General features: G+C 42.2%; 3 protein-coding genes across 4 annotated transcripts; 2 read left to right on the plus strand and 1 right to left on the minus strand.

The window, feature by feature from the left end:
* Positions 1–5827: 5827 nt before the first annotated feature.
* vbp1 (von Hippel-Lindau binding protein 1) lies at positions 5828–25013 on the plus strand. Its single transcript, NM_001141006.2, is given in 6 exon segments — positions 5828–5911; positions 6243–6367; positions 6665–6731; positions 7315–7413; positions 23871–24009; positions 24757–25013. Coding segments are annotated over 6 exon segments (588 nt in total). The 5' UTR covers positions 5828–5830; the 3' UTR covers positions 24834–25013.
* A 16720-nt stretch (positions 25014–41733) lies between these two features.
* On the minus strand, positions 41734–48346 carry rab39bb (RAB39B, member RAS oncogene family b). Of its 2 annotated transcripts, XM_014207422.2 has the most exons (5): positions 47912–48346; positions 46259–46492; positions 44967–45147; positions 44660–44785; positions 41734–44349 (listed from the first exon to the last, which is right to left on the minus strand). In XM_014207422.2, the coding sequence occupies exons 2-5, from the start codon at positions 46471–46473 to the stop codon at positions 44230–44232; spliced, it is 642 nt and encodes a 213-aa protein (XP_014062897.1). In that variant the 5' UTR covers positions 46474–46492; positions 47912–48346; the 3' UTR covers positions 41734–44229. The 2 variants fall into 2 exon arrangements, with proteins under 2 accessions (XP_014062897.1, XP_082833681.1); XM_082977555.1 differs by lacking the exon at positions 47912–48346 and having other exon boundaries at positions 46259–47030.
* Positions 48347–49286: 940 nt separating this feature from the next.
* LOC106609055 (ras-related protein Rab-38) lies at positions 49287–53136 on the plus strand. Its single transcript, XM_014207417.3, has 4 exons — positions 49287–49786; positions 51687–51817; positions 52157–52306; positions 52736–53136. The coding sequence occupies exons 1-4, from the start codon at positions 49573–49575 to the stop codon at positions 52946–52948; spliced, it is 708 nt and encodes a 235-aa protein (XP_014062892.2). The 5' UTR covers positions 49287–49572; the 3' UTR covers positions 52949–53136.
* Positions 53137–72089: the final 18953 nt, after the last annotated feature.

Genomic DNA, 72089 nt, shown 5'->3' on the forward strand with positions numbered 1-72089 from the left:
ATGATAGTTCCACTATGCACAAACCAGATGGGATGGTGTAGGGCTGCAGAATGCTGTGGTAGCCATGCTGGTTAAGTGTGCCTTGAATTCTAAAGCCAGTCTCATCATAGCGCTAGATGGTTTTTGCGACTGCACTTGAAGAAACTTTCAAAGTTCTTGAACTTTTCCGGGTTGACTGACCTTCATGTGTTAAAGTAATGATGGACTGTCGTTTCTCTTTGCTTATTTGAGCTGTTCTTGCCATAATATGGACTTGGTCTTTTACCAAATAGGGCTATCTTCCGTATACTACCCCTACCTTGTCAGAACACAACTGATTGGCTCAAACGCATTAAGAAGGAAAGAAATTCCACAAATTAACTTTTAACAAGGCACACCTGTTAATTGAAATGCATAATTGAAATGCACCTCATGAAGCTGGTTGAGCGAATGCCAAGAGTGTGCAAAGTTGTCATCAAGGCAAAGGGTGGCTACTTTGAAGAATCTTAATATATAATATATTTTGATTTGGTTAACACTTTTTTGGGCTACTATATGATTCCATATGTGTTATTCATAGTTCTGATGTAGAATAATAGTCCTCCCAAAAACGTAACAATTCGGTGTGCAAGTGGCAACACTTCAGGCTAAGGAGTATTTCATACATCCACATGTGCTACAAAATCATGCATACAATTCGGAACTACCCATCATGTCTTTCCCAAATCATTCATTATTCGACTCGTTACCATCATTATTATCTCAGGGGAGAAAAGACGATACGGTTTCACCATATTTTTGTATATTTTTTATTTATTTAGGCGATAACGAAAGAGAAGGCACAACTAGGGGAGAGGCTTTTGGGACATGCGGTAAGATGCAGACAAGAAAAAAAGGAAGGAAGTGGAACATATAAATATGGAGTGGAGGATTGCACAAGCTTTCTGGTGAAGAGGAGGATGGCAGACAAAGAAAAAAAGGAGAAAAGTGGAATATGTTTTGAGTGAATATGGATTGGAACAGAACTTTTGGAAGAGCTTGAGGAGGGAATTCAATGTGATGAGAGTGAGGATAAATTAACTGTGGTGGCAGGTGCAGTGATGACTGCTGAGAAGAAGTTGAGTGTAGAGGGAAGGAGTGTGGTGGGGAAGGTTGGCGTCAAGTATTAAAAAGAGGTATACGTGCTCCAGTAGTTCAGCGATGGAACCTGTCGAGAGTGAGGATTAAGTACCAGCGGTGAGAACCGCCGAGTTCGGGCCTCGTCCCAAGGATGATTCTGGCCCAGTGGGAGTGAGATTTGTACAGAGAATGGATCCTTGCATTTTGGCTGATCCATATGTGGTGTCCGGTTGGGTGGAGAGAGGTTGTGACTTGCTTTGCTCTCCGGAGCAGGGAGCTGTTGAAAGGAGTGATAACGGGGGGTGGCGTTAAGTGTTGAAGAGGTGCAGTTGAAATTGAAGCTTCTCGGTGTATGTGACGCCCGCTGTTTGGTGAGACGAAGATCCTGTGGAGAGTGTGGGGAAACGGAGAAGACATTGTCTGTCATGCTGTTTTGATGCAGAGTCTTTGCCAGATCAGGTCAAGGTAGGAAGTGTCAGTTATCCCGTGAGAGCTTTTGTTCCAAAAATACTATGGTGTTTTAGGTGTCAAGTTTATGGGCATGTTGCAGCAGTGTATAGGAGGGAGATGCCTAGATGTGAGAAGTGTGCAGAAGGGCATGACATGAAGGAATGTGTTATCGGTGGAAAAAGTTATATGTGTTAGTTGTGGGGGTGCCCTTGTGGCTGGAGATCGGAGTTGTCCGGTGAGAGAAAGGCAGATTGAGGTTGCCAGGGTTAGAGTAGTACAGAAAGTGTTGTATGCCGAAGCAGTGAAGAGAGTGGTTGAGGAAGATTGGTACAGGGTGAGGGATCCTGAGAGGATTCCTGTGAGTAGGCAGAGACCAAGAGAGAGTGATGGGAAGAATATGTGTAATTTATTGTCAGTAAGGTGGACTTTTTAGCGTTTATAGACATGGTTGTCAATTGAATTGCAGAAATGGATCGAAAGTCACAGAAAATAGAGGTTGTGGTGGCAGCGGCAGAGTAGTACTTGGGATTGCAAGGATTTACTGCAGAACAGCTGCAGAGGGTGTTAAGTGGTAGTGTTATGTCCTCTCAGACCGTTGGCCTGTAGTAGGATTAGATAGGGTTAAATAGTGGAATGGGGATTTATTAATTTTTTTAGAGCGGGCTAATAGTTGGAAGGGCAATTTTCCATTTCCCCAATTTTGTATTACTGTATCAAATAATTTAATGTGGGTAGGCCATGAATGGCCTCACACACCAGTACAGTAGGTGACAGTGTATGCACATATTGGATGTGATCAGCCAACCAAATCTCAAAGAAGAAGAAGAAGACGGGCACAACTAAAAGGAAGCCATACACTACTGAGACAGCAAAGTATACGGGAGTTATACTCCAGTCTAGTAGGTGGCGGTAATGCCGCACCCAATGACTTTTATTTTTATTATGAACAAAACAAATACAAAAACAGAAATATATAAGAGTACATCAACCTAACAGACAGGGGTATTACATATCGAGATACAATTTCAATTTGTCAAAAAGTTTGATAGTGCGTATTGCTTTTTTGTTTTTACATTTACCGATAACTTCAAAATAATATTTAAACTCTATCTTAAATAATGTGAAGAGGGGTTTGCTCTTCTTAATTTTATGGATAAAGAATCTTCCATGAAAAATTAACAATGGAAGTTAAATCAGGGTCCATATCAGTTGGATCAAAATGAAACATAATATCAGAGTCTCTCAGATTAACATTAATAGTAATTTATTGTCAAATAAAATCTAACTCACTCCAAAATGTTCTGACATAAGAACAGTCCCAAAATAAATGGTGAAGAGTTTCTGGATCACAACCACAAAATACACATTTGTTATCAATAGCTATTTTACATCTGTGTATAATAAAGGTCTTTACAGGGTAAATTCTATAAATGAGTTTGTATGATACTTCTTTCACCCTATCAGATATACAATATTTGCCAGACATCAACGAGACTTTGTTCCAGTTGACTTGTCCAAGGGCTGCATTCCAATACATTTTAGCAGAGGGAATAGTAACATCTTGACATAGTTCTTATATACATGTTATTACATTTATAGTTTAAAATGGCAATTCCTTTTAGCTGTATTGAGCCTACAAAATCTTCAACAGTTGCACTTACAGTATTGTTATATTCTCCTAAAAGAAGAATAGCACCTTTAGGGACAGCTTTAACAACTATTTGAATCTCCTCAGGAATTAACGTAACATTGTGAGTTCTCATGAATTCTGGATAATCATATAGTTGTCCATCATTATTCAATAACTGTTTAACCCAGATAATGAAGCATGTCAAACCAGTTCTGGAAAAACAAAGACTTGTTTTTGTATTTTATGTCTTTTTTATTTCAGATTGTTTATCTGTGTGGAAAAATTATGTTTGTACATGACGTTCCAAGTTAGAAGTACTTGTTTATGAAAGTTAGCAAGCTTAATAGGGATCTTACCCACATCAAAGTTGCATTTGAGTAAGAATTCTTGACCACCAATCAGTTGGAATATTAAATTAGGGATTATATTCCAAATGCAATCCTTATTTCTTATATAGTTTTGTATCCATTTGATTTTAATGATTATATTAGAGGTTTTATCAGAGCATTCAACCCTCCCTCACTTTGGGTGCTACATATTACCGCTGTTCTTAAATAATGAGGTTTATTCCTCCATATGAAGTTAAATCATTTAGTATCAACCATTTTAGTTACTGACAGAGGAACATCCAAGGAAAGGGAGGTATAAACGAATCTGGACAGACCTTCAGATTTGGACAAAAGTACACGTCCAGATAAAGAAAAATCTCTTAATAACCAGGAGTTAAATCTCTTTTCAATTTTCCCTACAATAGGAGAGAATTTTAAGTTGACCCTTTCTTTCTGATCTTTGCTAACTTTTAATACCAAGATATGTGATCACATCTTTTACAGGGATATTACATACTAAGTTTAAGTCACATCTTTTGAATGCAAATAATTCACATTTCCTAATATTCAGAGATAAACTAGATCAAACAGATACATGTGAGAAGGCATTAATAGCTTTCTTGACTTCATTATGGTCTCTCTTTATCTTGTATCTGAATACCCCTAAAACTGTCCTTATTGATATGAAGTGCCTTAAAAATAAAAAATAAGAAAGGAGAAATTGGGCATCCTTGTTTAATTCCGCGTCTAATGTTGAATCTCTGTGAAGTTCCATTGGATAATTTAACAGAGCAAAAAAATCGAAGTCTCAAAAAGAAAATAATGTTCAACTGCATCAAAAGCCTTGTAAAGTCTACAAATAAAATAAAGCTATCTTCCATTATGTGCTCATTGTAGTCTATCAAGTCCAATACTAGTCGAATAGTATTACATATACAACAGTTTGGGGTCACTTATAAATGTCCATGTTTTTGAAAGAAAAGTACATTTTTCTTTCATTAAAATAACATCAAATTGATCAGAAATACAGTGTAGACATTGTTAATGTTGTAAATGACTATTGTAGCTGGAAACAGCAGATTTTTGTATGGAATATCTACATAGGCGTACAGAGGCCCATTATCAGCAACCATCACTCCTGTGTTCCAATGGAACGTTGTGTTAACTAATCCAAGTTTATAATTTTAAAAGGCTAATTGATCATTAGAAAACCCTTTTGCAATTATGTTAGCACAGTTGAAAACTGCTGTACTGATTAAAGAAGCAATAAAACTGGCCTTCTTTAGACTAGTTGAGTATCTGGAGCATCAGCATTTGTGGGTTCGAGTACAGGCTCAAAATGGCCAGAAACAAATAACTTTCTTCTGAAACTCATCAGTCTATTCTTGTTCTGAGAAATGAAGCCTATTCCATGTGAGAAATTGCCAAGAAACTGAAGATCTCGTACAACGGTGTGTACTACTCCCTTCACAGAACAGTGTAAACTGTCTCTAACCAGGATAGAAAGAGTGGGAGGCCCCGGTGCACAACTGAGCAAGAGGACAAGTACATAGAGTGTCTAGTTTGAGAAACAGATGCCTCATAAGTCGTCAACTGGCAGCTTCATTAAATAGTACCCGCAGAACACCACTCTCAACGTCAACAGTGAAGAGGCGACTCCGGGATGCTGGCTTTCTAGGCAGAGTTTCAAAGAAAAAGCCAGTGGATGGTACATGTTTTGTTTTTGGGCTAAATGTATACATTATGATTTTCCTCTGAACTGTATGTGAACCCCTCTGCAATCTACTGGCACTTACCAATAAAAACTAGGACTTCAGCCAGGCTGTCCCTATGCTATTTGCTCTCTTTCTCTCTTAAACTGCTAGCGTATCCTAAGGATATGTAAGTAAAAAGGATTTCCATCCCCATTAATAACCCCTCCAACAAAAAACTAAGAAATACTGGTCATAAAGTTACCAAATTATTCTTCCTCCCACAAGGGGGAGACATTGTGTAGACCTTACAATAAGCGGTTATTCACCCATAGTTAGTGTTCAGTTTCCCAGTTTTCATGTCAGCCTTTTCACATTCAAGTGTTTGAGTAAATTCTTTAAAATAAAAGGCTGCTTTTCACCTGGCAATTGTGCAGAGTTTAGGCCTAACAGTTTTGTCCGAGTTAGACTGGATCTCTCGCAAATGTTCAGATTTGGCCGCATTTCTTTCCCATTTATGACCACTCTTGCACCGACAAGGACTCGTCTCAGGCTTTCAAGACTGGCAAGTTCTTCAGTCGGTAACGCCCAACTTTCTACGTAACGAAGGAGGGAGTTGAGTCTTTTCCAAGATGGCTACGACCATAGAGAGCTGCAATGCCGTACAGGCGACAAAGAAAAAACATCTCGGAATCCCCGAAGCAATATTTGTGGTGTGTAAAATATGAATTATATACATTGTGGCCATTATACTATATGAAATAATACTCTCGAATGTGTAATTGACGTTGTCCAGCCTCTAGGCTAGCCTGTCACGAATGTTGGCTAGCTATGTTCATTCACATCCTTTTAGGGAAATTACGCCTAGAAAGCCTATTAGGCCTAGTTAACTATCCATCGAATGTATATTGTCATCCAAATGCAATGAAACGGCTTTTTTTCAGCAATCTTGTTTGTTCACAATAAGTTTACTATGCTGTGTGAATGACTCGTCTGAAAACTAGCTAGGTTACGAGTTAGCTAACGTTATGTCAACCGTTGTAGGAGGATGTCGAGTCGTTTATGAAGCAACCAGGGAACGACACTGCAGACGCCGTCTTGAGAAAACTGGATGAGCAGTACCAGAAATATAAATACATGGAGCTCAACCTGGCTCAGAAGAAACAAAGGTAACTAATATACAGCATAAGTTATTAGCGGTAATTAGTCAAATGTCAAAACAGCAAAATGCTTGATTTAGTTTGCCCGTGTTGGACTATTCCAGTGGTTCCATTGTATCAAGTTTAGCTACTATTACTCCCAGAAGAGAGGAACTTGCCAATCTACAAACTAGTGTGCTATTGTGTTGTCTTCTGAGGTGATATCATTAGCTTTATTTAGCTGATAGGATGACCCAGAGTTTTTGATGGATACATATGTGAGTGTTACACGTCTGCTTCTATGGTGTTTCTGTCTGTTGTACCCAGGTTGAAAAGCCAGATCCCACAGATCAAGCAGACTTTAGAAATCCTACGACACATGCAGAAGAAGAAGGTAAACATACAGTGCAGTCAGTGCACTCCTCTTATACCCTTTTCATAGACCGACAAAGAACCCACAAGTTTACCATGCCTGCTTCTTTTTACCTACTTTTTGGTATATCTGAGTGGGGTAGGGGGTAAAAAACATGGCCAATGAAAAGCCACCTAAAGACCTAGTCATGATTCCTGCATTTTCAGACACTGTAACCGAAATACCGGTATCAGGTCTGTAAATGGTTCTCAGATTTTTTGCAGGTAAATACATTTCCGTTCTTTGATACCTCCCTAATTTGTAATGCAAACACCCCCCATGGTTTAACACCCCTTACCCCTCTTAATTTGCCAGTTACCAACTGAAATGTATAAGAGTGGTAAATAAGGTGCTGTTTGAAAGGGGGTCATATAAACATTGCCTTATATTTTTACAGGTAATATACCACATCTTCTGTCTGAAATGGGTATTACAGTGATTACATCCTTGTAGGACAATTTGATCACTATAAGCTGTTGAGCACTAACTGCATTCACGATCAGCGGAGTGCACCGTATGTGGTGTTGAGTTGCTTTGTTTGTTCTCCATATCCCTCATCCTATAGGAAACCACAGAACCTATGGAGACACACTTCCTATTGGCTGACAACGTTTACTGCAAGGCATCAGTCCCGCCCACCGACAAAGTTTGTCTGTGGCTAGGGGTGAGTACTACTACATGTCGTGTTCCTAAGTAACATTGTTTGGTATTATGTGATCACTTGTTCCCTATTTATGGAGCCCACTCCTTATCAGTGAGGTTAGCCCAATATTAGACCTCTGATTATTACTTAATTAATGAGTCTAGGTCTAAGGGCATTCCATAGCAACATCGTGTGAGTTAAGTCATGGTCAAATGACAGTACCTGCTTGCAACATCCATAGAATTGTAGAGTGTTTCAATTGAAGAATTGCCGATTGCATCGCTGAGCAGTGAACAAGAAGCTATTAAATCCACCTTTTAAGATGTTACACCCCTCCCCAAATCTGTAATCTAATACGGATGTCAATGCTTTCTTCTGGCTTTGCGCCAATAAATTTCCTTTACTTCCCGTCTGCGGTAGCATGGTACCCATATTGCGAGGCTAATTAGCTAGACAAACGGGTGTGAAACAAGAACCGGTGTGCACGCGAAGTGAGGAAAACATGGACTCCATGTTTGGTTTTGGGTGATGAATTGAGGCTCTTCTGAGGGCTAGGGGGTGGGGAGGGTATACTCTGTTTGGTATACTCAGTGTATATCTACAGGCTACATTGAGGTTTTTCTTTAATTATTTTAGGCTATCTGGCATTAGTGCGTAAGCCAAAAGATTTGGTGAAGTGGTAGAAGAGGATCATGGCAGTACCGGCTATGTTATGTGTGATGGCTGTTGAGGCGCTAATAGGATTGGGCGACGTCTGAAATGACACACAGTCCCATCAACCTGTCCAAACATCGTTGATATAAGATTGTATCGTCTCTATTTTTTGTTTTATCTGGGGCAGGGGGTGGAGCGCGTTGACTTGCAGATATCTGTGGCATTGTGTTGTGACATCTGCAGAGTGGCCTTTTATTGTCCCCAGCACAAGGTGGACTTGTGTAATGGTCATGCTGTTTAATCAGCTTCTTGATATGCCACACCTGTCAGGTGGATGAATTATCTTGGTAAAGGAGAAATGCTCACTAACAGGGATTTAACCTGTTATGGCTAGGGGGCAGTATTTTCACGGCTGGATAAAAAACGTACCTGATTTAATCTGGTTACTACTCCTGCCCAGTAACTAGAATATGCATATAATTATTGGCTTTGGATAGAAAACACTCCAAAGTTTCTAAAGCTGTTTGAATGGTGTCTGAGTATAACAGAACTCAAATGGCAGGTCAAAACCTGAGAGATTCCTTTACAGGAAGTGGCCTGTCTGACCATTTCTTGAACTTCTTTGCCATCTCTATCTTTTACAAAGGATCTCTGCTCTAATGTGACACTTCCTACGTCTTCCATGGGCGCTCAGAGCCCGGGAAAAACCTGAATGTCGTCATCCCAGCCCCAGGCTGAAACACATTATCGCCTTTCTCAAGTGGCCGATCAAGGGACTGTGGGCTTAGGCGCGTGCCCTGGCCGCCCCCGTCTTTGTGATTTTTCCTCTGTTTGCCGAAAAGGAGATTCCCGGTCGGAATATTATCGCTTTTTTACGCGATAAATTGCATAAAAATTCATCTTAAACAGCGGTTGACATGCTTCGAAGTACGGTAATGGAATATTTAGAATTTTTTTGTCACGAATTGCGCCATGCGCGTGACCCTGATATACCATTTCGGATAGTTTCTGGAACGCACGAACAAAACGCCGCTATTCGGATACAACGATGGATTTTTTGGGACCAAACCAAGATTTGTTATTGAAGTAGCAGTCCTGGGAGTGCATTCTGACGAAGACAACAAAAGGTAATCAAACTTTTATAATAGTAAATCTGATTTTGGTGAAGGCTAAACTTGCCGGGTGTCTAAATAGCTAGCCCGTGATGGCTGGGCTATGTACTTAGAATATTGCAAAATGTGCTTTCACCAAAAAGCTATTTTAAAATCGGACAAAAATGGATGTGTGATTATTTCTGGCTGGGTACTCTAACATAATCTAATGTTTTGCTTTCGCAGTAAAGCCTTTTTGAAATCGGACAGTGTGGTTAGATAAAGGAGAGTCTTGTCTTTAAAATGCTGTGAAATAGTCATATGTTTGAAAAATTGATGTTTTTGTATTTTTGAGGAATTTGTAATTCGCGCCACGCCTATCATTGGATATTGGAGCAGGTGTTCCGCTAGCGGAACGTCTAGATGTAAGAGGTTAAACACATTTTATGCTCAATTTTAGCGAAATAAGCTTTGGCATTTCAGCTCATGAAACATGGAACTGACACTTACATGTTGCATTTATATTTTTGTTCAGTGTAATTTGGAAATTATGCACAAAAAATCTTTCCCATTTTATTCGTTATTGCATTTTCTCCCCAGTCCCTAAGCATCTTGCTCCACAAAAGAAGCAGAGATAACAGAAAACTTTACTAATGTCAACTAGATTGAAGCATTCTTTCTGGTGAGCAAGGGTTTATTTGGTCTTCTAGTGCTACATATAATGACATAAGAGAATTTAAGCTGCATGTATCTAATTATAGACAAGTTGATTAACAAGTAGCCTAACGAAATGTCGGAAATTATAAGCAGAAACATATTTAACCTCTCTCGGGTATGTGGGACGAAATTGTCCCACCCAGTCAACAGCCAGTGGAATCGAGTGGCGCGAAATACAAAAACCTTAGAAATGCTATAACTTCAATTTCTCAAACATATGACTATTTTACACCATTTCAAAGACAAGACTCTCGTTAATCTAACCACATTGTCTGATTTCAAAAAGGCTTTACTGCGAAAGCAAAACATTAGATTATGTCAGCAGAGTACCCAGCCAGAAATAATCACACATCCATTTTTCAAGCTAGCATATATGTCACATAAACCCAAACCACAGCTAAATGCAGCACTAACCTTTGATCTTCATCAGATGACAATCTTAGGACATTATGTTATACAATACATGCATGTTTTGTTCAATCAAGTTCATATTTATATCAAAAAACAGCTTTTTACATTAGCATGTGACGTTCAGAACTAGCAAACACACCGAAAACTTCCGGTGAATTTACTAAATTACTCTTGATAATCATTTACAAAATACATAACAATTATTTAAAGAATTATAGATACAGAACTCCTTTATGCAATCGCGGTGTCAGATTTTAAAATAGCTTTTCGGCAAAAGCACATTTTGCAATATTCTGAGTAGATAGCTCGCCATCACGGGCTAGCTAATTTGACACCCACCAAGTTTGGCGTTCACTAAACTCAGAATTACTATAAGAAAAATTGGATTACCTTGGCTGTTCTTCGTCAGAATGCACTCCCAGGACTTCTACTTCAACCACAAATGTTGTTTTGGTTCAAAATAATCCATAGTTATGTTCAAATATCCTCTGTTTTGTCCGTGCGTTCAGGTCCCTATCCGAACGGTGACGCGCGGACGCATGTCGTGACAAAACATTTCTAAATATTCCATTACCGTACTTCGAAGCATGTCAAACGCTGTTTAAAATCAATTTTTATGCAATTTTTCTCGTAAAATAGCGATAATATTCCAACCGGGCGACGTTTTCGTTCAAAGGCTGAAAGAAAAACATGGCCACTTCTCGGGGCCGCGCATCTCCTGTCTCTGAGCCACCAGCCTGACCACTCACAAACAGCGCTCCTGTACCTAGCCCAGAGACAGCAGAGATCTCATTCCACTTTCTGGCGCCTTCAGAGAGCCTATGGGAGCCTTAGAAATTGTCACGTTACAGCATAGATCCTGTATTTTCGACAGAGATGCCACAGAAGCACAAGAAATGGTCAGAGAGGGCACTTCCTGTATGGAATCTTCTCAGATTTTGGCCTGCCATATGAGTTCTGTTATACTCAGAGACACCATTCAAACAGTTTTAGAAACTTTAGAGTGTTTTCTATCTAAATCTACCAATTATATGCATATTCTCCATTCTAGAAAAGAGTACTAACCAGTTTAAATCGGGTACGTTTTTTATCCGGCCGTGAAAATACTGCCCCCTACCCTAGAGGTTAAATCAGGCAAAAAATATCCGTCATCCACTGTCCAAAGGGCTCCCCGAGTGGCACAGTGGTTTAAGGCACTGCAGTGCTTGAGGCTACACTTCAGACCTGAGTAAAAATCCAAGACTGTGTCGCAGCCGGCCGCAACCGGGAGACCCATGAGGCGGCGCACAATTGGCCCAGCGTTGTCCGTGTTCGGGGAGGGTTTGGCCGGCCGTGATGTCTTTGTCCCATCGCGCTCTAGCGACTCCTTGTGGCAGGCCGGGCGCATTCACGTTGACTTCGGTCGGCAGTTGTAATGTGTTTCCTCCGACGCATTGGTTTCAAGGTTAAGCGAACAGGGTCGTGTTTTGGACGACGCATGGCTCTTGACCTTCGCCTCTCCCGAGTCCGTAGGGCAGTTGCAGCGATGGGAGAAGACTGTAACTACCAATTGGATATCATGAAATTGGTGCGAAAAAGTCTGACAGCTTATTTTCTATATTAGCGGGCCGGGTGTGGGCCTCAGATTTTCACTTATCACATATATTCGGGCAGTTTCAGATGGGTTATTAGTAGGGATGCACGATATATTGGAATCGGCCGATATTAGTTAAAAATGCCAACATCTGTATCAGCCAATGTCTAGTTTAACGCTGATGGGCAAAACCGATGTCAAAGCTGACGTGCGTACCTAAATAACGTAGGTACATGACGTAATGACGCCACGTAAAATTCTGTGCAATACGTGCACCACAGCTTTCCTCAACTAGCCCACAATGTCTGCTGTGTGGATCGAGCAGTCAACAAATCAAGCAGTCATTTGAAAGAGTAACAACATTTCAGCGAGACAACTCGGGTGAAATCCAGTTATGATTTAGTCTAGATAATGGATTTCATTGCCCTTGACAATCAACCGTTCTCTGTCGTAGATGATGTTTGCATTCGCCGACTGGTCGAGCACCTGTTAACACTACCAAGTGCGCTATTTTTCCGTTGTTGCCCTACCGGAGTTACACAGTAATAGCGTCACAGCTATTAGCTTCACGACATGCATACTATGGAACGCCGTTTGGGTCTTTGCGTGTCAAAGATACAGTAGCACTGTCAAAGCTGTACAAAAAAAGTCTGCAAACAAGCAAACCCCGGCCATGAACGATGTGTTTACAATACCGCGTTGGTAATAAAGCATAATTTGTTCTACCGCAACTTCTGGGGTAGCTAGCTTTAGCTGGGTACCTAGCTAACACCAACACAACCAGCCTGAAAACAGTGACCAGTAGAAACTGCAGTCATTTTCATTATTCTTAGCCATGATTTAGGAATCCTTGTGAGTAAGTATTAGCTAGGTTGCCACTTGTTGTTTGCCTATTGAAATTGAACTTCGGTTAATGAAAATAAATAGCTAGCCAGCTACTTAACTCTGTTTCCCAAAGCTAACGTTATAAGCAGCCAGCTAGCTTCATCTGGCTAGTGAGGCTCAACCGGACTGGGTTATATGTTGTGAAGCTAGCCACAATATGATTAGGTACAATAGTGGAATTTGCGGGTTGCCTTCAAAATAAAAGTATGTCATTGACAGTGATACAAATAGTAGAATACTTTCATTTTGAAAGCTAACCGCAAAGTCCACTGTTGTGGCTAATCCTTATTGTGGCTAGCTTCACAATGGTCTGACCACCATTAACTTCTTTTGGCTCAAATCCCATTAACGGGATCGATTTGACAACATCCGGTGAAATGAGAGAGCGCCAAATTCAAATTAAATTACTATAAATATTAAACTTTCATGAAATCACACATGCAATACACCAAATTACAGCTACCCTTGTTGTTATTCCAGCCAACATGTCAGATTTCAAAAAGGCTTTACGGCGAAAGCAAACCATGCAATTATCTGAGGATAGCACCCCACCAAACAAACAGACAATCATAATTCAACCCGCCAGGCGCGACAAGAAACTCAGAAATAAAGATATAATTCATGCCTTACCTTTGACGAGCTTCTTCTGTTGGCACTCCAATATGTCCCATAAACATCACAAATGATCCTTTTGTTCTATTAATTCCATCGTTATATATCCAAAATGTCCATTTATTTGGCGCGTTTGATCCAGAAAAACACCGGTTCCAACTCGTGTAACATGACTACAAAATATCTCATAAGTTACCTGTAATCTTTGTCCAAACATTTCAAACAACTTTCCTAATACAACTTTAGGTATTTTTTTACGTAAATAATCGATAAAATTTAAGAGGATAAACTGTGTACAATACTGGAGGAAAACAAAGTGGAGTGTGCTTTCAGGTTACGCGCCTCAACCACAACAGTACACTTCACTCGACCCTCGTTCTGAACAGGGCTACTTCTTCATTACACAAAGGAAAAACATCAACCAATTTCTAAAGACTGTTGACATCCAGTGGAAGCGATAGGAACTGCAAGCAACTGCCTTAGAATTCTAGATTCCCATTGACAAACCATTGAAAAGAGTGACCTCCCATTTTTATTTTCCTGGATGGTTTGTCCTCGGAGTTTCGCCTGCCAACTAAGTTCTGTTATACACAGACATCATTCAAACTGTTTTAGGAACTTCAGAGTCTTTTCTATCCAAATCTACTAATAATATGCATATCCTAGCTTCTGGGTCTGAGTAGCAGGCAGTTTACTTTGGGCACGCTTTTCATCCGGACGTGAAAATACCAACCCCTAGCCTAGAGAGGTTAATCAAACAAGAACTCTTATAAATTTGGGTTATTTTAGATGATGACACCTAGCTAACTATATAGCTACTGAAACAGATTGTCGTTTTGCTATGTTTTTGGGGAAGAACATTGTTTGCATCCATGAGCTAGTTAGCTTTTTTTTATGACCAGCACTGTAGGTGCGCGAGACAACTTTACCAGCATCATAGCATACGTATCGATGAATCGTTGTGACATATGAAATACGAGTGACGGTGTAATCAATGTGTAATAACTATGTAAAAAATGTATGAACGCGTTAAATTATTGTGACTTGCAGTCATATTCAGGTCCTGATTGGTCAACAAGCTTATTTGACACTTCAAATAGTGTTATTTGACGCGTCAAATAGTGTTAAATAGTATATTTTTGGACACGCGAAGACACAAACGCCATTTCATAGAAATCCTGGTTGAGAATGAAACAACTAAACAGCACAGCAAGTAAGTGAAAGAAATAGGTTTTGATTATGTTTTACTGGTAATGGGGACATAGTTAAATGCCAGCAAAATAACTTTTTGGTCATTGTGGTGTGTGTTTAACCTTTTATTTAACTAGGTAAGTCAGTCAGGAACAAATTATTATTTACAATGACGGCAGACCCCGGCCAAATCTGGACAACGCTGGGCCAATTGTGCGCCGTCCTATGGGACGCCCAATCATGGCCGGATGTGATACAGCCTGGATTCGAACCAGGGACTGTAGATGCAGTGCCTTAGACCGATGTGTGTGTTAAGCATTCTAGTACAGTTAAATAGTTAAGGCCGCTAAAATGTTTAATATCGGTATCGTTTTTTTGGGGCAAAATATCGGTATCAGAAATGTTTTCAATATCGGTGCATCACTAGTTATTAACAATTGCGGGTGGACAAACAACTGACCCGCCCACCACTATTGTATACACATTGATACACAAAGCAAAACGCAATCATGGAAAACAAACACATTCTTCTGTAAAAAGATTCTCAATCAGCCTTTTGAATTGTCCAAGAGCATGGATGGGCAAATACAGTCAGACCTTTGCCCTCATCCCAAACCATCTCAATTGGGTTGAGGTCGGGTGATTGTGGAGGCCAGGTCATCTGATGCAACACTCCATCACTCTCCTTCTTGGTAAAATAGCCCTTACACAGCCTGGAGGTGTGTTGGGTCATTGTCCTGTTGAAAAACAAATGATAGTCCCACTAAGCGCAAACCAGATGGGATGGCGTATCGCTGCAGAATGTTGTGGTAGCCATGCTGGTTAAGTGTGCTTTGATTTCGAAATAAATCACTGTCACCAGCAAAGCACCATCACACCTCAAAGCACCACCACACATGCGAAGATCATCCGTTCACCTACTCTGCGTCTCACAAAGACATGGTGGTTGGAACCCAAGAATCTCCTATTTGGAGTCATCAGATCAAAGGACAGATTTCCACCGGTCTAATGTCCATTGCGCATGTTTCTTGGCCCAAGCAAGTTTCTTCTTCTTATTGGTGTCCTTTAGTGGTTTGTTTGCAGCAATTCGACCATGAAGGCCTGATTCACGCAGTCTCCTCTGAACAGTTGATGTTGAGATGTCTGTTACTTGAACTCTGTGAAGCATTTATTTGGGCTCCAATTTCTGATGCTGGTAACTCTAATGAACGTACCCTCTGTAGCAGAGGTAACTTTGGTTTTTCCTTTCCTGTGGCAGTCATCATGAGAGCCAGTTTCATCATAGCGCTTGATAGTTTTTGCGACTGCACTTGAAGAAACTTTCAAAGTTCTTAATATTTTCCGGGTTGACTGACCTTCATGTCTTTTAGGAATGATGAACTTTTGTTTCTCTTTGCTTATTTGAGCTGTTCTTGCCATTATATGGACTTGGTATTTTACCAAATATCTTCTGTATACCACCACTACCTTGTCACAACACAACTGATTGGCTCAAACGCATTAAGAAGGAAATACATTCCACAAATGTACTTTTAACAAGGCACACCTGTTAATTGAAATGCATTCCAGGTGACTACCTCATGAAGCTGGTTGAGAGAATGCCACGAGTGTGCAAAGGATCGAGAGCTGGGCGATATGGCCAAAATATCATATGGTATTTTTGACAGTATTTTATGTTTTTGATTACTATTAGTAGTGTGTGACCCTAGGGTGGAAACGCATATATATGTGTGTGTTATTTCAATGGGTCTTACTCCATTCGGATTGTTTTATACAGTTCAATTCAACTTCAACCTAAAATAATTTCCTGCATTTCCATCAATTTCTGCATTCCTGTGCTCATTTGAGATCATTTCCACACTGCCACGATATTTTGCAAAAATACTCGGCCTTCTTTTTAACCAAATGTTGCAATTGCATTTAGATCAAAACACTTGGGTGAACTTTTGGAATCATGGCAATAGAATGTTTATTATAATTCTATAGTTAGAATATAAATAATAGTGGGCACTTTGAATACAGTGTTTGACATGACAAAGAATGAAAATGCCATTGACGAGTTATTGTGACATTGTAGGAACCAAAGTGATGTTTCCTTGGGCGGTATACCGTATTTTACTATATACCGGTATTTATGCACGGACCAGTTAGGGTTTTTACTTTACCTATAATAACGGTATTTTAATGTTTGGTATGTTAAATGTAATACGCGTGTGTAAATGTCCATTTTTATAGTTTACTTGGCTACTTGAGTCTACCCTCTCCGCTCTCTCCATGCCACTTCCTACACAGACTTAGTCCCACCCCCTTTCACTCAAGGAGCGCATGTTGTTACTGCTTGGCCACGAGACACTTTCGTTCAGTCTGCATGGTCAATACAGCACATGCAACAATGTTGATGACAAATGTTGTTTCCACTTTGATCTTCATATAAATCCCCAAGCGTTCTATAAGTACAATATTAGTTAGCATTTTTTTTACATCTGCAAATAGCTAGTTTGTATTTTCTTAGCAAGTTAAGCTAAATCGTGTTAACCACTAATGCTAAACGCTAATCGCTAGTTAGCTTGCTAATCGCAAGTTAGCTTGCTAATCGCTAGTTAGCGAGTTACTTGGTTCATCGCGCTCTATTGACTCCTTGTGGCGGACCGGGCGCCTGCAGGCTGACTTTGGTCGTCAGTTGACAACACATTGGTGCCGCTGGCTTCCGGGTTAAGCTGGTGGGTGTTAAGAAGCTCGGTTTGGCGTGTCATGTTTCAGAGGACGCATGGCTCGACCCTTGCCTCCCGAGCCCGTTGGGGAGTTGCAGCGATGAGACAAGGCAAAAAGGGGGTAAAATAAAAATATGTATGCATGTTGACCAATTGATTGGTCGAAAGAACAAACTACTTTCGGTAGACCAAGATATATTTTGTTTAGTAGGGGACAGCCCTAGGTCCCATGTTTCATGAGCTGAAATAAAAGATCCCAGAAATGTTCCATATGCACAAAAAGCTTATTTCGCTCACATTTTGTGCACACATGTTTATATTCCTGTTAGTAAGCATTTCTCCTTTGCCAAGATAATCCATCCACCTGACAGGTGTAGCATATCAAGAAGTTGATTCAACTTCATGATCACTACTAGGGTTGCACATTTTGGGGAATATTCAGAGGTAGAAACTTTCTGTGGGAATTAATGGGAATATATGCAAATTAATATCAATACAATTTAAATGTAATGTTTTTTGCATTGGATAAATTTACCATATCATATGGAGACAGAAACATAAACCTTTTACCTTATCATAAGTAGGCATTGCAAATGATTAAATCCTTCCAATAGAATTTTTAAAAACTATTTAGTTACAAATTTAACTTTAATTCAATGAGTTGACTTTTCACATGGGATGATTTCACTGAACAACAAAAGGGAATATTGAATGATCCCCAGTGATCCATTGCATCTCCTAAAAATGTTTTCAACATACATCTGTAAAATAATAGTCTAGAAACTAAAGCTTAGGTTGTCCTGCTCCCTGGACCGCTTCAATGTCCATGTCTTGAACATCAGACTCTGAGGCCTCATCTCCACTGTCACTTTCCAACCTTGTTGAAAAAGCCTAAAATTTGCCCAAATGGCCACCAATTTTTCAACCCTTGTATTGGTCAGTCTGTTACGTGCTTTGGTGTATGTGTTCCCAAACAAGGATCAGTTGCGCTCTGAGGCGGCTGATGTTGGTGGGAATTGGAGGATGACGGAGGCAACAGGGGAAAGAGTCTCAGATCCACAAAGTCCCTTTTACCAGGCGGCTGATGAGATATGTTGGCACGGCTGCCCTATTGCATCTCCATCCCAAAGCCCTTGCTTGGATGTGTACTTCGCCAGACTGCCAAGAACCTTGCCCTCATCCAAGCCAAGGTGGCGAGACACGGTAGTGATGACACCATAGGCCTCGTTGATCTCTGCACCAGACAGGATGCTCTTGCCAGCATACTTGGGGTCCAACATGTACGCTGCGGCATGTATGGGCTTCAGGCAGAAGTCTTCCCGCTTTTTGATGTATTTCAGAACTGCAGTTTCCTCTGCTTGGAGCAACAGTGAAGTGGGAAAGGCAGTACGGATTTCTTCTCTTACATCTGCAAGCAGAGTCTGAACATCAGACAGGATGGCATTGTCTCCCTCAATCCGCATAATGACTACTGCTATAGGTTTCAGGAGTTTCAGGCTGCTTACCACTCTCTCCCAAAATACATCATCCAGGAGGATCCTCTTGACTGGGCTGTCCATATCGGCAGACTGTGATATGGCCAGTTCTTGGAGAGACTCCTTTCCCTTCAGGAGACTGTCAAACATGATGACAACACCACCCAAATGGGTGCTGCTGGGTAGCTTCAATGTGGTGCTATTATTCTTCTCACTTTGCTTGGTGAGGTAGATTGCTGCTATAACTTGATGATCCTTCACATACCTAACCATTTCCTTGTTTCTCTTGTAGAGTGTATCCATTGCTTTCAGTGCCATGATGTCCTTGAGGAGCAGATTCAATGCATGAGCAGCACAGCCAATGGGTGTGATGTGAGGGTAGGACTCCTCCACTTTAAACCAAGCAGCTTTCATGTTCACAGCATTGTCTGTCACCAGTGCAAATACCTTCTTGATGACTGCCTTCAGCTCATCTGCAATGTAGAGACCGGTGTGTCTGTTGTCCCTTGTGTCTATGTTCTTGTAGAATACTGGTTGAGGGGTGGAGATGATGTGGTTAATTATTCCTTGCCCACGGACATTCGACCACACGTCAGAGATGATTGCAATACAGTCTGCTTTCTCTATGATTTGCTTGACCTTCACTTGAACTATGTTGAGCTCTGCATCCAGCAAATGAGTAGATAAGGCATGTTTGGTTGGAAGGGTGTATGCTGGGCGAAGAACATTCAGAAATCTCTTCCAATACACATTGCCTGTGAGCATCAGAGGTGAACCAGTTGCTTACACAGCTCTAGCAAGACATTCATCAGCATTTCTCTGACTACGTTCCTCCATTGAGTCAAAAAAACTTCTGATTCCAGGAGGACCATGAGTTGTTGCAATCGATAAGGTGTCTGATTCATCATTTTCACCTCGAATAGAAATAGAGGGTCTTTTGTCAGAGGTTGTGAGTGCTGAGGGAACTTTATGCACTTGGCCAGATGATTCTGCATCTTTGTTGCATTCTTCGCATATGATTTGGCACAGTATTTGCAAATGAACACAGCTTTTCCTTCTACATTAGTTGCAGTGAAATGTCTCCACACATCAGATGGTGCCGTGGCATTTTCCTGTAAAGATTAGAAAACAATTTGTAAAATAAACAAATACAATTCCATGTACTGATAAATAGTTAAGCAGTTAGATTAAACAACTCCTTTGTAAGATAAATGTTTTAAAATGAAACATGTATGGAAACAGATGAATTAACACTCCTCAGTTAGCAGGCTCAAGCAAGCTGAAACCCACATGATAGGAAAAACTAAGTAGCAGAAATTGTTAACAAGTTAGAAATTATTTAACCTCTCTAGGCTAGGCGGGACGAATTCGTCCCACCTACGTAACAGCCACGGCTATCCTGTGGCGCGATTTTCAAAACCTTCAAAATCCTATTACTTCAATTTCTCAAACATATGACTATTTTACAGCCATTTAAAGATAAGACTCTCGTTAATCTAACCACACTGTCCGATTTCAAAAAGGCTTTACAACGAAAGCAAAACATTAGATTATGTCAGCAGAGTACCAAGCCAGAAATAATCAGACACCCATTTTTCAAGCCAGCATATGTCACCAAAACCCAGAAGACAGCTAAATGCAGCACTCACCTTTGATGATCTTCATCAGATGACAACCCTAGGACATTATGTTATACAATACATGCATGTTTTGTTCAATCAAGTTCATATTTATATCAAAAACCAGCTTTTTACATTAGCATGTGACGTTCAGAACTAGCATACCCCCCGCAAACTTCCGGGGAATTCGCTAACATTTTACTAAATTACTCACGATAAACGTTCACAAAAAGCATAACAATTATTTTAAGAATTATAGATACAGACCTCCTCTATGCACTCGATATGTCCGATTTTAAAATAGCTTTTTGGTGAAAGCACATTTTGCAATATTCTAAGTACATAGCCCAGGCATCACGGGCTCGCTATTTAGACACCCGGCAAGTTTAGCACTCACCATAATCATATTTACTATTACAAAAATGTCATTACCTTTTGTTGTCTTCGTCAGAATACACACCCAGGACAGCTACTTCAATAACAAATGTTGGTTTGGTCCAAAATAATCCATCGTTATATCCGAATAGCGGCGTTTTGTTCGTGCGTTCCAGACACTATCCGAAATAGTAAAGAAGTGTCACGCGCTTGGCGCAATTCGTGACAATAAAATTCTAAGTATTCCATGACCGTACTTCGAAGCATGTCAACCGCTGTTTAAAATCAATTTTTACGACATTTTTCTTGTAGAAAAGCGATAATATTCCGACAGGGAATCTCCTTTTCGGCAAACAGAGGAAAAAATCCCAAAGGCGGGGGCGGTCGGGGTCACGCGCATAAGCTAGTGTCTCTTGATGGGCCACTTGAGAAAGGCGATAATGTGTTTCAGCCTGGGGCTGGAATGACGACATTCTGTTTTTTCCCGGGCTCTGAGCGCCTATGGACGACGTGGGAAGTGTCACGTTAGAGCAGAGATTCTTAGTAAATGATAGAGATGGAAAAGAAGTTCAACAAATGGTCAGACAGGCCACTTCCTGCAAAGGAATCTCTCAGGTTTTGACCTGCCATTTGAGTTCTGTTATACTCACAGACACCATTCAAACAGTTTTAGAAAATTTAGGGTGTTTTCTATCCATATGTAATAAGTATATGCATATTCTAGTTACTGAGTAGGAGTGGTAACCAGATTAAATCGGGTATGTTTTTTATCCAGCCGTGTCAATGCTGCCCCCTAGCCCTAACAGGTTAAACACACTTTGTGGAGGCTACTATTTGCTTGTTAACCTCTATGGGCTAGGTGGGACGCTTGCAAAACATTAGATTATGTCAGCAGAGTACCCAGCCAGAAATAATCAGACACCCATTTTTCAAGCTAGCATATAATGCCACATAAACCCAAACCACAGCTAAATGTAGCACTAACCTTTGATCTTCATCAGATGACAACCCTAGGACATTATGTTATACAATACATGCATGTTTTGTTCAATCAAGTTCATATTTATATAAAAAACCAGCTTTTTACATTAGCATGTGACTAGCATGTGACTAGCATTCCCACCGAACACTGCCGGTGAATTTACTAAATTACTCACGATAAACGTTCACAAAAAGCATAACAATTATTTTAAGAATTATAGATGCAGAACTCCTCTATGCACTCGATATGTCCGATTTTAAAATAGCTTTTCGGTGAAAGCACATTTTGCAATATTCTCAGTAGATAGCCCGGCATCACAGGGCTAGCTATTTAGACACCCAGCAAGTTTAGCACTCACCAAAGTCAGATTTACTATAAGAAAAATGTTATTACCTTTGCTGTCTTTGTCAGAATGCACTCCCAGGACTTCTACTTCAATAACAAATGTTGGTTTGGTCCCAAATAATCCATTGTTATATCCAAATAGCGCCGTTTTGTTTGTGCGTTCAAGACACTATCCGAAAGGGTAAATAAGGGTGACGAGCATGGCGCAATTCGTGACAAAAAAATTCTAAATATTCCATTACCGTACTTCGAAGCATGTCAACCGCTGTTTAAAATCAATTTTTATGCCATTTTTCTCATAAAAAAGCGATAATATTCCGACCGGGAATCTGCGTTTAGGTAAACAGACGAAAGAAAATAAAGCATGGGGTCGACTCGGGCACGCGCCTAAGCCCATAGTACTCTGATCGGCCACTTGCCAAAAGCGATAATGTGTTTCAGCCAGAGGCTGCCTCGATATCGTTCAGCTTTTTCCCGGACTCTGAGAGTCTATGGGAGCCGTAGGAAGTGTCACGTTATAGCAAAGATCCTCAGTCTTCAATAAAAAGAGCCAAGATGAAACACAACTTGTCAGACAGGCCACTTCCTGCATGGAATCTTCTCAGGTTTTGGCCTGCCATATGAGTTCTGTTATACTCACAGACACCATTCAAACAGTTTTAGAAACTTTAGGGTGTTTTCTAACCAAAGCCAATAATTATATGCATATTCTAGTTACTGGGCAGGAGTAGTAACCAGATTAAATCGGGTACGTTTTTTATCCGGCCGTGTCAATACTGCCCCCTAGCCCTAACAGGTTAACAAAAAATCATGTATGTCATAGAAAATATATTCATCCCACCCAGTATTGTAATCAAAACTTACCAGAAAGCATGTTGGCTCAGACAGTGTAGTACTGTGTTGCAATTCCATTGAATTGGGGATAGTTTAACCAAAATGTGCCACAAGACCTAGAATTTCCATATGTGTATCCCACAAAAAAGGTTCACTGGTATAAGTACATTTTTTTATTTTTATGAATTTAAGCAGAATTCCCCAAATTCCAGGGTTTAACTAACCATGGAAAATTTCCAGACATTTCCCAGAAAGTTTCAGGCCCTTTGCAACCCTAATTGTTACACAGGTGCACCTTGTGCTGGGGACAGTAAAAGACCACTCTGCAGTTGTCACACAACACAATGCCACAGATGTCCCAGATACCTTTAAAAAGAAGGTATCTGTTACCAACTTACTGTATTCCCAGTCATGTGAAATCCATAGATTAGGGCCTAATTTATTTATTTCAATTGATTGATTTCATTATGAACTATAACTCAGTAAAATCTTAAACTGTTGCATTTTAATGTTTTGTTCAGTATAGTTTAATCTGCTGTGTGTGCTATGGATCGGGGGGGGGGGGGGGGGGGTGTGACACCATTCCGTCCCCACGTGACTGGAATTGCCCATCCCTGCCCTAGAGGCATCAATTCATCCAATTTTAGAAATCCCTGGAGATGTTTCTACAGGTAAATATGCTTTTTGTTTTTTTGCAATTTACTTAACTCAGTGGAGATCTCCTGAGTCAGCAGAGCCATCCCTGGGACCTGGTATATCGTACGTCTGTAAGTTAACAATAAGTAAGATACGGCGGAAGTTTATGCAGGAGGCCCAGTCTCTGCGGTTTACTTTATCATTCACTCTTAACCCCCTACTCTATTTTCATCTCCGCCTCTCCTCTTCCAGGCCAATGTGACGTTGGAGGACGACATAGAATAAAAGCAAGCACTATTGAAGTTTACTGTTTATATGTTGCTCCCTCACGTTTCCTCGCTTCCCTCCATCCCCTCTGCTCTACCAGGCCAATGTGATGTTGGAGTACGACATCGACGAAGCCCAGTCTCTGCTGGAGAAGAATCTGGCGACCGCATCACGCAACCTGGACTCCTTGGAAGAAGACCTGGACTTCCTGCGAGACCAGTTTACCACCACCGAAGTCAGTATCCTTATGCCTAAATATAGGCCCAGGGACTAGCATTTAACAGGCCTGGAGAATGGAGAAAAATCTGTGATACAATGTTTGAATCAGGGACGTGTAACTGGACATGAATTCATAGTGTCAGGTGCCCCCGCTCCCCGTCCATTCATTATAATCTAAAAGGCAAAACTGATCCTAGATCAACACTTCTATTCGGAGAGACTATAGTGCAATATGTGCCATGTAAAAAAGCTAACGTTTAAGTTCCTTGCTCAGAACATGAGAACATATGAAAGCTGGTGGTTCCTTTTTAATTAACATGAGTCTTCAATATTCCCAGGTAAGATGTTTTAGGTAGTAGTTATTATAGGAATTATAGGACTATTTCTCTCCATTAGGACAGTTTTATGGTCTGGTAAGGCTGAGGTGATTGGTGCTGGCGTTTGACAGGTGACGGCTGTGGCAGACGGTTGTGTCAAAGCATGGAATGCAAGTCTGTGTTCAGTAGGCACGAACCAGGAGAAAACAACACATTGAAACTGATGAGGTACATACTTAACGTTGGCAATTTGATCTTGTTCAAACTGTTGGGGTAAGTACTGTTGTTTTGATAGACTGTTAAAGATGGTGTTGTGTGCTCTAACAACTAAATTACAGATGCCGCATGGCATGCAATCACAAGGTGTGGTACTCTCCTTATGAAAGTACTGGACAACTTAACTTTCATAGACTGAGATGTGTATCATCCTTAACCCATTGCCCCTCTCAGATATGGCACGAGTCTACAACTGGGACGTAAAGAGAAGGAGCAAGGACAACCTCCTCAAATCAGTCGAGAAGTCTTAAGAAATAGGGACGTCCTCCCGCAACCCACCCAAACTCCATGTCTATGTTCACATCTCTAGTCTCTACAGTACAAATCTGTGTCCTATTCCCTATATAGTTAACTTTTAACATCAAAAGTAGTGCACTCTATCGGGATAGGATGCCATTTGGGACTCAGGCCAAGCTTTATTCTATTGATTTGTTACTTTTTAAAATTATTTTTTCAAGTAAAAAAAGACAAAACAGAAGTTACTACAGCAGTTTTTTGTATGATGTTATTACTATTATTAAGCACTCATATTTTTGGACCGCCTGCAACTCTAGGTTTTCACTGTCCTCCACTTTCTCCTCCTCTCGCTGTTTTGTCTTTTTCTTTGATCTGTCGTGTAGCTTATTTTTCAATCTGTTATTGACAATGATCTTCACTGTGTACTAGTTTGGGAACTTGTTTTGCTTTCGGAACACCCTGCGCTACTACCCATAATCCTCACTGAGCAGGAAATAGGAGCGAGGAGGAAAACAGCTCACCAGTCAAAGCGTAAACCTTCCTCTGATATGATTTCATGAGTGTGTGATGTCAAAATGGTGCACTCCGGATTCAGAATGTTCAGACGGTTGTTCCATGCTCCTCTTTCCTCTCCTCTGTTGTCCCTTACTCCCTGCATGAGCCTGAAATGGTGCCCTATTCTCTATATGGTGCACTACTTTTGACCAAAAGCCTACCGGTCTTGGTCAAAAGTAGTGCACTATGTATAGGTAATAGGGTGCCATTTTAGACAACTTCTCAGCTTTCTTGTCGCTCTTCTGCTACCACCTGCCTGTTTTGTTGATTTTATCTTCCTCCTGTCTTGTTTGCTCCTCTTCCTCAATGTATTTATTTGTCATGTTGTATCCATTAAGACACTTGAGTGATAAAAATAAATTACAAAAAAGAAACTTTACATGGTGGTCCTGTGTGGGTGACATGAAACATGTTAGACTGCGCATGCTCAGACATTTTACGCTAACTTCACCTCTCACAGGCAGGGTGGTAGTCTGGCTAAAGCTACAACTTAATTTGGCTCTATATTCCAGTGTTTTAGATTTGATATCAAATGTTTGATATGAGGACACTACAGAATGTCACCTTTATTTGAGTTTTTTTTTCATATCTTACCGTTTAGAAATGAATGCACTTTATGTATCTAATGTACCCCCCATTTGAAGTCATAAGTATTTGGACAAATACATTTATAGTCTTAAATTTTGTCTAGTGTGGTATTTAGTCCCATATTCCTAGCACGCAGTGACTACATCAAGCTTGTGACTACAAACTTGTTTGTATGCATTTTCAGTTGGTTTTGGTTGTGTTTCAGATTATTTTGTGCCCAATAGAAATTAATGGAGAACGTATTACATTTTGTTGTCACTTTTGTAAATAAGAATAGAATATTTCTGAACACTTCTACATTACTTTTGATGCTACCATGATTGTGGATAATCATGAATGATTATGAACAATGGTGAGTGAGTAAGTTACAAGTTACGCAAAGATCATGCCCCCAAAACATGCATTTTTGGGGGGTATGATATTTGTCTTATGCCTCTAACTTTCTCACTCATCATTATTTGCTGTATATTCATGATTATGCAGTGCATATGGAAAGTATTCAGACCCCTTGACTTTTTCCATGTTATGTTACAGCCTTATTCAAAAATGTTTGTTTTTTTTCCCCTCATCAATCTACACACTACCCCATAATGATGAAGCAAAAACAGGTTTTTAGACATTTTTGCAAATTCTGAAAAAATAATACTGCATAAAACTGAAATATCACCTTTACATAAGTATTCAGACCCTTTACTCGGTACTTTGTTGAAGCACCTTTAGCAGAGATTAAAGCTTCGAGTCATCTTGGGTATGACACTCCAAGCTTGCCACTCTTGTATTTGGGGAGTTTCCCCCATTCCTCTTTGCACATCCTCTCAAGCTCTGTCTGGTTGGATGGGGAGTGTCGCTGCACAGCTATTTTCAGTTCTCTCCAGAGATGTTCAATCGGGTTCAAGTCTGGGCTCTGGCTGGGCCACTCAAGGTCATGCAGAGACTTGTCCCAAAGCCACTCCTGCGTTGTCTTGGCTTTGTGCTTAGGGTCATTTTCCTGTTGGAAGGTGAACCGTCACCCCAAGCGCTCTGGATCAGGTTGTCATCAAGGATATCTATGTACTTTGCTCCGTTAATCTTTGCCTGGATCCTGACAAGTCTCCCAGTCCCTGCCTCTGAGAAACATCCCCACAGCATGTTGCTGCCACCACCATGATTCACCTTAGGGATGGTGCCAGGTTTCCTCCAGACGTGACGCTTGGCATTCAGGCCAAAGAGTTCAATATTCACTTCATCAGCCCAGAGAATCTTGTTTCTCATGGTCTCAGTCTTTAGGTGCATTTTGGGAACACACCCACACAGTAAATATCATGTACCTTTTACTGAGGAGTGGCTTCCGTCTTGCCACTCTACCATAAAGGCCTAATTGGTGGAGTGCTGTTGTCCTTCTGGAAGGTTCTCTCATCTCCACAGAGGAACTCTGGAGCTCTGTCAGAGTGACCATTGGGTTATTGGTCACCACACTGACCAAGGCCCTTCTCCACCGATTGCTCAGTTTGGCCGGGGGGTAAGCTTTATGAAGAGTCTTGGTAGTTCCAAACTTATGGCATTTAAAAAAATGGTGGTCACTGTGTTCTTGTGGACCTTCAATGCTGCATAAATGTTTTGGTACCCTTCCCCAGCTCTGTGCCTCGACACAATCCTGTCTCGGAGCTCTACGGACAATTCCTTTGACCTCATGGCTTGGTTTGTATAGACAGGTGTGTGCCTTTCCAAATCATGTCCAATCAATTGAATTTACCACAGGTGGATTCCAATCAAGTTGTAGAAACAGCTCAAGAATGATCAATAGAAACAGGAAGCACCTGAGCTAAATTGAGTATCACCGCAAAAGATCTGAATACTTATGTAAATACGTTTTTTTTAAAGTTTTTAATCAATTTGAAAACATTTAAAACTGTATTCGCTTTGTCATTATGGGGTATTGTGTGTAGATTTCTGAGGAAATTGTTCTATTTAATCGATTTTAAAATAAGGCTGTAACGTAACAAAATGTGGAAAAAGTCAAGGGGTCTGAATACTTTCCTTAGGGACTATGTAATCATGGAAGCATCCATATTAATGTAGAAGTATGTAGTAAACATATTCTTCACAATAAAATGTACAAAAAAATGACTACATTATTTACAATTCATTTCTATTGGGCACAACATAATCTGGAACAACCAAAACTAATTGCAAATGCTGCCATTATGTGAGATGGCTGCCATTATATGGCCCCCTAACCAATTGTGCTTTTGTTTTTTTTCTTCACATTATTTGTAACTTATGTTTTACGTAATGTTTCTGCCATCGTCACTTATGACCGAAAAGAGCTTCTAGATATCTGGACAGCAATTACTCACCCCGTTCTGGAAGAAGATTTTTTCTTTAACGAGTCGGACGCCAAGGATTTACTAAAGACACCCGACAAGGCCCTGATCCCTGTCATTTGCAGGAGAAAGATACTGACATATCGGAGACGTAGGTTGGGGTATCTTGTAAGGATCCAATGGCGAGTGGGTAATCTGCCTTTACCATCGGTCCTATTAGCCAACGTACAATCATTGGATAATAAAATAGACGAACTGCAAGCATGTATATCCAACGGGACATGTAATAACTGTAATATCTTGTGTTTCACCGAGTCGTGGCTGAACGACGACATGAATAACAAACAGCGGGCGGGTTTTGCGCTTTTTCGGCAGGATAGAACAGCAGCCTCTGGTAAGACGAGGGGTGGCTGTCTATGTATTTTTGTAAACAACAGCTGGTGCACGAAATCTAAGGGAGTCTCAAGGTTTTGCTCGCCTGAGGTAGAGTATCTCATGATAAGTTGTAGACCACACTATTTACCAAGAGTTATCATCTATATTCTTCGTAGCTGTCTGTTTACCGCCACAAACCGATGCTGGCACTAAGACTGCACTCAATGAGCTGTACAATCGTGGCCAAAAGTTGAGAATGACATATTAATTTTCACAAGGTCTGCTGCCTCAGTTTGTATGATGGCAATTTGCATATACTCCAGAATGTTATGAAGAGTGATCAGATGAATTGCAATTAATTGCAAAGTCCCTCTTTGCCATGCAAATGAACTGAATCCCCCAAAAAACATTTCCACTGCATTTCAGCCCTGCCACAAAAGGACCAACTGACATCATGTCAGTGGTTCCCTCGTTAACACAGGTGTGAGTGTTGACAAGGCTGGAGATCACTCTGTCATGCTGATTGAGTTTGAATAACAGACTGGAAGCTTCAAAAGGAGGGTGGTGCTTGGAATCATTGTTCTTCCTCTGTCAATCATGGTTACCTGCAAGGAAACATGTGCCGTCATCATTGCTTTGCACAAAAAAGGGCTTCACAGGCAAGGATATTGCTGCCAGTAAGATTGCACCTAAATCAACCATTTATCGGATCATCAAGAACTTCAAGAAGAGCGGTTCAATTGTTGTGAAGAAGGCTTCAGGGCGTCCAAGAAAGTCCAGCAAGCGCCAGGACCGTCTCCTAAAGTTGATTCAGCTGCGGGATCGGGGCACCACCAGTACATGGCAGCAGGCAGGAGTGAGTGCATCTGCACGCACAGTGAGGTGAAGACTTTTGGAGGATGGCCTGGTATCAAGAAGGGCAGCAAAGAAGCCACTTCTCTCCAGGAGAAAAATCAGGGACAGACTGATATTCTGCAAAAGGTACAGGGATTGGACTGCTGAGGACTGGGGTAAAGTCATTTTCTCTGATGAATCCCCTTTCCGATTGTTTGGGGCATCCGGAAAAAAGCTTGTCCGGAGAAGACAAGGTGAGCGCTACCATCAGTCTTGTGTCATGCCAACAGTAAAGCATCCTGAGACCATTCATGTGTGGGGTTGCTTCTCAGTCAAGGGAGTGGGCTCACTCACAATTTTGTTAATTGACAGCATGCCAGGATGGATTGCAGAGGTCTTGAAAAAGAAGGGTCAGCACTGCAAATATTGACTCTTTGCATCAACTTCATGTAATTGTCAATAAAAGCCTTTGACACTTATGAAATGCTTGTAATTATACTTCAGTATTCCATAGTAACATCTGACAAAAATATCTAAAGACACTGAAGCAGCAAAACTTTGTGAAAATTAATATTTGTGTCATTCTCGCTCTGGATAAGAGCGTCTGCTAAATGACGTAAATGAAAAATTCTCAAAACTTTTGGCCACGACTGCATACAGCCATAAGCAAAGAGGAAAACGCTCATCCAGAAGCGGCGCTCCTGGTGGCCGGGGATTTTAATGCAGGGAAACTTAAATCCATTTTACATCATTTATACCAGCATGTTAAATGTGCAACCAGAGGGAAAAAACTAGACCATAATTCTATCCTCCTGATTCCTGCGTACAAGCAAAAACTAAAGCAGGAAGCACCAGTGACTCTGTTAATAAAAAACTGGTCAGATGGCGCAGATGCTAAGCTACAGGACTGTTTTGCTAGCACAGACTGGAATATGTTCCACGATTTTTCCGATGACATTGAGGAGTACACAACATCTGTCACTGGCTTCATCAATAAGTGCATCGACGACGTCGTCCCTACAGTGACTGTACATACATACCAGAAGCCATGGATTACAGGCAACATCGGTACTGAGCTAAAGGGGGGAGCTGCCTCTTTCAAGGAGTGGGACTCTAACCTGGAAGCTTATAAGAAATCCCGCTATGCCCTCCAACGAACCATCAAACAGGCAAAGCGTCAATACAGGACTAAGATTGAATCGTACTACACTGGCTCCGATGCTCGTCGGATGTGGCAGGGCTTGCAAACCATTACAGACTACAAAGGGAAGCACAGCCACGAGGTGCCCAGTGACACGAGCCTACCAGACGAGCTAAATTACTTCTATGCTCGCTTCGAGGCAAGTAACACTGAAACATGCATGAAAGCATCAGCTGTTCTGGATGACTGTGTGATCACTCTCTCCGTAGCCGATGTTAGTAAGACCTTTAAACAGGTCAACATTCATAAGGCTACAGGGCCAGACGATTACCAGGACGTGTACTCCGAGCATGCGCTAACCAACTGGCAACCTGTCCCTGACTGTGTCTGTAATACCAACATGTTTCAAGCAGACCACCGTAGTCCCTGTCCCAAGAATACGAAGGTAACCTTCCTAAATGACTACTGTTCTTTGAAAGGCTGGTTATGGGTCACATCAACACCATTATCCCAGTAACCCTAGACCCACTCCAATTTGCATACCGCCCGAATAGATCCATAGATGATGCAATCTCTGCACTCCACACTGCCCGTTCCCAAGTGGACAAAAGGAACACCCATGTGAGAATGCTTTTCATTGACTACAGCTCAGCGTTCAACACCATATTGCCCACTAAGCTCATCACTAAGCTAAGGACCCTGGGACTAAACACCTCCCTCTGCAACTGGATCCTGGACTTAGGTAACAACACATCCGCCATGCTGATCCTCAACAAGGGAGCACCTCAGGGGTGCGTGCTCAGTCCCCTCCAGTACTCCCTATTCACTCATGACTGCACGGCCAGGCACGACTCCAACACCATCATTAAGTTTGTCGATGACACAACAGTGGTAGGCCTGATCAACGACGAGACAGTGTATAGGGAGGTGGTCAGAGATCTGGCCGTGTGGTGCCAGGCCAACAACCTCTCCGTCAACGTGATCAGGACAAAGATGTTTGTGGACTCCAGGAAAAGGAGGACCGAGCACTCCCCCATTCTCATCGACAGGGCTGTAGTGGAGCAGGTTGAGAGCTTCAAGTTCCTTGGCGTCCACATCACCAACAAACTAACATGGTCCAAACACACCAAGACACTCATGAAGAGGGCACAACAAAGCCTATTCCCCCTCAGGAGACTGAAAAGATTGGTCATGGGTCCTCAGATCCTCAAAGTTATACAACTGCACCATCGAGAGCATCCTGACTGGTTGCGTCACTGCCTGTTATGGCAACTGCTCGGCCTCCAACCGCAAGGCACTACAGAGGGTAGTGCGTACAGCCCAGTACATCACTGGGGCCAAGCTTCCTGCTATCCAGGATCTCTATACCAGGCGGTGTCAGAGGAAGGCCCTAAAAATGTCAAAGACTCCAGCCACCCTAGTCAAAGACTGTTCTCTCTGCTACCGCACGGGAGGTGGTACCGGAGCGCCAAGTCTAGGTCCAAGAGGCTTCTAAACAGCTTCTACTCAATTATTTAGACTAACCAGTGCCCCCGCACATTGACTCTGTACCGGTGCCTCCTGTATATAGCCTCGCTATTGTTATTTGACTGCTGCTCTTTAACTATTTGTTACGTTTATTTTATACTTATCTGTTTTTTACTTGACACATATTTTTCTATTTTTCTTAACTGCATTGTTGGTTAAGGGCTTGTAAGTAAGCATTTCACTGTAAGGTCTACACCTGTTGTATTCGGCACGTGACAAATAACATTTTATTTGGTCCAACAAGTATGTAGTCCCAAGCTGGATGTAGTCATTGCGCGCTAGAAATATGGGACCAAATACTAAACTTTTGACTAAATGTAATACACACACACTGTAAGTGAATTTGACCAAATACTTATGGCACCTTCAAATGGGGGGACTAGATACATAAAGTGCTCTAATTTCTAAATGGTAAAACATATGTATGAAAATACCCTCCACGTAAAAGGTGACACTCATATAAAACATTTGATCTAAAATATTGGAGTATAGAGCCAAATGGAACATATTTAGCTTCACTGTCTTAAATACATTGGGGAGTGTAACTCAATGTCCTTCTGACTAGGGTTCAACAACTATGATTTCAATATTGAAATTAAGGTAGGCAGTTATTTGGTCTTGTATTATTAAAACAGGCTACTGATTAGGCAAGCTAAGTGAACGTCAGCTAGCTAGGAAGCTAACTAGCTAACATCAGCTAGCTATGTGGCTTAACCAAAGCTTCTGTCTGTTATTGGTTAGAAAGATGGTTCTATACTTAATGTATGTTCTAGTCATTGCTAAACAATATGAGTAGTGTAGGTAAGAGATGAAGTGAACCTATAGGAGGAGAGCTCTCCACGAGGTGGATTGGGCATGAATTGATGGCATGCTGTTCAATACTGAGCCATGCTGACTGGCAAGTGCCGTGGATTGGTACAGGGCAATTCCGCGGTATTGGAGTGATGCTGAGACTCAGATTTTACACTTTAAAATGTGTGTCAAACAAACCAATGATTGCACATTGTTAAAAGTAGTCATTGTGCATAGAGTTGTGTGGTTTGTTTTACTTTGAAGTCATTGGTTTTTGTTTGACACATTTTAAAGTGAAAAATCTGAGTGTCTTCATCACTCTGTTATCGTGGATTTGCCCTACCCCTGGGCTCAGTCCAGTCCCACATCCTGTTATCACTTATTTGGGAAAATAATCAACCATAGTTTCCTCTTTTGATACAGCAGTGTTAAAATGCAACATTAAGATGTTAAAACATTTAAACTCCAATTGAACTCTGTGACATTTCCGGTCACATCTTGTGGACTTGTTTACGTGCTGCTATGCGGTTTGTTGCCAACTTTACGGTTTTTACTTTTTTTAACCTCTTACATCTAGACGTTCCGTTAGCGGAACACCTGCTCCAATATCCAATGATAGGCGTGGCGCGAATTACAAATTCCTCAAAAATCCAATAACTTCAATTTTTCAAACATATTACTATTTTACACCATTTTAAAGACAAGACTCTCCTTTATCTAACCACACTGTCTGATTTCAAAAAGGCTTTACAACGAAAGCAAAACATTAGATTATGTCAGCAGAGTACCCAGCCAGAAATAATCAGACACACATTTTTCAAGCTAGCATATAATGTCACATAAACCCAAACCACAGCTAAATGCAGCACTAACCTTTGATGATCTTCATCAGATGACACTTCTAGGACATTATGTTATACAATACATGCATGTTTTGTTCAATCAAGTTCATATTTATATCAAAAACCAGCTTTTTACATTAGCATGTGACGTTCAGAACTAGCATTCCCACCGAACACTTCCGGTGAATTTACTAAATTACTCACGATAAACGTTCACAAAAAGCATAATTATTTTAAGAATTATAGATACAGAACTCCTTTATGCAATTGCGGTGTCCGATTTTAAAATAGCTTTTCGGTGAAAGCACATTTTGCAATATTCTGAGTAGATAGCTCGCCATCACGGGCTAGCTATTTTGACACCCACCAAATTTGGTACTCACCAAACTCAGATTTACTATAAGAAAAATGTTATTACCTTTGCTGTTCATCACAATGCACTCCCAGGACTTCTACTTCAATAACAAATGTTGGTTTGGTTCCAAATAATCCAGAGTTATATCCAAATAGCGGCGTTTTGTTCGTGCGTTCAAGACACTATCCGGAGGGTAAAGAAGGGTGACGCGCCCGGCGCGTTTCGTGACAAAAAATGTCAAAATATTCCATTACCGTCCTTCGAAGCATGTCAAACGCTGTTTAAAATAAATTTTTATGCGATTTTTCTCGTAAAAAAAGCGATAATATTCCGACCGGGAAACCCTGTTTTCGTTCAAAGACGAAAAAATAAAAACATGGAGTCGGCTCATGCACGCGCCCCCAGTCTCATTGTTCTAAGATCGACCACTATCCAAATGCGCTACTGTTTTTCAGCCATGGCCTGCAAAGTCATCATTCAACGTTCTGGCGCCTTCTGAGAGCCTATGGGAGCGTTAGAAAATGTCACGTTACAGCAGAGATCCCCTGTTTTGGATAGAGATGATCAAGAAGGCCAAGAAATAGTCAGAGAGGGTGCTTCCTGTTTGGAATCTTCTCAGGTTTTGGCCTGCCAAATGAGTTCTGTTATACTCACAGACACCATTCAAACAGTTTTAGAAACTTTGGAGTGTTTGCTATCCAAAGATAATAATTATATGCATATTCTAGTTTCTGGGCAGGAGTAATAATCAGATTAAATCGGGTACGTTTTTTATCCGGCCGTGAAAATACTGCCCCCTATCCATAACAAGTTAATTACCATTTTATATTTTAATTTTTTCCCTCGCTTGACTTTTTTCATTCAACTTTTTCACCCTGGACGCTTTATCCGGACATGGTTCTACACGACCTCCACCAGCCGAAGCTAAGTAGTAACATTAACATTATGCCCTCTAATTACAGTCGCTGTACTCATAATATACAGGAGGACGATCGCCTTATGTTGAGGATAGCCATACTTTCTCATGGCTTCTGGACGGAAATGCTGTAGGAATGCTCAACCGGTGTCGCTCATTCAGCCGTCAAACTTTCAACCGGTTTTCCCCATTAAGCAAAGAGTCAGAGGCCGAGCCTCCTTTGATCTGTCCTCCACCCGTTACATGGCCTGAGACGCCAAAGCCTCCCACCATTAGCTCTGACAATTTGAAAACCCTAGTCATTGGCGACTCCAATACCCGCAGTATTAGACTTAAAAAGAATCATCCAGTGATCATACACTGTTTACCAGTGGGCAGGGCTACCGACATTAAGGCTAATCTGAAGATGGTGCTGGCTAAGGCTAAAACTGGTGAGTGTAGAGAGTATAGGGATATTGTTATCCACATCGGCATCAACCATGTTAGGATGAAACAGTCAGAGGTCACCAAGCGCTACATTGCTTCAGTGTGTAAATCAGCTAGACAGATGTGTCGGCATCGAGTAATTGTCTCTGGCCCCCTCCCAGTTAGGGGGAGTGATGAGCTTTACAGCAGAGTCTCACAACTCAATCGCTGGTTGAAAACTGTTTTCTGCCCCTCCCAAAATATATAATTGGCCCTCTTTCTAGGACTCACCCACAAACAGGACCAAGCCTGGCCTGCTGAGGAGTGATGTACTCCATCCTAGCTGGAGGGGTGCTCTCACCTTATCTATGAACATAAACAGGGCTCTAGCTCCACAATGAGAGAGGGTGCAGGCCAGGCAGCAGGCTGTTAGCCAGCCTGCCAGCTTAGTGGAGTCTGCCATTAGTACAGTCAGTGTAGTCAGCTCAGCTATCCCCTTTGAGACTGTGTCTGTGCCTCGATCTAGGTTGGGAAAAACTAAACATGGCTGTGTTCGCTCTAGCTATCTCACTGGAATAAAGACCTCCATTCCTGTCATTATTGAAAGAGATCGTGATACCTCACATCTCAAAATAGGGCTACTTAATGTTCCAAGGCAGTCATAGTCAATTAACTAATCACTGATCATAATCTTGATGTGATTGGCCTGACTGAAACATGGCTTAAGCCTGATGAATTTACTGTGTTAAATGAGGCCTCTCCTTCTGGTTACACTAGTGACCATATTCCCCGCGCATCCCACAAAGGCATGGGTGTTGCTAACATTTACGATAGCGAATTTCAATTTACAAAAAAGAATGGCTGCACTTTCATCTTTTGAGCTTCTAGTGATGAAATCTATGCAGCCTACTCAATCACGTTTTATAGCTATAGCGTTCCTCGCGGAGTTCCCTGAATTCCTATCAGACCTTGTAGTCATGGCAGATAATATTCCAATGTTTGGTGACTTTAATATTCACATGGAAAAGTCCACAGACCCACTCCAAAAGGCTTTCGGGGCCATCATCGACTCAGTGGGTTTTGTCCAACATGTCTCCGGTCCTATGCCACAGTCATACTCTGGACCAAGTTTTGTCCCGTGGAATAAATATTGTGGATCTTAATGTTTTTCCTCATAATCCTGGACTATCGGACCAGCATTTTATTACGTTTGCAATCGCAACAAATAATCTGCTCAGACCCCAACCAAGGATCATCAAAAGCCGTGCTATGAATTCTCGGACAACCCAAAGATTCCTAGATGCCCTTCCAGACTCCCTCCACCTTCCCAAGGACATTAGAGTACAAACATCGGTGAACCACCTAACTGAGGAACTAAATTTAAACTTGCGTAATACCCTAGATGCAGTCGCACCACTAAAAACAAAAAACATTTGTCATAAGAAACTAGCTTCCTGGTATACATAAAATACCCGAGCCCTGAAGCAAGCTTCCAGAATATTTGAACGGAAATGGCGCTACACCAAACTGGAAGTCTTTCGATTATCTTGGAAAGACGGTACCGTGCAGTATCGAAGAGCCCTCACTGCTGCTCGATCATCCTATTTTTCCAACTTAATTGAGTAGAATAAGAACAATCCCATATGTATTTTTGATACTGTCGCAAAGCGAACTAAAAAGCAGCATTCTTCAAGAGAGGATGGCTTTCACTTCAGCAGTGATAAATTCATGAACTTCTTTGACGATAAGATCATGATCACAAGAAAGCAAATTACGGACTCCTCTTTAAATCTCCGTAATTTCTCCAAAGCTCAGTTGTCCAGTGCACAACACCGCCAGGACCAAGTGAGACAAAAGTTTTTTAATCCTATATCTCTTGACACATTCATGAAAATAGTCATGGCCTCTAAACCTTCAAGCTGCATACTGGACCCTATTCCATCTAAACTACTAAAAGAGCTGCTTCCTGTGCTTGGCCCTCCTATGTTGAACATAGTAAATGCCTCCCTATCCACCGGATGTGTACCAAACTCACTAAAAGTGGTAGTAATAAAGCCTCTTGAAAAAGCCACACCAGAAAATATGAAAAACTACCGGCCTATATCAAATCTCACATTCCTCTCAAATTTTAGAAAAAGCTGTTGCTCTACCATACTAAAGACAATGTATACGAGTGCTTCAGTCTGGTTTTAGACCCCATCACAGCACTGAGACTGCACTCGTGAAGGTGGTAAATTAAATTTTTAATGGCATCAGACCAAGGCTCCACATCTGTCCTCGAGCTCCTAGACCTTAGTCCTGCTTTTGATACCATTGATCACCACATTCTTTTGTAGAGATTGGAAACCCAAATTGGTCTACACGGACAAGTTCTGGCATTGTTTAGATCTTATCTGTCGGAAGATATCAGTTTGTCTCTGTGGATGGTTTGTCCTCTGACAAATCAACTGTAAATTTCGGTGTTCCTCAAGGTTCCGTTTTAGGACCACTATTGTTTTCACTATATATTTTACCTCTTGGTGATGTCATTTGGAAACACAGTGTTAACTTTCACTGCTATGTGCACGATACACAGCTGTACATTTCGATGAAACATGGTGAAGCCCCAAAATTGCCCTCCCTGGAAGCCTGTGTTTTAGACATAAGGAAGTGGACGGCGGCAAATGTGTTACTTTTAAACTCGGACAAAACAAAGATGCTAGTTCTAGGTCCCAAGAAACAAAGAGATCTTCTGTTGGATCTGACAATTAATCTTCATGGTTGTACAGTTGTCTCAAATAAAACTGTGAAGGACCTCAGTGTTACTCTGGACCCTGATCTCACTTTTGACAAACATATCAAGACTGTTTCAAGGACAGCTTTTTTTCCCATCTATGTAACATTGCAACAATCTGAAACTTTCTGTCCAAAAATGATGCAGAAACATTTATCCATGTTTTTGTCACTTCTAGATTAGACTACTGCAATGCTTTACCTTCCGGCTACCCGGAACACAACTGATTGGCTCAAACGTATTAAGGAGTAAAGAAATTCCACAAATTAACTTTTAACAAGACACACCTGTTAATTGAAATGCATTCCAGGTGTCTACCTCATGAAGCTGGTTGAGAGAATGCCAAGAGTGTGTAAAGCTGTCATTAAGGCAAATGGTGGCTACCCTGAAGAATCTCAAATATAAAATATATTTGGATTTGTTTAACACTTTTTTGGTTATTACATGATTCCATATGTGTTATGTCATAGTTTTTATGTCACCACTATTATTTTACAGTGTAGAAAATAGTAAAAATAAAGAAAAACCTTTGTATGAGTAGGTGTGTCCAAACTTTTGACTGGTACTGTAGGTGTCCTGGAGGGCAGGTAGTTTGGTCCCAATGATGGGTTGGGCAGATCATACCACCCTCTGGAGAGCCCTGCAGTTGCGGACGGTGCAGTTGCCAAACCAGGTGGTGATACAGACCAACAGGATGCTCTCAATTATGCATCTGTAAAAGTTTGTGAGGGTTTTAGGGGCCAAGCCAAATTTCTTCAGCCTCCTGAGGTTGAAGAGGCGCTGTTGCGCCTTCTTCACCACGCTGCCTGTGTGGTTGGACCATTTCAGATCGTCAGTGACGTGTATGGCAAGGAACATGAAGCTTTCCCCCTTCACTGCCTTCCTGTCAATGTTGTTAGGGGCGTGCTCCCTCTGCTGTTTCCTGAAGTCCACGATAAGCTCCTTTTGTTTTGTTGACGTTGAGTGATAGGTTATTTTTCTGGCACCACTCTCCTAGGGCCCTCACCTCCTCCCTGTAGGCTGTCTCGTCAACGTTGGTAATCAGGCCTAATACTTTTGTGTCGTTTGCAAACTTGATGATTGAGTTGGAGACGTGCGTGGCCACGCAGTCATGGGTAAACAAGGAGTACGGGAGGGGGCTGAGCATGCACCCTTCTGGGGCCCCTGTGTTGAGGATCAGCAAAGTGGAGGTGTTGTTTCCTACCTTCACCACCTGGGGGTGGCCCGTCAGGAACCAGTTGCACAGGGTGGGGTTCAAACCCAGGGCCCCCGAGCTTAATGATGGGCTTGGAGGGTACTATCGTGTTGAATGCTGAGCTATAGTCAATGAAGAGCATTCTTACATAGGTATTCGTCTTGTCCAGATGGGATAGGGCAGTGTGCAGTGCGATGGCGATTGCGTCGTCTGTGGATCTATTGGGGCAGTAAGCAAATTGAAGTGGGTCTAGGGTGTCAGGTAAAGTTAAGGTGATATGATCCTTAACTAGTCTCTCAAAGCACTTCATGATGACAGAAGTGAGTGCTATGTGGCGATAGTCATTTAGTTCACTTAGTTACCTTTGCCTTCTTGGGTACAGGAACAATGGTGAACATCTTGAAGCAAGTGGGGAGAGCAGACAGGGATAGGGATTGATTATGTCCATAAACCCTCCAGCACTCCACAAATGCAGCTTTAAAGAGTTTGGCCTGATCTAGCTGTTAACATTAGAACCCTCAATTACCTAGTTTATACATGTTTCTAATCAGGAATTTATCCAGTGTCTAATGATTGAATCACTCTAGATGGTATTAACTGATGCTCCACAGATACAGACTGGTTGACACTGTCAGTAGCCGTCTTGTGGTTGGTTTCTGGCACTGCAACTAATAACCAAGAGATTCTTAAAGGGGAGAAATTCTGTCCTCTCCTCGACTCTTCCGTCTTCCTCTCCTCCATTTCCTGGAAACCGAAAAGTGGGTGGAGTGGTTGAGGAGAGTCAGTTCGTTTGTAGGCGAACCGAGGAGTGTCCTCCTCACCTCGATAGCCTACTCTCCCGGAAGGACACTGAAGTGCATCTTCCACGGAAGAATTTGGAAATCTGCCACACACCCTTTGAATCAGCTGTTGTTTAATCAGAGAAAATCATGCACACATTTAAAAATGATACGCTTACATCACATATGCCATTTAGCAGACATTTTTAAAGTCATGCGTGCGTACATTTTACGTATGGATGGTAACGGGAATCAAACCTACTAACCTGGCATTACATGCGCCATGCTCTACCAACTGAGCTTCTTATACTTTTATTAATAACATGTCTTCCACAACTAGCTAAAATAGTTTTTATCACTTTATGCATTTATTTTGGGATTCCACCCCTGTAAAGGTAATTTGCCTGATGATGAGTCCATGACGAGTGGAGGAGAGTCTAATATCATACAAGCGCATTTGTTTCAACATTTCCTTTCCTCGCCTCCGCTCCTCAATTACCTCTGACATTTTTCAAAAGCAGGTGAGGAGAGGACAGTCGAGCAAAACCAATTGAGATTCTCCCCAAGACTAACCTACGTCGTCTTACCCAAACAACAAGAGGCTACATCGTTAGACACAGAGCAGAACAGGGTTGTTTTACCAGTCACATTTTATTTATTTTTTTGTACATTTCAAGTTGTTTTGATAGATGAGTAGCGGCACAGAAAGTCCCATAGCCATTGTTGAATTGAAGGAACTGTAGTTACATGGCATTGTACTGCTTGGAGATGGAGAGGAAGAGACTTTGTCAAAGATGATGTAGAGTAGTAGAATGAAGAAGAGTCATCCTGGGTCGTATTCAATAGAGCACAACATAGCAAAACATTTTGCAGTGGAAAATGTGTTTTTATTAGGTAGTCAGGTAGTCTCTGTCTGTTTTCTTCATTTTGGTGTCTAGTGAACACGACCCTGGTAGTGCTGTACATTGATTAACGTATTGTTGTGTTATTAATATGATGAGCAACTGCTAGCTTGGTATCACTATTGTTTCACTTCATTCAGTATGGTTTTACCAGGCTAAGCACTTGCTGCAAACTCCTATGTTTTGGTAGATAGAAGCTTCCTCTAACCACTGATATAGGAGCGGATATTTGTCATTAGCCTACTGGTAAAGGTTAGTGCTCTGGGTTAAGTTATCTGATCCTAGATCTGTGGTTGGGGGAAACTTCTACCTAGAGAGTATCTTACTTGATGAGGATCAACTGATCCAAACTCCTGAAACCCTCTGATTTGGTATAATGGAGCTCTAAGCATTGGAGATTTAAAGGGTGTGGAGATTGGTGAAGCCATTGTTGTTCAATTATGAGCACTGGTTATGGCTGGACCATAGTTACAGAATGAGATCAGTTATCAGCTCTGGGTGAAACATCATGATGTCCAAGATTCCGTTCTAGAACCAGAATGTCCAAGCAAGTGGAAGACGCAACGGAATCCAAAGATGCCCATTCTTGATCTACGCCGAAAAAGTAATGAAAAGTCACACTCAATGGGATATCACTTGTCAAGGCCCTGCAAGATGTCACCTTTATTGTAATAAATGATTGAGAACATTTCCCATCCTGTCCTCCTTGTCAGCGATAAACTTTTAGATGAAAGTGCTTTTGCACACTGTCAACTCCCCCTTTCCCTACAATGTTACATTCACATTAAATGGTGCTACCAAAACTATCTTTGGATAAAGTGGATGATAGCAGTTCATCCTTGCAGTTATTATTACTCAGGGTAGAGAAGAAAGAATCAAAGTTTTGGATTCTGATGATCTGATAGCAGGAAGTAGCTTGTAGCGCTGATGACAAAGAGATTGACCTTGAACACAGTGGCTACAAAACATCTTGAACTGAAAAGAATATGTAGCACATCTTTTGTTTCCTTTGGCACCTATTGTGCCAAAGCATTTCATTTCTCAGTTACCAAACCAGAAACGTTGTTCTTACATCCAGTGCGTCCAACTAAAGTATGACTTTCAACACAACAGTATGGTCATTCAGGATAACGTTATCGAAAGATAATGTGATTATTTATGGAAAGAATATCCTTATTTCTAGACTGATTGATATTGAGATATTGAATGCACATGTCTGTTGCCATACTTGTTGTACTGTATCATTAATATGTGTAATGTAGATGCCTGCAGATGTGGAATTATAGGTAATGTAGTGTTTTTAGGGTGCGTTCTCCCAGCTTCCTGTCTCTCCACTGTTACCATGGTTTCCTCAGCTAGATTCTGGAATCACTCAGAGATAGGCTAGTCTTAAAGGGGACTGTTAAATGTTCAGGTAAAATGTACAGGTAGTGTCGGCCTCAGGTGTGCCCAGTATCTTATTGTTCGCCTTTTATTGGGTCGTATTCGTTAGTGCACACCAGAGCAAAACGTTTTGAAACAAAAACAATTCTATCTTATTTTCCCTCCCCATTTCAGTGCATTTTCTTCCACTTGGTGTGTAGTGAATACGACCCTGGAGTCCCTTTGTCCACTTGTAAGGTCAGAGTCAAACAGTCGTTCCCTTACATTCAGTCCCTTTCCAAGTGTCCATAAGGTCCAATATGGCATTGGTTAATGGAGAAGGGTGAGGATTGGAGTGTTAGTTCGATGATGGGAGAAGTAGGTATAGAACCACAGAGTTTGAGTATGGGACCAGACTTCATTTCCCAAAAGGGGAAAGTAAGAGACACTGAGACCCTCCTCCTCAGTCTCCTTTGAACAACTGAATCAGATAGGTTTTATGGGCCAATATGGCCTTCTAAGGGGATGTGTGATGCCTTCTGGTCGTATCAATTGTGTTATCGGATTGCATAGTGGAAGAGAAGAGATCGGGGTAGCAGGTGACGAGAGAGCTGTAATACATCTGGGTGCAGTTCAAAGAATTACCTAAAGCAGGAATGGGCCATGTTTTTTTTTAGGAACTCAGTCTGGGTCTCAACTTACAGTTGGGAGTTAGAATAGTAGAATACACATGGCGCAGTTTTGAAATGTGGTTGTGCATCAGCAAATTTTCTCTTAAGTCAGTCACTGACAGTCACTCAATCAGCTATGTCAGCTAACAGTTATTTTATAAAAATTGTACTTATGGCCGAACACCGACCAGACATGCAGGGCACATGCCCAGGGGCCTTGACCTCCAGGGGGGCCCAATTGATTTTGTTAGTCACTCTCACTCATTAATCATATTAACATGGCATAAGTCATGGCAAAATGTGTAGATTTGCAGGAAATTCGTTTTAAAACTGCAAAAATGTATCTCCACTTCATGGCCAAATGGATAGAATTGCAAGAAATTAGCTGTAAAACTGCAAATTCTTATCTCTGCCTCTTGGCAAAATGAGTAGAATTGCTTGAATTTGTTATGAAATGGCACACCTTTTCCCTCCGCACCATGGCAAAATGTGTAGAATTGCAGGAAATGTACTTTTTTCTCTCCTCCGTCAAGACGGGGGCCAGTAAAATGTTTTACATGTGAGGTAGGGGGATGCCAACCAAATCTCGCTTAACGCCACCAAAAGGCTAGGGACGGCCCTAGCTACTGGTATAATGCATTTAGTTAAAACAGTTAAGTAGTTTAACTGCACAAATAGATTGATTGTACAAATCAGAGACAGGTGTGGGTATGGATGTGGGTACACAGACCCGTGAGCCACTGCGGCCCCTCATGATGAGTTCAGATTTTTTGTGGCCCCCACCCCCATCAAAGTTGCCCATCCCTGACCTAAAGGGAAACCAGGTATTAACCAGGTGTTTGTAGGGAAGGGATCCATCATCCATCCAGATAGCAGATCACTCTGAAAAGTGGACACCTTTGAGGACCATGGAGGATCAAATGAAAACCAGGCAGGGATCTAGTTGTGGGTGGGATCCCTCCATTCAGATGCAGATCAGTAGAGGCAAATGGCTAGACTAGATAGCTGAAATTGATCTGGGTGCAAGTTCAGGAGGACCTAAGGGAAACCAGACTCGAGTCAGGGATCTAGTTGGATCTAGTAGATCCCTCTAGATCAGCAGAGGCAGCGTCGGTCGCTCTTGGTGACCTCCTCGGAGGAGTGGACCACGTTGGGAACGAAGCCGCTCTTCACCCCCTCCCAGCCCTCCTGGATAGTGATGTCACCGCTCTTCACCTAGGGTGAAGATACCAAGGTTAGAAGGGACAATGTTGTATTCACATGCGAGCCTGGTCCCAGATCTGTTTGTGCAATCATATCAACTCCTTGTCACTCATTGTCATGCCAAATGTCATGTTTGCCATGGCAAGGAGTTGACATGATAGCACAAACAGATCTGGGACCAGACTATTCACATGCAGAACATTTTGATAATAAACAAATTCATTGGCCCAGCTGTTGCCATTGCTAAGCTAGCCAAAGATTGTACAGGACTCAATTTTAATTCTTGACTCAAACATTGTATCTTCAACCTAGAGCTCCTCACCAGCTGAAAGATGTCCCTGGTCAGCTCCGTGAAGGCGTGCTCCACGTTTATGGCGTCGCGGGCCGAAGTTTCTACGTAACGCATCCCATAGGCGCCGGCGAGTTTCTCAGCCTCCTGACGAGTTACCTGGAGAGGTAAACATGATAGTTTTATCTGTTTATATGGAAATGTGTTGTGCATTACTTATAATATCATTAGTAAAGGTAGGGGGGAAAATGTATTTATTTCAATGCTCAATCAAACACACACACATCCTACCTACCCCCCTCCACACATACACGTAAACTACTGCAATCTGATAGGCTACCTGGCGCTGAGGCTCCAGGTCACACTTGTGGCCGACCAATAGGAACACAATGCTGTGTGGTTGGACGTGGCTCCGGGCCTCCTCTAGCCAATCATGAACATTCTGGAAGGAACGGCGGTTTGTGATGTCAAACAGGAGGAGCCCGCCCACTGAGTTACGATAGTAGGCTCTGGTGATGGACCTGGAAGAGGGGAGGAGAGAGGGATGGGAGGGTGTTTATGTTAGGAGGAGATGAGAAAGGGAATAGGGAGAGATAGACAGGAAGTAGAGGAATGAGAGGAGAGAGAGAATTGAGAGTGTGTTAGAAGGAGAGGGGAGACGTAGTGTTATAATATTGTTGGGAGGGAGAGAGAGAAATAAAAATAGATATGTGTTGGGAGGCGAGACAAAAGTAGCAAGCAACAGATGTGAAAGTGAGAAAGGGGGAGGAGAGTGTGTAGTTAGGGAGAGAGAAAGTTTGGCAGAAAAGAGGGAGAGAATGTGAGAGAAGGAAGGAGGGAGAACATAAAGGGGGAAAGAAGTGAGAGGAGGGATATGACAGACATGCGAGTTGTGGGTGATGAGGAGGGAGGGAGGGAGGGAGGGAGGGAGGGAGAGGCAATGAAAGAATGGAAGAAGAGGAAGACAGAAAGAGAGGATGAAGATAGGAGGACAGTGGTAAAATACATATTCAAAGGAAATAAAGAACCAGTTTAAATGAATCACAGACAAAAGAGCAGGGAATGATGAGGGATTATGATGGAACGCTGACCAAGCAAGGGTGTGTGACCAAGCAAGGGTGTATGTGTGTTTTAAAGGCTGTTAACTATTTCAATATGTAAAATAAATGTTTATCTATGAAAAGGGACTCCTGCATACTTGTTTTTCACTTTTTAGAAACTAAACTATTTATAGGCCTATTCTAACTGTGTCACTGATGTTCCAAAGTGTAAATATTGATGTAGACTAACCTTTGTACCTTATGCACTGTTTCAATAAGGCACCTTTGAATAGTCAAACAACAATATCAGTAGTGACATGACAAAAACTGTGTCTGGCAGTTTAGACCTTGGTGCAAATGGCAATTGTGGGCTATCCTATCCTTTGATATCCTTGTATATACTTTGATCAACAATTATGAATGATAGCTTAATAGAAGGCTCTGAATTAAAATGATATATACATTTCATGGTTTGGCCAGCTGGACAAGAAGCATCCTTGATAAACAAGAGCAAGCAAGCATGATGGATTATACCGAAAGCACAGTTTATGCATAATCATCTGTTTGACAGTCCCCCCCCCCCCCCCAATACCTGAAGCGCTCCTGTCCCGCGGTATCCCAGATCTGTAGCTTGATGCGTTTCCCTGGCTCGATCTCCACCAGGCGAGAGAAGAAATCCACTCCGACCGTCGGGTCACTCACCTGGGCAAACCTTCCCTCCGTGAACCGCCGGATCAGGCACGATTTCCCCACCGTCGAGTCCCCAATGACGATGAGTCTGAACTGGTACAACCATATCGCCTCCATGGTGACTGCTGTCTAGCTTCTGTTCGTGGAATTGTGGTCGGATGGAACACACGCACAGGCACACACACCGCGAGACACAGACACATGCAGGGACACACACACAGCGCAAAAGCCTGAGTCAGTTAACCCATAACAACAGTGCTTTCAGAGGCTAGATAGCCTCGGGCGCCCTGGTGAAAGCCTGTGAGAGAGACTTCGCAGACAAGAGGGGCAGCTATAACGGAGATTTCAATTGGTTACTGCACTCCCTCCTCCACAACACCGTAGCTTGGCTTCCCAACAGAGCGCAGCCCCTGAATGATAACGAGGCCTTTGGATAGAGCACAACACCACTACTCTTTGTGCCCTTGTTTTGTGTCTAAATTCCCTTTGGTGGCAAGAAAAAAGGCACTTCTCTTCTGGATTTGACTATGGCTTTGATCTAGGCCTAAGCCCTCCTGCGGTGGTACAATGCCTATTATAGTCCACATGTTTAATTACAAGCATGTGACTATTGGAAATTCGCTTTAGCCTATATTGGCCAACTTTCAAGTCACTTGATTGTGGCAGCTATTTGATAGCCTGTGTTTTACGTTAGGCTACGAATAAAGCCCTATTGAACTTCCCTTTAGGAAGAATTCAGTTATTCCATTCTATTTGTAGCCAGTGGCACTTAGGTCAGTTTAAATACTCTATTCTATAATCTATTATTTTCTATTCTATTCCATATTCTATAGACCTATGCTTATTTAAAACCCTACAATGCAAGGATTTATTATGGTATTGCATTCCATGCACAGGCCTGGTTATGCAGTCATCAGACTGCCTCCAGTGACATCTAGGCACACCGCCACTAACTCACTCTGGCTGGCCAGGAATCACACAGTCAGCTTGGTATGCAAACACAACCGTGGACAAACAGATCCCCTAAATAATACCTGGAATATCCACCCCCCATAGCTGTTGCCTGAGACCGGATATAGGCTTCAGCTAGGGTCTCTGGAGCATTGACATGGACAGTAGCCTTGGCTAGATTGTACCCTATTATGGTAACTACTGGTCACCATAATGTCTATTGTGTTGTACACCGTGGATATTTCACATCAGGTGCTTTTGGATTAAATATCAAATGATTTATTCCAGATTCAATGAATAGACCCCTCCATTTTGCCTTATGGTAGGATCATTGCTTATTTTAGTCTTACAGGCATCATTTCACCTGATATGTCAGTAATGGTACATGGAATGGAGAACAGTAGAATAGAATCTCCACGATTATTTGATGCAGAAGTGCATTAGACAACATCACTTCTGTCGCTCTCACAATAGGCTTTCAAGGCCAAGTAGTGTCGCTTTTCTTATTTCTCGCACCATTATCCTCAAATAAGAAGGCCTTATATAGTTCACATTTGCTAGAAAGGCCTATTGCCTAAGAGAGAACGAAATGGTTTCATCTTACGTGGTTTGGTTGCGCGGCTCAGAACCCGATTGCTGCAGGTTCCATTGCATTGAGAAGCTTTCGTAGAACAAACGCCAGAAAGAACGTCTCACAGCAACGCATGAAGAGCAGTTTACAATTGCCCTGCGGAAATCTGCTAACGGGTCTCCGTTGTGATGTCTTTATAACGGTCTATTAATGACTCCCTAGAAAAATTCACAGCACGCTTTACTCCCCAGAACGCTATCATTTGTGAATGATAGCCTAGGTCTACACTGTTGTTTTAAAATCACACAACTGTAAAATGTGATAGACCTATGGCTAAATACTGAAGGTTAGTTTTGTTTTCACACCTCTCCTTATCTCGTTTTGTGTTTTTGAAGGAAGCTAAACGAAATAAATGTTGCTGCTGATGAAATGGCAGCGGGAGCAGCAACATCACATACCCTGACTCATTCCACCGCCCAGCCCGCATCAGCACCTCTACTACCGTAAACATCAATATCGACGCGCACAATCACTTTATCCGCATATCTAGAAAAAAAACACAGCGACACAAAAACTGTGTTAATAAAACTATTAGAGACGTAACATGTAGATCAATGTCCTTGTTCTTAAGTCGTTTTATGAAATGTAATTCATTTGACCTATCGGCTACCATTTTTGGTAGGTTATTGAAAGAACCTCTCACCAATAGGCTTTTATAGCCTATCCATCAATATTAGTAAGCTAAAAGGCAAACATTTGGATAGGGCCAATGACACTAAATATTCAAGTTTTAGACCCTATATACTGCGTACCAGACATTAAACATATTTTGGACTTTAACTGATATAACTGTTCATAATCGTGCGTGTAAAATTGACAATATTGTATGCGCGTAAAGATACATAATCATGTATGTTTGGTTACCAACAGCTGCTTGTGCGTTGATCCGGATACAGTGTATCAAATACGCTAGATATGTAGTTCGTTTCCTTTCCCCCAGCAGCAAAGTGGTGGACAGAAAGTACAGTGAAGTATTGACTTACTGTATGTACACAACTTTATCAGTAAACTAAAGGGCTGTGGTTGCCTAATCTCCAAACAGCTGACGGGCAGAAACTTCATGCGCAGATTAATGGCAACGGCTTCCAGACGAGATATGCGCTCACACACACCGTAGACTGTTTGACCAAAATTGACAGTTTGTGGATGACTTTGCGCTGACTACTCTTTTTAGAAGTTCTAATTTTTTGCTCTGGATGGAATGAAGGTTGGGTGGGAGAAAGAACGAGAAAGAAATAATGAACGTTTGGTAAGAGAGAAGGGTCGCCTAAAGGATACATTGCATGAAGTGAACTCGGATATAAGGACGTGTATGGAATAGAACAACTGCAAGAAAGGAAGACCATTTCGGAATATTTTTGCGCATGCACATTTTGAATAAAAGAGGGGGAAGTTCCTCTTATTTTCTGTCTTCATCAATTCATGAATATTGTTTTCTCTTGCTACTAAGATGTTGATAACTATTCACCTTTGACATACAGGCAACTTCAGGTAACGGGAAAAGAGAGCTGCTGAAAAGTGGACCCATATGAAATAGAAAACTGAAAAAAGAGGACACTGACTTTTGTAATATTATTTTCACATAGAATATTACATTCTATGTGAACAACTAAGTTGTAGCCTATCTTTTTTTTATGTCAAGCCATAACCCAACCATGCAGCAGGAACGCTTGCTGAAGGTTCTAGTCATCGGTGACCTGGGGGTCGGGAAGACATCCATAATAAAGCGTTATGTCCATCAGATATTCTCCCAACATTACAGAGCCACCGTCGGAGTCGACTTCGCCTTCAAACTCCTCAACTGGGATCACAAGACGGTCGTGCGACTGCAGCTGTGGGACATCGCAGGTTGGTAAACTAATTACGGGTAATCTACTTCGACAGCTCGCCTACCTTTACTTTCATAACTGTTATATTTTATTTGATACACAAGTTTAAAATATTTCAAAAATATGTCACGCACATGGTATGGTGTCGATAATAGTGGAACATCGCCAGTTGGTAAACTAATTACGCATAGAATAAGCGTAGGCCTACGGTAGGAACACACACACATTTTGTAATAGTAGTAGCTTAACCAACATATTATTGAGCCTCTCTATATTTCACATGACCTGATAATCGACATATAACTGACATGTCCTGACATACACTGTGCTATAAAACAGTGTAATCGTGTGAGTGTTTGTGTACGTGTGCGTGCATGCCTGGCTGTGTGTGTGTATGTGTGTGGACTTTAGCCCGTTAGTCAATGCACATGCACTAGACATTTTAAAACTCGCAAACATCGCACCGAATGTGGTTCTAGCGTTTGTCTGCTGATCGTTAAGCGTTTCATTTTTCAAATCGGGGCGCACTCGGTTCGCAAATGACGTTCAGAGGTAGGAAGTACTCTCGGCCAGCAAACGCTATGGGTGTGTCTGAGCCCTTATGGTGCTGTATCTCTAAACTGTCAGCAGACTTTTCCTCCGTATCATCTCAACCGTAGATAATGACATCATCACACCATGAATCTTCAAAATTGCAAAGGAAATGGGGAGGGAGGGAGGGGGGTTTCGCCTGTCCACTGTGCCCAGGTTAATGAAACCACAATGTTGACAAAAAGGCCTCCAAAAAAGTAAATTAATTCTTACAGCCAAATAATAATACATAATAGATCAATCATTTCGTTTTTACATATACATATATTTCATATCAATATTAATTGAATCCAAGTTTTTCTCATAATAGTATAAACAAGTGTCATTAATCACCCACTATCTGGTTCATAATAATGGACTATTCCACCCTGAGACAGTCCCCATTCATTGTTTCACATGATATGATTGCAAACATGACATTCATTGAAATTAAGCTGCAACAATGAAGCGCGTTCAGCGCAGGGCAGAGAAAGGAAAAAGAAGCCCACGTATCTGATGCTGTCTGGCCAAAAACAGAATGGCATGTCATACTCTTTTTGGCCAGACACAGCATCAGATGCATGGGGTACATACAGACAAAGGGGCGCTGTTTCGCTCACTTGAATGCTTTCTCCGGTGAGATAGTTTCAACCACTTGCGAATTGAAGGAAAGTTGAAGGGTGCACTGTTCAGATGCTGGAATTATTTTTGGATGAACGTGCGAAGGTAACCTAATTTTTGAAGTGGTTTGTTTGACAATAAGATGAAAACATCATGACTGGTTGTGTTCATGGCACATTAACAGGTTTTATTTTTACAGTTAAATTAAAGGCCTCAGACTGGCCTCTTGCTGATCTAGGATCAGGTTCACCCCTATCCATTGAGTCTTATTAATTAAGACAATGCATGTAGGCAGTGGAAAGACAGAGATAGACATTGTAGGAGAACATAGCAGGAAAACCAGTGTGATGGTATTTACACAATGCATGCTGGCTATTGGCAGTAACAACCAGTGATATTTCAAACTATATGCTGTACGTTATGTGTTGTTGTTAGAAAGACCCTGTTCTCTCTCTCTCTCTCTCATGGTTATTGACTGGTGTATTACAGTCATGTGAGAGAGGTTAACTTCCAGGAGAAATGCCATTTATATGTCAACACTCAAACACACGCACATATAGATATACACACATACACTTGACATTTCTCAACACTTTGGAGTATCGCTTTGCTTCTTAAGTCACTTTATTGACAAATATTCATTGTTGTTATGTTGTTGATTTAGATGATATAGATGTTGTTGTTGGTGCTGTTGTTGTTATATCATTGTTGTTGTTGTGTTTCCCCAGGCCAGGAGCGCTATGGCAACATGACGCGGGTTTACTACCGCGAGGCTGTAGGAGCGTTGGTGATCTTTGACATGACGCGGGCCTCTACCTTCCAGGCTGTCCTCAAGTGGAAGGGAGACCTGGACTCCAAGGTAAGAGATACATTAATATTTTAACATGCTTAGAACTAGTCATAATGAATTATACATGCAGGTTGTACTATACAGTGAGGTGGTAGTGAGTGCCTGTACCCTGAGTGGCTCAACTAGTATTATCCTCCTTCAAATAAAACATCTCCACCGTTGTTTACATTTCATGAAGACTTTAAAAATATATATTCTTTACATTTGTTAAGATCCTTCTCTCCTCTCTCTCCTCTCATCCATCTCACCCCTCACTCCCATTTTCTCTATATTTCCTTGACCTTATATCTTTCTTCCCCATTTTCCTCTCCAACCCCCCCTCTCTCCCTCACCCCACACCCCTCCCAGGTTGCTCTGGGTAATGGGAGGCCAGTTCCGGCCGTCTTATTGGGTAATAAATGTGACCAGCTGAGTACGGGTCTCTGTTCCAAACTGCCCAAACTGGAGAACTTCACTAGAGACCACGGCTTTGTAGGGTGGTACGAGACCTCCGCCAAGGTGAGGGGTGTGTGTGTGTGTGAGAGAGAGCAAGATCATGGTTTCGTAGGGTGGTAAGAGGTCAAGGGTCACGACATGGGGTTGCTGCATAGAGAGGGATGGGTCTCTATTGTTGCTGTATGTAGTGTATATCAGGGGATACAAGCTTTGTGTTTGGAAATGTTAAGAGACGTTGTGTGTTAGCAGACAATGTTTTGCGTGTATGAGTTGCTTTCTGGAATGTAAAAAGTGTCATTATACTTACTTACTGCTAGCTGAGTGAGGGATTGTGTCTGTGCATATAAATCCTTTTTTTCTTCCCATTCTCTTGTTCTCTCTGTCCCTCACCCCCTCTCTTTCTCATGTTATGTCTCTCTCACACATACTCACATCTCTCTCTCTTTGCCCTTCCATTCTTTCCCCCTCTCTCCCCTCTCCCACCACTCTTAGGACAACACCAACATCGACGCGGCCATCATGTGTTTGGTAGAGAGCATCATGGCTGTAGAAGAGGAGAGGCCGCCAGCTGGAGATCCTAGGGACCCTAGCGTCCTGGTCTTACCACACTTTGACTACAATAGGACAGGGATGGCTGGACTGCCTGGGTGCGATGGGTGTAAAAAGCGACCTCTGCCTGGCCGAATGGAGATGGGGGATATTTGAGGGATGAGAGACGGGGAGTGATGGGGGGGGAAGGAGTGGAGGAGAGAGGATAGGGAGCTAACTAGTTGTGATGGGTGTAATAAATTAACTCTGTCAGGCCAGAGGGACATGGGCGATATCTGAAGGGGGGATGGAGGGAGAGAGAAAGACAGCGGCTTTTGACTCCAACATGCTAGGATGGAAGGGGACTGAGGGGGAGAGATGAAGGAAGAGATGGGAAGGAGTAGGGGATAGAGAGAGAGGGGGATGGAAAATATAGTGTGTGTAAAAGAGAGAGCGATAGTAGCATGATACTTTAGATATGGATGGACTGCTACTAAGGGTCATGTGAGCTGAGCCTGGATGACATGAGAGATCTAATCACATCACAGTGGAGGACAGAAGCATCCACATCGGCAAGGAAACAGCTGTGATGTTATCAATAGCGTTGCTGTTGCAACACACTCATCACGAAGGCTGCTTTCGTAAATTCACTCTGGCCATCTACTCCGATTTCAGAGTACTCTCATCTGAGTGTGTCAGAGCGCAGAACAACTGATGAATTTACGAACATGCAACACCCGTTGAAGAAGACCGGTGTCAATAAAAGTCTGCAAAAGAACGTCATTCAATTGTTGCCAGGGGCACAGTTACACTCACTAACGCTCTAGATAACATGAAAACAGCCTAACCAGCTCTGCTAGGGCAAGTAAAATGGCCAGTGAGGTGTTCTCTCATATGTGTCTGGAAGTAGCTAGTGAGCTAGCCAACTTTAGCCAGTTAGCTTGGGTGCTTGATTGCTGTTGCGAGGTCAGAACACTCGGATCAACCCTTCTTCTCGGGCCAGAGCGTCCAGTATGCACTCTGAACGCTCCGAGAGCAAAAACGCTCTGAATTTACAAACAGACAATCTGACAATGCTCTGAATTTACAAATGACCCAGAGCGTACCATGACACACTGGAGGCAATTTATGAACACACCCATAGTGAAAAAGAGACAGTGTCGTTCTATACCAAAATAAGATATACTATCTTCTGTCTGTATGTGTGCTTGTGTATTTAGTTATAACCATCAACATTAAACTTCTGCCTCTACACAGCTTTGTAAAGTATAATTCATGTTCAACAAGCTATGGCCAGGTCACACCCATTAACCAACAGCTTGAGAATGATGCTAAAGCTTACTGAATGCTTCCCAGTCGAAACAGTTTGGACCTGTCTCCTCCCCTTCATCTAAACTGATTGAAATGGATTTACAAGTGACATCAATAAGGGATCATAGCTTTCACTTGGATTCACCTGGTCAGTCTACAGTACGTCATGGAAAGAGCAGGTGTTCTTAATGTTTTGTATACTCGGGAATATATTATGCAACATTTTGTGGCGTTTTTGTTCGTTTTGGTGTTCGGCAGTGTTCGGAAGGTTTTTTTCCGTTGTCTACGCCCCTTTGTCTGCGATTGGTCAACAGTAGGGATTCCTCAATGAAGTCTTTGTTGTCAATCAATGACAAACAACTAGTTTTCATGCAAATCTTTTCACTTGAGAAAAACTGCACCAAATATCTTAGTTAGTTGTCAAATTGGGCGACTAAGACCTCAGCAAAAATGTAAACATTTGACAGATTTCGTGATTTATCTTAAATTGATTTTTACTATTTTGAGGAAGTGTTACTGTATGTTGTTGTTACGGTGTATCAAAAGAGGGTCAAACAGTAATATTTTGAAGCAAATATCATTTTAAGGGAGTATGTTAGGCACAGACGTTCACTTCGCCTAGCTGAATTCTGCTAGGAGCAAACCAACCTAGCATGCGAACGCCTTTAGTCTGTGATAATGAAATCGGGAGGATGAAAGGTGTAAGTTAGTCTGTGTCTCAAATTGCACCCTATTCAGCAGTAGTGATAGGGATTTTTTTTATACAGTTACATATCACAATATTATTTTGGACGATATATCGATACTTAAATTGTCTCCAAGTATGGATTTTTAAATTTATTTTTACTAGGTAGCGTTCGCTAACGTTACTCAGCTGTACCTGCACCAAAATGACGGTATTTTTAATCCAATAGATTTTTCTCCATCTTCTTTTTAAATAGTGAGACATGTTTTCAGCACTTACTTCCATGACTGATCAAAACAAATGTTAGTATGCGCTCTCTTGCATCTCTGCAGCAGACATATGTTTAAAACATCAAATAGCAATTACAATTTTTTTTTTTTAAATCGCAGTATCAAATCGCAATACATATAGAATAGTGAGAATCGCAATACATATCTTATCGACACCTAAGTATCATGAAAATATCATATTGTGAGGTCCCTGGCAATTCCCAGCCCTATTCAGTAGTGCAGTATGTAGGGAATGGGGTGCCATTTGAGACAACCTTAGTTAACACATGTGCCTTCAGAAAGTATTCACACCCCTTGACTTTTTCCACATTTTGTTGTCTTACAGCCTGAATTTAAAATGTATTACATTTAGATTTTGTGTCACTGGATGACACCCCATAATGTCAAAGTGGAATACATCTTTTTGAATTTTTTACAATTAATAAAAAGGAAAAGCTGAAATGTCTTATGTTAATAAGTGTTCAACCCCTTTGCTATGGCAAGCCTGAAAAGTTCAGGAGTAAAAATGTGCTTAACAAGTCACATAATAAGTTTGATGGACTCACTGTGTGCAATAATAGTGTTTAACATGATTTCTTTATGAATACCTCATCTCTGTACCCCACACGTACAATTATCTGTAAGGTCCCTCAGTCGAGCAGTGAATTTCAAACACAGATTCAACCACAAAGACCAGGAAGATTTTTCAATGCCTCGCAAAGAAGAGCACCTATTGGTAGATGGGTAAAAATAAAGAAAGCAGATATTGAATATCCCTTTGAGCGTGGTGAAGTTATTAATTATACTTTGAATGGTATATCAATACACCCAGTCACTGAAAGATACAGGCGTCTTTCCTAACTCTGTTGCCGGAGAGGAAGGAAACCACTCAGGGATTTCACCATGAGGCCAATGGTGACTTTAAAACAGTCAGAGCTGAATGGCTGTGATAAGAGAAAACTGAAGATGGATCAACAACATTGTAGTTACTCCACAATACTAACCTAAATCAGAGTGAAAAGATGGAAGCCTGTACAGAATAAAAAATTACAAAACATGCACCCTGTTTGTGATAAGGCACTAAAGTAAAATGGCAAGAAATGTGGCAAAGAAATTCACTTTATGTCCTGAATACATAAAAAAGCATTATGTTTGGGGCAAATACAACACATCACTGAGTACCACTTTTCATATTTTCAAGCATGGTGGTGGCTGCATCATGTTATGGGTATGTTGTCATCGGCAAGGACTAGGGAGTTAAGGATGAAAAGAAACAGAATAGAGCTAAGCACAGGCAAAATCCTGGAGGAAAACCTGGTTCAGTCTGTTTTCCAACAGACACTGGGGGAAAAATTCACCTTTCAGCAGGACAATAACCTAAAACACAAGGCCAAATATACACTGGAGATGCTTACCAAGACGACATTGAATGTTACAGCTTTGACTTAAATCGGCTTGAAAATCTGTGGCAAGACATGAAAATGGCTGTCTAGAAATTATCAACAACTAACTTGAAGAATTTTAAAAAGAGTAATGTGCAAATATTGTACAATCCAGGTGTGAAAAGCTCTTTGAGACTTACCCAGAAAGACTCACAGCTGTAATCGCCACCAAAGGTGATTCTATTGACTCGGGTGTGAATACTTATGTAATTGAGATATTTATGTATTTAATTTTCAATAGAATTTCTGAAAATATGTTTTCACTTTGTCATTATGGGGTAATGTTTGTAGATAGGTTAGAAAAATAATCAATTTGTAATATACACAAGGAGAGACAGAGAGCTGGTTTCAAGCGCAGGGCGCAGCAGGTGCTTATTGCAAAGGACCACAGTAGGAGGCTGGTAGCTGGGTCCAGGAGCAGGCAGAAGGTCATACACGGGAGTCCAAAAGGGCAACAGTAGAGGCAGGGACAAGGCTAGTAACATAGTCCGGGAGATTAGGCAATAGGTAGATAACAGGAAATACGATAGGCTAAAGTACAGGCAGGGAATAGGCAAAAAGCCATTGTTAGTGAGGCAGGCAAAAACTATCATACACGGGAAGAGTAACTCACGGGAAAACCAGCGCTCTGACAGCCATGTCACAAAACAAACAATACCTCTCAGTGATGGGGTGCAAAGAACTGAACTAAATAGTGTGTGATAATGACATACAGGTGTGTGAACAGGTGATCAGATTTCAGGTGATTGTGATCTGGAGAGTGAGCTGCGTTCAGGGGATGTAGGTGTTTGAGGGTGTGAGTTGGAAGCAGACTTTACACAACTGAATCCATTTGGAATTCAGGCTGTAAGACAACAAAATGAGGAATAAGTCAAGGGGTACCAAAACATTTCTGCAACATTGAAGGTCCCCAAGAACACAGTGGCCTCCATCATTTTTAAATGGAAGAAGCTTGGAGCCAACAAGACTCTTCCTAGATCTCGCCGCCCGGCTAAACTGAGCAATCGGGAGAGAAGGGCCTGGACAGAGCTCTAAACTTCCTCTGTGGAGATGGGAGAACCTTCCAGAAGGACAGCCATCTCTGCAGCACTCCACCAATCAGGCCTTCATGGTAGAGTGGCCACACGGAAGCCACTCCTCAATAAAAGGCACATGACAGCCCCCTTGGAGTTTGCCAAAAGGCACCTAAAGACTCTCAGACCATGGGAAACAAGATTCTCTGGTCTGATGAAACCAAGATTGAACTCTTTGGCCTGTATGCCAAGCATCACGTCTGGAGGAAACTTGGCACCATCCTTACGATGAAGCATGGTGGTGGCAGCATCATGCTGTGAGGATGATATTCAGTGGCAGGGACTGGGAGACTAGTCAGGGTTGAGGCAAAGATGAACAGAGCAAAGTACAGCGAGATCCTTGATGAAAACCTCTTCCAGAGCAGTCAGGACCTCAGACTGGGGTGAAGGTTCACCTTCCAACAGGACAATGACCCTAAGCACACAGCCAAGACAATGCAGGAGTGGCTTCGGGACAAGTCTCTGAATGTCCTTGAGTTGCCCAGCCAGAGCCCGATCGAACATCTCTGGATAGATCTGAAAATAGTTGTGCATCAACACTCCCCATCCAACCTTTATTTATTTATTTTTATTTAACCTTTATTTAACTAGGCAAGTCAGTTAAGAATAAATTCTTATTTACAATGCCGGCCTACCCAGCCAAACCCGGACGGCGCTGGGCCAATTGTGCGCCGCCCTATGGGACTCCCAATCACGGCCGGTTGTGATACAGCCTGGATTCGAACCAGGGTGTCTCTAGTGATGCCTCTAGCATTGAGATGCAGTGCCTTAGACCACTGCACCTCTCGGGAGCCCAAGAAAGAACCTGACAGAGCTTGAGAGGCTCTGCAGAGAAGAATGAGATAAACTCCCCAAATATAGGTGGGTAGTGTCATACCCAAGATGACTCAAAGCTTTAATCTCTGCTAAAGGTGCTTCAACAAAGTACTGAGTGAAGGGTCTGAATACTTATGTAAATGTGATATTTCCGTTTTTATTTTTAATAAATTAGCAGAAAATAATAAAAACCTGTTTTTGCTCTGTCATTATGGGGTATTGTGTATAGATTGATGAGGGGAAAAAAATATTTAATACATTTTAGAATAAGGCTGTAACGTAACAAAATGTGGAAAATTTAAGTGGTCTGAATACTTTCAAATTGCACTGTATATGTTTTGACCATGACCGTTTACTATCTAAGGTAACACCAAGTAATTTAGTCTCCTCAAATTGTTCAACAGCCACATCATTCATTATCAGATTCAGCTGAGGTCTAGAGCTTAGGGAATGATTTGTACCAAATACAATGCTCTTAGTTTTAGAGATGTCCAGGACCAGTTTATTACTGGCCACCCATTCCAAAACTGACAGCAACTCCTTGTTAAGGGGTTTCAGTGACTTCATTAGCTTTAGTTGCTGACACGTATATGGTTGAATCATCAGCATACATGGACACACAGGCTTTGTTTAATGCCAGTGGCAGATTATGGTAAAAATAGAAAAGAGTAGAGGGCATAGACAGCTGCCCTGTGGCACACCACACCCTACATGTTTGACAATAGAGAAGCTTCCATTAAATAAAAAGTTATATTAGATAGATAGCTCTAAATACACAATATGGCAGAGGTTGAAAAGCCGTAAAATATATGTTTTCTCAACAACAGGTTATGGTCAATAATATCTAACAGTATAGCTCCCACAATCTTCTTATTATCTATTTCTTTCAACCAATAATCAGTCATTTGTGTCTGTGCAGTACATGTTGAGTGCCCTTCTCTATAAGCATGCTGAAAGTCTGTTGACAGTTTGTTTACAGAGAAATAGCATTCTATTTGGTCAAACACAATTTTTAATTGTAATGGTAAATTGATTATAACCTGAACCAGATTATAGGCACTGGTTACAGTGCGAAGCTTCCTCTTGAGCAGACAGCTTGAAGGAAACCAGTCAATATTCAGGTCACCAAGAAAGTAGACCTCTCTGTTTACAACACATATACTATAAAGCATTTCACACACATCATTGAGATACTGATTGTCAGCACTTGATGGCCTATAGCAACACCCCAAAAAATGGCTTTAAATGAGGCAGGTGAACTGCAACCACAGCACTTCAATAACACTTGACATGAGATCTTCTCTAAGCATTACAGGGATATGGCTCTGAATATACAGCATATAGCAAGACCTCCCCCATAAGCATTTCTGTCTCTTCTATTGATGTTATATCCTTGTATTGCTACTACTGTATCATCAAAGGAATTCTCTACATGAGTCTCATAAATGTCTAATATTGTATCTGAATGTTATCAGATGTTAGCAAGTTATTGATTTCATTAACCTTATTTCTAAGGCTATATATATTAATATGGGCAATTTTCAGCCCTTTCCTGGGTAGCTTCTCAGAGATAGACATAATATGGAAAAGATCAAACAAAGCAAGAGAAAACAAAAACATTCAGCAGTCCATTAATCAGTTGGTGTGTGTAAGTGTGTGTGTGCTGCGGGGTTGAAGCTACGAACCCATAGGCTTGGCTCTCTCATTCTTTCCAGGCTTTTGGAAGCGAGGGTGGTCAATGACCCTGTCACAGCGGATGTAAGCAATGTCCCTAGGCGCTCTGGCAGCTTTCATGGCCAGGATAAGTTATTTTTTCTTCTGGCACACAGCTTCTGGATAGGTATGATTGTCGGTTCCAGGTACGCTGGATTCAGTATCTCAGAAACGTCCGGCCTCCTGGGCTCTTCACGCACAACAGTGTCTAGGGTTTACCAAGAATGGTGCAACAAACAAAAAACATCCAGTCAGCGGCAGTCCTGTGGGCGAAAACAGCTTGTTGATGAGAGAGGTCGAAGGAGAATGGCAAGAATCGTGCAAGCTAACAGGCTGGCCACAAACAGACAAATAACAGTGCAGTACAACAGTGGTGTGCAGAACGGCACCTCAGAACGCACAACTTGTCTGCCCTTGTCTCGGATGGGCTATTGCAGCAGACGACCACACCGGGTTCCACTCCTATCAGCCAAAAACAAGAAGAAGCAGCTCCAGTGGGCACGTGATCACCAACACTGGACAATTGAGGAGTGGAAAAACATTACCTAGTCCAACGAATTCCTGTTCCTGTTGCATCATGCTGATGGTAGAGCCAGGATTTGGTGTCCATGTCCCCATCCTTCCTGGTGTCAACGGTACAGGCTGGTGGCGGTGGTGTAATGGTTTGTGGAATGTTTTCCTGACACACGTTAAGTCCCTTGAATCCAATTGAACGACGTTCCCATGCCCCAAATAATTCAGGCTGCTCTGGAGGGAAAGGCGGGTCAGACCTGGTACTAGATGGGTGTACCTAATAAATTGGCCACTGAATGTAGTTGTGTAATTATGTACGCGCTTGTGTGAGTGTGTGACAGATCAAGTGCAGTGACTTTTGTTGTGTATTGTAAGGGTTCTCTATTGTCACATGACTAACACGTATGTGTATACTGTTATGTTTGTGTCGGTTTGTGTGTGTGTCAGTACGAGTATGCTTGGCATGTAAATTGGTCACTGAGTGCTCACTAATTATCTAGGTAATAACGAGTTGGTCCCCTTGTGTCTCTTTGTATATGCATCATCATGTGTGTGTGTGGTCTGACATCGCTTTAGGTATTAATATATGCTCCAGTTGGGCTGAGGGATTTACATAGCTAATTACGTAGTCACTCTCCTGCTGTGCCGAGTCCTCCCTCTGCTTTCCCAATTTCTTTCTTTCATTCTCTCACCCTCTCTCTCTCTCTCTCTCTCTCTCCTACTGCTATTTTTCTCATTGTTTGTCTCTCTTTCTATGTCCCTCCCTCCCTCCCTCCCTCCCTCCCCCCTCCCTCCCTCCCTCCCTCCCTCCCTCCCTCCCTCCCCTCCCTCCCTCTCTCTTTCTCTCTTCCTCTGTCTGCTTCTTTCTGGTTTCTCTCTCCTGCTTTTATCCTCTGTCTTTCTCACACTTTCTCTCTCTTTATTTTGCCAATTACAAACTCACACCCGCTGTGCTAGATCCTCCTTTTTCTCTTCCAGTCTCTCACTTCAACTTACCCTGCCTCAGTCCCCTCTCTGTACCTCTCACTCACACTCCCCGTCTCCCCCTCTCTCCCCCCTTCCACTCAATTCAATTCAAATACATTCAAAAGGCTTATATTGGCATGGGGAACATGTTTACATTGCCAAAGCAAGCGGAGTAGATAATAAACAAAAGTGAAATGAACAATCAAAAATGAATACTCATAATCTATACCCTCACAACTGTAGAGGTGTGAAAATAACCACAGCTCCACTAATATCATTCATTGGGATACATGTTTCCAATGATTCTACAACACACACACACACACACACACACACACACACACACACACACACACACACACACACACACACACACACACACACACACACACACACACACACACACACACACAGCACATGGATGAGTCATATTGCATTCAATAGTTTGATTAACAAAACAAATCTGCAAATCCAGGGATGGATGTACATAATACCACACATCGTTCAATCATAAATAAATGTTGTTGACTAATTTTCTGATTGCTTTGGCATTATTCTACTTTGTCTGCATCCAAGATGGCACCCTGTTCCCTTTATTACAAAATGGCACCCTGTTCCCATTACTTTTGACCAGGGCCCATAGGGCCAATGAGGAGCCACAAGAATCAGCGGCCATCCCTCCAGGCGCACCCTCTCCAACGGCTGAATCAGCTCCACAGGAGAAATGTGTAAAGGAGGGTCTGAGGCCACTGGAGTGCCAGTATGTCCATTCACAACAGAGCACTCAGGTCCCTCTTTGAGAAAAACAGACGATAATGTGTGTTTTCTCGCTATGCATAAAGATCTATGTCGGCACTGCGAAAATTTGCCATCTCTGGGAGACCACCCAGCTTTCACTCCTGGGAGAGAGGGCCCCCCTGGATAGATGATCTGCACCGGAGTTGATGCAATTGGGGACGTGGAACCCCGAAGCGAGAGCATGTGCGCACTGCTGGGGAGCAAGCCAAGGTTAGGAGGGTCTGAGCGCCAGATACACTGTTAGGAGCTCCAGGTAAATGATATGCAGTGCACTCCACACCACTGTCTATACCCCTGAATCAAGTTGCCTCTATACCCCCGAATCAAGATTACCTCGAGACCCAGAAATGGAATACACTGAGATGGAGTTAGACACCTCTTTCGCTAGTTTCCCATGAAGCCTAGAGACTGAATACGGGACAGTTGCATGGATGTGTGTAACACTGCTTGCTTCCTCAACTCTGCTGCCACCAGCCAATCGACTGTAATAGCCGGCGGTTCGTGAGCATTCTGAATTTGTAGACTCTGAGGTGCTTGGTGAGAGCAGGTAGGTTTAGAATGGGACGCAAAGTCCCGTCCCCTTTCAGAACCAAGAAATACTGGCTATGTCATCCATCCTGGATCTTCATTTCGACATAGGAACCACTCAGATTCCCTGCTTCTGGGGACGGGAGGATATTTCCTCCTTCAAAACAGGCGCTGAGGCCTTGGGAACAGTCAACGTGATGATGCTGCTGAAGCATGGGGGACACATAACAAATTGTAGCCTGTACCCCGATGTCACGGTTACATGATCCAGGGTGACACTGCCTATGCATACCATTGGTCGGAGCAGACAGCGAGCCTCCTGTTAAGTGCCATCTGAAAGGGCGGGATGCCAACTTGTGGACTGGGAGAGATTGGTTATCTTTCCATTTCCACCACTCTTGACAACCGTGTGTCTGAATGTGGGGAAGGTATACTTTTCAATGAACTCACATGTGGGAGACACAACACTTTTCGACACTTGTGAACACTGTGATACTAGGGTTTGAAACAATGGGTTTATGTGCCAAGTTTTGCATGAAGCCCGGCCCCACTCAAGGTACAAGGGCTCCGGCAATCAGTGACGTACCTCGATTGGCAGTGCCACTTGGGGGTACTGTTGTCACCACAATCCTTACTCGGTTTTGGCAATAAGATATGTCCAGGTAACCCGCAGGACCGCCCGCACGCATAAAAAATAGACCCAGGGGGAAAAAAACGTTATCATGTAGGTTATCATACCCACCAGTCATAGGTACTGGCCACAAAGCACCTTAGTAGCTAGCTGGAAATGGGACAGACAGCTCTGAAAAACAGACCCCTTCTGTGTTAACAGTCAGGCGATTTGTAATTGTAATCCAATTCCCAGGCATGAAAAGCGTGGAGCTGGAGAGCGACAGGTCATTTCGGGGTTCATACGAACCACAGAAAGTGTGTGTGGGATAATAGCATGGTTGTCTCCAATCCTGCTTGTTCCCTTGACTCTGCGACCAACAACCAATCGCCTATAGAATCCATAACCTGTATCACTAGGCACCTCATAGGGACTAGTGAGTGAGCTACAGGCAGGAATCAGTAATGCATCCCAGTAACGAGCCACCTGTTGGGGCAGGGTGCCTCCTTGTGGACAGAGAGCGAGTTGCTTGTCTTATTACTCTCACCCTGGGGAGAAATACTCCTTGAACCCTGTGAGCACCATGGAACTCGGGGTAACAGAGGGAGGCATCAAACATGGATAAACTTCCAACATACCTTATGCTTCTTTGAGACTGTAATTCCTGAATGAAGCCTGGACCTCCATGGGCACTGGGGACTCCGGCAATGGCTGATATAGTACCCCGTTCGGCTGTAACCAAACACGGGGGCAATGTTGTCACAATAATGTTTTTAGGGAGGGGAGCACTGGTGGCTCAGACCTGTGCTCACCTTCTCACTCCAGGGGTTACCCAAGTGCTTGGGGGCTGCTCCCTCATCGAAGGTGCATGCAAGACCCTCCTCACGCAAGACGCTCCTTCCTCCACTCCCTCCAACTCCAGGAATTTAAAATAGGAATGGGTTGCCGTAACTCCGGGTGGAAAGCTAGTAAGCTTCATTCACCAGAAGTTATTACTGTATTCCACCGTGGGGAGGCAGGAATAGCTAGTAGCAGTAGCTGGCTCGCATTGGTGAGTTATCTAACCTGGTTAGCGCGCTCTGCAGTGCTTGTTTAGCTAACCTGGTCTCGAAGGTCTACGGTGGACCATCTCACAGAGGTGGGACCAGACCCTTCATGGACAAAGTCTGGGAAGAGAGGCAAGTGGTGCCTGACCCAGGCAGCCGGGAGTACCCACCGAACTTGGCCGCCCTCTACCTTCGAGGAACCTCCTGTAATGGCAACAGAGCCACAGGAGCTGGGTTGAGCGAGGACAGTTATCGCATGTACCACGCCCAGCGGCCCAGGCACACAAGACATTTGCTCCGACCAAAGACCCAAATCCATCCCGCGTCCTGCAACTGAAGACTCAGCCGAGGTACTGACATCTGGGGGAGGAAGTCCCTATCTGAAACATGAAGCTTCCTCAAGAATGCTACACGACTGCCAAGATAACCTGTGGGAAGCCGTGGACTAGAGGAACAGTGCCAGCCGAGGGCAAGCCACTGTTACTCACACCGTTCCCAAGTCCCGCACAAAAACTGATTCAAGCGAGGGCAGCCAGAGCATGCCCCGAGCTGAGATATAGTAGACCACAAACGTGAGTATCTTTTGAGAGCGACCCAAACCTAACTTGCGTTTCAATCACATTTTTATAGCCAAGCCAAGCAATCCAAAGAATAACTGATTGGTTTGTGGTTAGGAAACTAGGAGAACAAATACAAACTTGAGCACACGTCTGTTTTGTTTTTAGTAGTGTGAATCGTTCCTGCTCAGCTTGAAGTAAAGAGCAGAAGAATTGATGGAACGAATCTAAGCTTCGGTGTTATCACCTGTGGAAGTGGGGGCTTCCAGCAAGGCACGGTTTTCATTGGTCTTGCCAGGCGTGAGTATAGTTCTTCAGTGGACGTCGCGAGAGCGCCAATTCCCCATAGTGATGTTCTACTGAAAGGGAACCAATCAGATTTTTGAAATGTTTTCTTTCTGTACAAGTTATGCATGTTGAATGAGCTATAAGGTATAGCCTATGCATGTTCCTTGTAAGTTGAACTTCTACAGCCCTCTGTTGTTGCAGTCAGGGGGGCATCTATTAAAGTTACATTTTATTCATACCTGAGTTTTTCTTTCTGGTATGCACGTAAAATAAGTTAAGGGGTAGGAGGCTCTGTCTGTTTCCTTGTAAATGTAACTTTTAATAGATGCTCCCATGTTGTGAATAGGCGTGGAGTGGACACACAATATTAGACTACAAATGGCTGATATGCATGTATGTAAATATAGGCTATCAGAAGGGGAGAATCAAAATTAAGTGTGTACAAAGTGTAGCCTATAAAATTAATTAACTGTGCACACAGCTAAAATGTGCTACAGCTAACATGAATGTGAATCTTTAGTCTTATTGAGACAAAACAAAAGTGTTTTAGGACCTTGAGGAGGAGGTGAGAAAAACCATGCATCAGCCCACCTGCAGGCAAAAGCATAGGGCACTTAAACCGCCCTGAGGCTGTATGGCATAATCCAATACTTGTGTTAGATTACTAGTCATTTGTATTCAATTATTCACACCCATATCTCTCCTCCTCCTTGCCTTTCCTTGCCTGTGAAGCGCAGCTGTGCTGTTGGTAAATACAACAAAATGCTCTTGCGGATAATGCGGGCGGGAAGAAGATTGTGAGGGCTTGATGTGGTAGGCTATAGCACTTGGAGGGCAGATTTCTTGTAGATTTTTCTCATAGCAAAAAAGAAGACTAATTGGACCAATTTACATGAGTAGGCTACCTTGATTCTAGAAATGAGGTGGAAGGTGGAATTGATGTGACAGCAGAAGAGACAGTGGAAAAGATACCAAAAACGGATTATTTTTACTGTTGTGAGTATTTTAATATACACATTTTGCTGTTGATACTGTATGTCAATTGGTCTGACTGTCTCAGTCTGTCTATTTCTAATCTTTGATTTCCAACAATATTTATAAGTATATCCTTTTTATATATTGATCGAGACATCTGCATAGCTATAAATACATCTACATACCTTTTAATATTAATATTTTGTGTATGAAAAATGATTGATCTCTTCAGATTAAATTGGTCTACGTTAATAATATATCAAAAAGAAAGGAGGACCAAGGCATTCTTCATATAATTAATTAAAATGCCTTTATTTGTATGGCATGTTCAATAGAAACAAAGTTTTAAAAATCCAACACGTTTCGGCTGCTGGCCTTCGTCAGGGAGTACAAAGACATGATAATACAATGTCCTCTTTTGAACAGCTTTCTCCAATCAGCCCTGATTAGAAGTGGGAGTGGTTACAAAATTGATTGGACAATACCTAATAAGCAATACTATACACATTAAAAAGTGAAATACCGTAGATATGTTATCAACATGTTTTACTCCAAGCTAGAAGCATCAGAACGCCTAGAAAGGTAGTTCTAACCTTAAATAAGACTGGGAGAAGTGCCACGAAAAAGAAAGCAATCTATTCCACAGTACACTAGAACACAGCAAACATGGACAACAACAGTCTAAACATAGCTGAGGGCAATAGAGCAAAATGTCCACTAGATGACAGCAAATGGACCTATCACGACCCCACAGAAAAGGTCAGAAATCCATATCTTCATTTAAACCAGGGTACTTAGTGGCCTGTAGTTTGTAAATCCCTAAACTTTCCCTTTGGTTTAGCCATTTAAGATGGTCCCCTTTTCTAATTGAGGCCGGAACATGATCAATACACATAGCTTGTAGGGAGGCAGGGTTGCCATGGTGTAAGGACTGGTAGTGCCTTGCCATGGGGTAGTCTTCATTGCCTACCCGTATGGCATACTTGTGTTTCGCTAAGCGGTCTTGAAGGCATCTCTTTGTCTGTTCATTGTAGAACACATTGCACTGTGGACATTCCAATCTGTAGATGACATGAGTGGTTTTGCAGTTAATGAAATGCTTGACATGATACTCCATTTTAGAAGCTGTGTCAACAAAATACTTTTTCTGTGCAATATTTCTGCAATGGTTGCACTTAAAAGAGCCCTTGGGCTTGTGGTCAAGCCAAGTTTTTTGAGAGTCACCAGGAAGATAGATGTCCTACCCTAAATGACAAATTAGTCCACAGCTCTTAAAGCTTATGACTGGTGGCTCTGGGAAGACTTGGCGTATTAGCGTATCGCTTTGGATGATTCACCCCCCAAAATGTATGATTCTTTGAATGTTCTCTGCTTCAGTGCTGTATTTTGTAACAAAGTACACTCTCTCTGATGTATCACGAGGCACTCCCCTTCGCAACAAGTTCTCTCTGTCAAGTCGTCCGGCCTAACACGGAACCCAAACCGGCTGCACGCATGCCACATGTGTGGCAATTTAGCTAGCTAGCTTGCACATGCTAACTAATTTGTCCTATTCAGCTAGCTTGCTGTTGCTAGCTAATTTGTCCTGGGATATTAACATTGAGTTGTTATTTTACCTGAAATGCACAAGGTCCTCTACTTTGACAATTAATCCACACATAAAACGGTCAACCGAATCGTTTCTAGTCATCCTTCCTCCTTCTAGGCTTTTTCATCTCTGAAGTTATATGGTGATTGGCATCTAAACTTTCATAGTATTACTACGATGACCGGCAAAACAGTTCGTCTTTCAATCACCCACGTGGGTATAACTAATGAGGAGATCGCACGTGGGTACCTGCTTCTATAAACCAATGAGGAGATGGGAGAGGCAGGACTTGCAGCGTGATCTGTGTCAGAAATAGGAATTACTTATATTTTAGCCCTTGGCAACGAAGACGCTTGTTGGCGCACGCAAGCAGTATGGGTGCAATAATTGAATAACATGGATTTCAAAATGTATTTTGCAACGCTCGCACACGCAACATGTCCGGTCTGGTCAGCATGTTATACCTGCATCTTTCAGGACTTGAGCACTGTAGCCCTGATTCAAGAAGCGATTCTCCAAATCAGCAGTTTTGACACTGTAGTCTGTTTCCTGATCGCAAATTCTGCGGACTCTTTGGAATTGGCCATGTGGAATGTTCTCATTTAGCCTTTTGGGGTGAAAGCTGTCTGCCCCCAGAATGGTATTCCCATCTGTAGGCTTCATAAAGATGAATGTGTGCAAACAACCTTAGTCATTTTTACTGATGTCAAGGTCCAAAAAATGAATATTATCATTTACATTTACATTTACGTCATTTAGCAGATGCTCTTATCCAGAGCGACTTACAAATTGGTGCATTCACCTTATGATATCCAGTGGAACAACCACTTTACAATAGTACATCTATACATTTTTTGGGGGGGAGGGTTAGAAGGATTACTTAATCCTATCCCAGGTATTCCTTGAAGAGGTGGTGTTTCAGGTGTCTCCGGAAGGTGGTGATTGACTCCGCTGTCCTGGCGTCGTGAGGGAGCTTGTTCCACCATTGGGGTGCCAGAGCAGCGAACAGTTTTGACTGGGCTGAGCGGGAACTGTGCTTCCGCAGAGGTAGGGAGGCAAGCAGGCCAGAGGTGGATGAACGCAGTGCCCTTCTTTGGGTGTAGGAAATGATCAGAGCCTGAAGGTACGGAGGTGCCGTTCCCTCACAGCTCCGTAGGCAAGCACCATGGTCTTGTAGCAGATGAGAGCTTTAACTGGAAGCCAGTGGAGTGCGGAGGAGCGGGGTGACGTGAGAGAACTTGGGAAGGTTGAACACCAGACAGGCTGCGGCGTTCTGGATGAGTTGTAGGGGTTTAATGGCACAGGCAAGGAGCCCCGCCAACAGCGAGTTGCAGTAATCCAGACGGGAGATGACAAGTGCCTGGATTAGGACCTGCGCCGCTTCCTGTGTAAGGCAGGGTTGTACTCTGTGAATGTTGTAGAGCATGAACCTACAGGATCGGGTCACCGCCTTGATGTTAGCGGAGAACGACAGGGTGTTGTCCAGGGTCACGCCAAGGCTCTTAGCACTCTGGGAGGAGGACACAATGGAGTTGTCAACCGTGATGGCGAGATCATGGAATGGGCAGTCCTTCCCCGGGAGGAGCAGCTCCGTCTTGCCGAGGTTCAGCTTGAGGTGGTGATCCGTCATCCACACTGATATGTCTGCCAGATATGCAGAGATGCGATTCGCCACCTGGTTATCAGAAGGGGGAAAGGAGAAGATTAATTGTGTGTGGTCTTTGCTGTACTCCATAGTTAGTTTGATGTTAGGGTTAATGCTGTTAAGGTGTTGGTGGAAGGAAATAAGGTAATCTTCTGACCTGGACCAGAACAGGCAAACCTCATCAATATAGTGTCCCCACCATATAATCCGGTCAAAGAACTGGTTATTAGAAGGATCCAAAATGAAATCATTTACCCATTTACCCAAGTACAAACCACCGTAGGAAGGGCTGTTGCAAGCTCCCATGGCACATCCTTTGACTTGTTTAAAAATACGGTCCTGAAAGACAAAGATGTTATTATTAAGAGTCCATTCAGTCAGTGAGACAATTAATTCTGTAGGAGGCATCTCAGTCTCAGGCCTTGTTCTTGTTCATGTTCAATGGTGGTGAATAGAGACTCCACATCCATGGTGGCTAAAAAGAAAGCTGTACCTACAGTTGAAGTCGGAAGTTTACAAACACTTAGGTTGGAGTCATTATAACTTGTTTTTCAATCACTCCACAAATTTCTTGTTAACAAACTGTAGTTTTGGCAAGTTGGTTAGGACATTTACTTTGTGCATGACACAAGTAATTTTTCCAACAATTGTTTACAGACAGATTATTTCACTTATAATTCACTTTATCACAATTCCAGTGGGTCAGAGGTTTGCATACACTAAGTTGACTGTGCATTTAAACAGCTTGGAAAATTCAAAAAAATGATGTCATGGCTTTAGAAGCTTCTGATAGGCTAATTGACATAATTTGAGTCAATTGGAGGTTTACCTGTGGATGTATTTCAAGGCCTACCTTCAAACTCAGGGCCTCTTTGCTAGACATCATGGGAAAATCAAAAGAAATCAGCCAAAACCTCAGAAAAAAACATTGTACACCTCCGCAAGTCTGGTTTATCCTTGGGAGCAATTTCCAAATGCCTGAAGGTAACACGTTCATCTGTACAAACAATAGTACGCAAGTATAAGCACCATGGGACCACGCAGCCGTCATACTGCTCAGGAAGGAGACGCGTTCTGCCTCCTAGAGATAAACGTACTTTGTTGCGAAAAGTGCAAATCAATCCCAGAACAACAGCAAATGACCTTGTGAAGATGCTTGAGGAAGCAGGTACAAAAGTATCTATATCCACAGTAAAACGAGTCCTATATCGACATAACCTGAAAGGCCGCTCAGCAAGGAAGAAGCCACTGCTCCAAAACCTCCATAAAAAAGCCAGACTACGGTTTGCAACTGCACGTGGGGACAAAGATCGTACTTTTTGGAGAAATGTCCTCTGGTCTGATGAAACAAAAATAGAACTGTTTGGCAATAATGACCATCGTTATGTTTGGAGGGAAAAGGGGGAGGCCTGCTAGCTGAAGAACACCACCCCAACCGTGAAGCACGGGGGTGGCAGCATCATGTTGTGGGGGTGCTTTGCTGCAGGAGGGACCGGCCCCCTAACAAAATAGATAGCATCATGAGGGAGGAAAATTATGTGGATATATTGAAGCAACATCTCAAGACTTCAGTCAGGAAGTTAAAGCTTGGTTGCAAATGGGTCTTTCAAATGAACAATGACTCCAAGCATACTTCCAAAGTTGTGGCAAAATGGCTTAAGGACAACAAAGTCAAGGTATTGGAGTGGCCATCACAAAGCCCTGACCTCAATCCAATAAAAAAATGTGTGGGCAGAACTGAAAAATCGTGTGCAAGCAAGGAGGTCTACAAACCTGACTCAGTTACACCAGCTCTTTCAGGAGGAATGGGCAAACATTCACCCAACTTATTGAGGGAAGCTTGTGGAAGGCTACCCAAAACGTTTGACCCAAGTTAAACAATTTAAAGGCAATGCTACCGAATACTAATTGAGAGTATGTAAACTTCTGACCCACTGGGAATGTGATGAAAGAAATAAAAGCTGAAATAAGTCATTCTCTCTACTATTATTCTGACAATTCACATTCTTAAAATAAAGTGGTGATCCTAACTGTCCTAAAACAGGGAATGTTTACTAGGATTAAATGTCAGGAATTGTGAAAAACTGAGTTTAAATGTATTTGGCTAAGGTGTATGTAAACTTACGACTTCAACTGTATATTGTTCAATTCCTTAATTTTGTTCAACACATCTGTGGTATCTTGAAGATAAGCTGGGAGTGACAGCAGAAAAGGCTTAAGAAAGTAATCAATGTACTTAGAGATGGGTTCTGTCAGACTTTCATTCCCACTAATGACTGGTCTGCCTGGGGGGTTTTCAAGATTCTTGTGGACTTTTGGAAGAAGATAAAAAGAAGCCATTCGCGGACTGCCATTGAAAATAAATTTGAACTCATTGTCTGAAATGTAGCCATTCTCCTTAGCTTCTGTGAGGATCCCTTTCAATTCAGTTTTTAGGTCCTCTGTAGGGTTGAAGGTAAGAGATTGGTAGAATTCATCATTGTCTAATTGACGGT

The sequence above is a fragment of the Salmo salar genome, chromosome 07 (genome assembly GCF_965601325.2).
Source record: "Salmo salar chromosome 07, fSalSal1, whole genome shotgun sequence".
NCBI classification, from domain to species: domain Eukaryota; kingdom Metazoa; phylum Chordata; class Actinopteri; order Salmoniformes; family Salmonidae; genus Salmo; species Salmo salar.

Coding starts and splice junctions, on each gene's coding strand:
- rab39bb (XM_014207422.2), bottom strand. CDS start 46,473: ATGGAGGCGATATGGTTGTACCAGTTCAGACTCATCGTCATTGGGGAC. Junction 44,786..44,966: donor ACCTGGAGCCTCAGCGCCAG/GTAGCCTATCAG, acceptor TTACCTCTCCAG/GTAACTCGTCAGGAGGCTGA. Junction 44,350..44,659: donor CCAGGGACATCTTTCAGCTG/GTGAGGAGCTCT, acceptor TCTTCACCCTAG/GTGAAGAGCGGTGACATCAC.
- LOC106609055 (XM_014207417.3), top strand. CDS start 49,573: ATGTCAAGCCATAACCCAACCATGCAGCAGGAACGCTTGCTGAAGGTT. Junction 49,787..51,686: donor GCAGCTGTGGGACATCGCAG/GTTGGTAAACTA, acceptor GTGTTTCCCCAG/GCCAGGAGCGCTATGGCAAC. Junction 52,307..52,735: donor GGTACGAGACCTCCGCCAAG/GTGAGGGGTGTG, acceptor CACCACTCTTAG/GACAACACCAACATCGACGC.